Below are 72089 nucleotides of genomic sequence, written 5' to 3'. Positions count from 1 at the left end.
GGGAAGATGATTCAAGGTAGGGCAACAACATGTTAAAGACGGAGCATGCCCGAGTCAGTGAAGAGCACATCCTTGTTGGTGAGGGAGGAGGTAAGGGAGGAAGTGAGGGAAGAGGTAAGGGAGGAGGAGGGGGAGGAGGAGAGGGAGGAGGTAGGTCACAGAGCCACATAATGCATGTTGAAACATAGGCTTTCATCCCAAGAAAACACCGGGAGCCGGGCATGTGAAGCCCAAGAGAGATAGGGCTCACTGCTTAAAGAGCTCACTCTGACATACCTGACACAAAGCGATTCAGAAATGCTAGAAATGAAAGCACAGATGGGTCCCAACTAAACACAGGGCTGCACACATTTCTCTCTTGATTCCACCCAGATGTGACTAAAGGGATGACAGTCAGGAACTTAAAAAGCATAAAATGACAACAAAGAGAATGAGGAAGCTATGAAAGCATGCAGAAATGTAAACAAAGTTTTGAATTTGAAGGAACAAAAGCTAGAGGCAATAGAAAAACACTTAGCAAACTAAAAACGACAGAGCCGATTGCCTGCCCAGGAGAAGGTGGGAAACAGGGATGTGTGTACATAAGACTCTAGGTGACTCAGGACGGGGATGTACCAAAAACCTTCCCAGCAGCTCGTAGGTATGACTGAAACATGCAGAGAGTCTCAAAGTCCATACAAGATGATATTATACAGGGCCCATTCCTTGCAGCCAGGAAGCTAGGAGTGCAGGCTCTCAGGAAGGGGACCCAGAGATGAACACCAAGATGGCAGACAAGAACAAGGGTATTAATCTAAGGTGTCTGTGTTAAAGGTCAATTTCCGCTTTCCCACCACTCTCTCCCATCCATTTCCAAGAAGCAAACACCCAGGTATTGGGGTGTCTCCTACTTCACCACCCAAGTAGGAGACCCCCAGACAGAATGTTCCCTCAAGGAAATAGACTGATCAAGTGGAAAGAGAATGGCATGGTAGGAGCTAGGAGGATCCTAAGTGACTCAGCATGACCTCTGTAAGAGTGTCACTGTCCCCAGTGTAATTCCCTCTCAGAAATCTGACTCCTGTACCAGAGTTCTCAGGCTAAATCCTAATGCTGCCTCCTTAAGTACCAACAAGCCAGTGATCATTAGGCTTAAGGAGGTCTCTGGGTGGGTATGGCACTGCATAGTAATAGTCCCAGCTTTCTGGAAACTGGAGCAGTACAGTTGCTGGAGTTCAAGATCAGCCTGGGCTGCATAGCGAGACCCTGTCTCAAAAAACAAAGAAGGAGGGGAAGGAGGAATGGAGGGAAGGAAGGAAGAAGAGCAGACTATGAAAAATTGATGCCAAACACACGATGAAACACTCCCTGGTTTTTTGTTTTTGTTTTTATATCTTTGCTTAGACAGAGTCTTGTCATGGAGCCATAGCTGGCTTGAAACAAGATGGCTTTAAACTCATGACAATCTTCCTATCTTCTTGTCTCTGTGAATTACGTGTATGCCCCAAACTGAATCAAAGCAGGGGAAACCCTCCCAAATAACATAGAACAATGCTCCAAAGATAAAAGACATTCACTACATACATTCATGGAAACTAGGATGAGATTTAAAAGAAACAAACAAGCAAACAAAAGCAGAAGACTAACTAGAGCACATTAAAAAAAAACTAAACAATATTGATCTAAAAAACAATAGAAAATTTAAAGAACTCATGCCCACATATTGGAAGAATTAATATTGTAAAAATGTAAAGCTGGAGATGCCTCGGCACTTAACAGCATGCATTGCTCTTTGAGAGGACCTGAGTTGGGTTCCCAACATCCACATCAGGTGGTTCACAATTGCCTGTAATTCCAGTTCCAGGGTTCTGACACCCTCTCTGGCCTCCACAGGCAACACCACTCATACATGGCACAGATAAACACACATGCACATAAATAAAAATGAAACCAATAAATCTAAAATATTTTAATGTAAAATAGAAAAACAACATTTTTCAAAGTTTTTTATTTATTCTTTGAGCTAAAAAAAAAACATATACAGTCTTAAAATCATTTGGAAACACAAAAGACCTCAGATAGCCAACACAATCCTGGGAAAAAGAGGTATCACTATATGAGATTTCAAGTTATATTGCAAAGCCACAGCAACAGAAAGAGACATGGAGCTCAATGGAGCAACACAGAAGATCCCAATAAAAACCCACACAGCTGCAGTCACCTTATGTTTGACAAAGATGCCAAAATTACACAGTGGAGAAGAGACAGCTTCTTTAAGAAATGGGTGCCAGGAAAATCCGATATCCGTATAAAAGAACAAAACTAAATTCTTATTTCTCACCCTCTGCAAAAATCAGCTTCACGTGCATCAAAGACTTTGATGTAAGACTGAAAGCTGAAACAGTTAGAGGAAAGGTAGGGAAATGGTCAACATATAGGTATAAATAAAGACCTTCTGGATAGGACTCTAGTTGCTCAGGCAGTAAAGTCAACAATCCACAATTAAGGTCTCCTGAGATTGAAAAGCTTCTCACAGCAAAAGAAACAGATACTTGAGTAAAGAGAATGGGAGAGAGGCTTTACCACTCTGTATATAATAGAGGATTCATAGCTTGAATAGAAAAAGAACTCAAAAAAATTAAACAAGAAACATCAATCAACAAATGGACAACTGAACAGACAGTTTACAAAAGATGGAACTCAAATGACCAATACACACACACACACACACACACACACACACACACACACACACAAACTCAGCCTCACCAGCCATCAGAAGAATGTAAATCAAAACTATGAGATTCCACCAATGTCCTAAGGCAGCCAGGTAGTCATTAAGAAAATACACAGGTTCACACAGTTTAGAAGGTGGGAAGTTGAGTAGACCTAGAAGAATTAAGGGGAATAGTTCAGGGGGTGACTGTGACCAAAACTAATTATAAGAAATTCTCAAATAAATAATACAAATATATTTTTTTGAAAAGAAAACAACAATGGCTGCTACAGATAAGACAAAAGGGACCCCTTGTATACTACTAGCAGGGATGTAAATCAGTTTGGCATCTGTGGAAATCAGAATGGGCATTTCTTAAAAACTTAAATAAACAGGTTTACTAAATGATCCCACTTTGCCGATCTTGGATGTCCACCCAAAGGTCACCAAGTCAGTATTCACAGAAAGCCTTGAACAACAGTGTTTAGTATCGCATAGCACCATTCACAATATCTAAGTTATAGAACCAATCTAGGTGTCCAATAGTAGAGGAACAGGTAAGGAAATATTGTGCATATACACAACAGATTTTTCTTCAGCCATAAAGAAGAATGAAATGAGCCCTCTCCACATAGAGGGATACTCTCTCAGCCTAGACACACTAGGGAGAGCCTAGGCCCTGCTCCAAATGATATGGCAGACTTTTAAGATCCCCTGTGGAAGGCCTCACCCTCTCCGGGGAGCAGAAAGGGGTTGGGATAGGAGGTTGGTGGGGGACAGGGAAGGAGAGGAGGGAGAGGGAACTGGGATTGACATGTAAAAGAAGCTTGTTTCTAATTTAAATAAAAAAGACAAGAGGAAGAAAGGAGTGGTGTCTTTGGCAGGAAAAAAAAATAGGTGCAACTGGAAACAATCAATAAGTAAATTAAACTAACCTCTGAAGGACAAACATACGCTTTCTCTCATTTGTCGTTCCTATATTTTAAGTAATCACATTAAATTGTATATGTATACATTAAAGTAGAACTGAGCTAGAGAGTTGACTCAATGTATAAGGGCATGAGGACTAGAGTTTGGGTCCCCAGGTTGCCATGGCAACTTGCCTGTAAATCCAGCCACAAGGCAGAGGACACAGGGGATTCTGGAAACAACCTAGCTAGCAAGACTAGCCATACAGCAAATTCTAGGTTTGACTGAGATATCTCGCCTCAATAGATAAGGTAGAAAAGCAATTAAGAAAGATTCCCAACATCAATGTTAGGCCTCCATATGCATGCATGCACATGTGCATATACACCCCTGAACATATGCAAACATGCATACATATGCACATGATATACATACACATAAAAGGAAGGGAAAAAAGGAAAGCATGTCTATTGATACAGACAAAATCCTATCTTGTTGTTGGTCAATCAACCTGAAGTATCAGCCTCATCAAAACCACAGGCTGGACTCAGTTGATAAATACTTACTGTGCAAGCAAGTATGAGGACTTGAATTCTATTCCCAATACCTACCTAACAAACCAGCCAGGCAGGCACCCACTTAAAATCCCAGCACCTGGGAGACAGAAGACAGGAGGATCCCTAGGCTTGCTAGCTAGTCAGTCTAGCCAAATCAGCGAGTCTCAGGCCAGTGAAAAGACCCTGTCTCAAAAATAAGGAGGACTGGAAAGATAGCTCAGCAGTTAAGGGCATTTAGTGTTCTTTTAAAGGACCAGAGTTCAGTTCCCAGCACCCATATAGTGGCTCACAACTGCCTGTAATATAGTTCTAAGGGATCCAACGCCCTCTTCTGGCCTCTATGCACAACTTCACTCACATGCATATACACACAACACTTATAAATAAATAAAAAATAGTAAGGTTGATGATACTCCTGAGGAAAGACACTCAAGGCTGCCCTCCCTTTGATCTATGCATGTGTTTTTGCACACACATGTACCCACACACATGAAAACACACACACACAAAAATTAAGAAGGTTTTAATACAGACTTTCAGAAACAGTCCTGGACCGAATGAATCAGAGTCTGCACTTCAGCAAGACTCCCAGGCCATCTCTATTGCTTATTAAATATTCATTGATAGGAATCTCGTTAAATGAGCTATAGTACATTTATCAGATGAAGTTTTATATATACCTATTAAAAAATAAAAGGCCTCTCAATGTGCCAATATAGAACAATTTACATTACAAATTATACTGTACAAAGGGCGAGTAGGTCAAAACTGCACTGTTAGGTACCATCATTTATATGAAAAAAGAGAAAGGGTTTGCATTACGCTTCTGTGATCTAATTGGTGACCTAATTGTTCTACCCTTGCCCCAGTTAAGTCCCTGCTTTCCTCTCCCTCTTTCCCTGTGATCACAGTCAACAATGGTCATTCAGTTTCATCCTGCTGAACTGGAGGAGGTAGCTAAAGCCCTTTCTTGGTGTTCCAGTATAAGTCACTCCATCAGTCCTGAGGTCCTTTAAGACAATTCAGTAGCGTATAACCTCAATGCTTGGGAGGCAGTGGCTAGAGTATTGTCACAGTTTGAGGCCAGCCATAGCAAGTTCCAGACCAACCAAGGCTGTGCTGCAAGATGTTGTCTCAAGCAAACAAACAAATAAAATGCAGCCCAGAGCAACTGGGCTGTCCATTCTTCACAGCTCTGTCTGAAGCCCATGCAGGACCCAGAGACAGAATAATCCAGTACTTAAAAGCCCTACACACACACACACACACACACACACACACACACACACACACACACACAAGCACATATTTCCCTCCCTCCCACCTCACCCCCATTTAGTTCTCTGCTGCTGTATACCAGCTCATCCCTAGACCCAGACAAAACACAGGCACAGGAGGCCCAGAAGCCTTGCCAGGACTCAGAGAGAGCTAGGTGTCAAGTGGTCATTTGTCACTTGCAATTTTCTTCTGTAGTCAATAGTCATTTTGCAAATGACGAAATAATAGCCCCTAAGAGCTGGCTCAGAGACAAGTATTGATCATGCCCTTGGGGAACAGTACCTTCCTAAGTGAGAGCCCTGAGACCTGGAGAAAGAAGGAAGGAGGGTAATGGGTGATTAAAGGCACCATTTACTTTCCCTTTTAGCCAAGTGATTGGTAAGAAGAAAAGCTAAAGTGGTACAGCTCTCATATCCAAGCAATCAGCCCCAGAAGCCAGGCTGTGTCTGTACCCCAGCAGCCCACACCTTGCTGCAAATATTGAGAAGTTTGATGTGGGAAGTCAAAGATAGCCAGTTGTAGATCCTTTGGACTGATATAGTGTTCCAGTCATCCTATCTGGGAACAAACCGTTCCAAATTATGTGCCACATGATAAACATAATTTCATCATATTCCCAGATTCATCAGCAATTGGTGTAAAGAACAATAAGAATGGCTTGTCTCTACTTTATAATGCCTAAGATTTTATCAGAGAACCTTCAGAAGTGGGATGGGGCTGGGGGCCGAGAGCATACAGGGCTGGAGTCTGGATTAATTGGATGATTCTTTCCTGTCAGAGACAGCACCTGTGACTGGTGTGGCTTGAAGGCTGGACTCAGCTGAGACATCATTCCTCTTATGTGGCATCTTTAGCTAACCTGGGCTTCCCGTAAGGTATTGGGAGGTTCTGAGAGAGACTGTCCCCAGAAGAATCATCCCAAGAGTAAATTGTTCAAATGTCCCAAGGCACCAGGCAGAAGCTGCCTATCCTCTTATCACTTCATCTCAGAATGTCACTTCCTCTGTATTTGATTGGCTACAGCCATCACAATTCTCTGTAGGCTTAGAAGGATTTTAGACTCCTCCACTGGTAGGTCGAGGGTCTAAGAACCGAAGTCCTTCTTTTTTAAAAATTCACTAGATTTGTTATTTTCAGTGTTGCTATGACAAAAGAAATTTAAGGAAGGAAAGGATTATTTGGGCTCACTGAGAGTACAGTCCATTCTGCTGGGGAAGCATGGTGGCAGGAAGCTGAGGGAGCTGCCCATACTTTGTCCACAGCCAGGAAGCAGAGAGATGGATGCTGGTGCTTACTTTCTCTTTCTATGCAGCCCAGGTGGTACCCACATTTAGGGTGGGCCACACCATCTCAATTAACCCACTCTAGACACTCTCTCACAGACACGCCTGAATGTTTTTCTTTAATTCCAGTCAAGTGGACAGTTTTAACCATCATGGTCCCTTGGACATGGCCTGATTAATTTTTTCCTATGATTCTGAGGCTCAAACCCAGGTCCTGCTCATGTTACAGATGCAGCCTACTACTGAGTTACAGCCCAGGGCTCAACACAGTACGTTAAAATTCATTTTAGTTTTAATTATGTACAAGTGTGTGCACATGAATGCAGGTGCCCATGGAGGCCAGAAGAGGAAGCAGGATACCCTGAACCTGGATTTAGAGGTGGTTGTATGTCTACTGACATGGGTTCTAAGAACCAAGACCTATTAATCACTGAGCCATCTCTCCAGGCTCTGCCTCTGATGTAGTAACTTTAAAGGAACCCTTCCAGAAATATATATACATATATATACATATATATACATATATATATAGTGTATGTATTTATATATGTGTGTATAGTATGCATGTATGTATATGTGTGCACTAAAATGCTAAAGATATATAGAGATAAAATATAAGTTTATAATGTCTTAAGGATTTTTTATTTTTATTTTATATGTTTGGTTGCCTGTATGTAGGTATACTAGGCACATGCCTGGTGCCCATAGAAGCCAAAAATCATATTATATATCGTATCATATCATATCATATCATATCATATCCTGTAACCACAGTTATAGGTGGTTATGAACCACCACTCAGATGCTGGGAACCAAGTTGAGCAAGTGCTTTTAACCACTGAGCCATCTCTCCAGCAACTACAGTGAAAACTTTATAAGCCTGAGACATTCTAAACTTTCTTTGAAGTGTTCAGATCAAAATCCAAGTCCCTATGAGACTTCCAAATCTGTGACCTCAAGGGGCCTCAGTTTACTCATTTGTAAAAGAAAGTAATAGTCTCCTCTCTCCCACGCTGGGGTTGCTAAGGTAACTGGGGAAAAGCGCTCACAAGCACGCTGACTACACAGAATCAGAAGTGGACCACAGTGTGTGCAAGCTGATTTTTATTAATTTTAGCAAATAAAGATTTGATATTAATGAGCTGTTAGCCAAATGAGGTCAAGGAGCTGAGCAATCTGAGTGAAACACATCCAGTGCAGGAGTCGGGGCAGAGCAGGCATGAGGAGGGCAGGGCAGCTATGCTGAAGCATGAACTGTCTTGTATTTGAGGCTCCATCCAGGCTTTGACATCCAGAAGGCAAGAGCCCCCTTTTCCTCTGAAGTCCATCCTCATAGAGGGTATGTTAACTCCCAGTGGCAAATCATGCCCAGCTTCATCCCAAGAGAGGGCCAATGGTGACTGGTGTGGATAGCAAGGTCCTACTACTCTCCCACATTCCTGCCAGGAACAGAATAGGAGCACAAGAACTGACAGAGACTGCAGCTTCCTCTCAACTATTCTGCCGTCAAACTAAGGAGCAGGTACATGGTTGTCTTGAGATGGGGAAAGGGTGAAGCAGATATGCAATGGCCTCATCTCAGCTTGCTCCTGTGGAGTTCTCACCACACTTCTGGAATACTTCCTGTAGTAAGAGCTCTGCACCTGAGATTTGCATCCATTCTTCTTCTTTTTTTTTTCTTCATGTTAATGAACAACTTTATTCAGGACGTCATAGCAGGAAAGTTCCCAGCTAAATGCACAGACAAGTGAGGTTACTGTGTTAATGCAGGAGCCAATGAGTTGCATGGGTCTGAGTATGGAGGAGACAGTACCAAGGTTGTTGGGTCAAACCAGGACAGAAGCCCTAGGCTGATGCTGCTTTCCCATAGTGGGGCATGCTTTCAATATCTGTATTATTTCAGTAATGTCAGGGAACAAATAAAAAAAGTGCATCCATTCTTCTTTGGTGCTGGCTAATTTGACTGAGATGGAAAACGCCATCCTGGAGGGAGATCCACTTTGTCTTTTGACCCAGTTACTTTCTCCTGTCTAATTTTATTACTAATAAAACCAACATGGTGGTCCTGTCCAACACACACGTTTATTACCCAATTTTAACATACACAGCTAGGTAGCATATTTCCTTGTCACTCTCCTTTCATTCTAGCTCCAAAGCCCTCTCTGTCCAGGAAGGCCAGACCAACAGTCCAGTGGAAATGGACCTCTTAGACTCAGCCCTCATGGCTGCAGAACACTAGCTTGACCCAGCAGCTCAGAGAAGGCCATTGTAGAAAGGACACCTCCAAACACTCCAGGGGTAACTTGTGCTTGGCAGGTGACTAAAGACCTTAAATACAGCATGGTGGCTGTGTGCTGCCCACTGAGGAGGGCTGTTCAAGAGAAAGGCACTATGTACTCTTGAGATGGAAAAAGGATGTGACGAGGGTTGGTGTAGAGGCAGGAAGACCAGCAAGGAGGCCAACACAGCCGTCTCTGGCAGCTCACCGTGGTGTAGGCTGGAGCAGCAGTTGAGAACAAGCAATAGAATGACCTGAGGCATTTCCAGGAATTTAATTTTTAAAAATATAACATTCTAATTAATTCTTTGAGCATTTCATACTTATATATAATGTATTTTGATACACACACCCTTAATTCTTTCTAGATCTTTTATATATATTTTATAGCCTAGTGAATCCAACCTGTGCTGCCCATGTACTTACAGGTTTGGAGCCATCCACTCTTGAGTATGGATGGGATGACCTCTCTCCTCCAGGATTTGATTAGTGGCCAGGCATCTCTGAGGGTTGCCTCACAGGACCCAGCAACTGACCCCCTACTCCCTAGCCACCCCTAGATTGGCTTTCAGTATGCTCTTCCAGGTCTGACTGGGGCTGAGCAGAGAAAGGGAAACTGTAGGAGGAGAGAGGAAGGCACAGTTCCCTGATACTGAGGTGTGTTTTTATTACTACGTTAATGCTCCCCTAATTAATATCAGGAGGCTGTGACTGCCATTTCACTATTTTCACTCTGCTGATTTGCCCCTTGGGACAAAAGGAAATTGGAATTAAGAGGAGACAATGGAATTGCTGGCAGGATTATTAGCTTCAGGGAAGCTAATGAAAGGAGTGGGAAGGAGGGAGAGGAGAGAGCCTCAGGGGGCCCTGTGACTCAGGCTGGGAACTGCCTGAGGAGCTGGGTGGGACAAGGCCATTACAGAAGGACTAGAAGGACTGTACCCTCTGGGCTCCAAGATCCTGTCAGACACCAAGGTCAGAGACACTATGGGAAGCCTGATCAAAGGGGGACAGAATTAGGCATTGCTTCTCCAGTAAAAGGAGCACAGAGGGTGACAGGGAAGCCCCTGATCCCTGAAGAGGCAGCCAGCCCAGGCATTGGGCAATGCCAGCTGTCTTCTAGGCAGAGGTGGCAGATAAAGGGCTTGTGTGTCTCCAACATAGGCCCAACTGATATGCCAACTTCTCTCCAGGAGACAGCAAAGCCATGACCAGATCCCTATCTCTAGCTACTCCACCACAGCTCCAGTCCCTAAAGCCTAGAGGGTTCAAACTGGGTGAGAATCCAAAATATTTAGAACCCAAGACAAAAGAAAAGCAGCGTTTCAGGCCAAGACACATCTGCCCATATACACACTGCACACGTGCATACACAGGCTCTTAGAAACTCCTTAAGCATACACAGCCAACCCACCCACATGTGCCCATGCACCCAAACTTGAAACACATTCACCCAACATGCCTTGGGTGGTCACTAAGGTGATCATGACTGTTCTCTTTGCCAATCCATTCTTAAACCACACTTCTTTCTACTGTCTTAGGCCAGTTTACCGCCCCCAGCCCTCTAGCTTGTATCCACCCCTCCCTATTCCCTGTATCACTGAACCACTTCCAGGGTAGAAACAGGTAAAGGATCCCTCCAGTGGATTGCCAGGACAATGGGTTCTGCTCTGTACAGCTATGTTCCCCTACAATAGATGCAAGATGAGGAGTTCAGAAAACACAATGCAGTTTCATTTCCAGGCTGCATTTTTTTTTTCCTTCTATGTAGCTCATGAGTCACTAGATTAGCACCTTTCCAATTACTGGGAGGCAAAACCCTATTATCATAGAAACCCTCCTGAAGAATGACGGCTCTGTTCTTTTTGACGGCAGCAACCAGTCCCACGGAGCTGCAAAAGCTTAGCAAGCTGGGAGCCCAGTGTTCCAAAGAGCTTCGTGTCCTTGTTGCAAAAGTGAACTTTAAAGAACTCCTCTCCTCCCAGCCTCAGCAGCACCTCACATGCTCAGTGAGACACTCCAGGGCAGCCTAAACAGGGTCTCTGAGGAATCAAGGAAGCCTGCACATCTCATCTGAGGGTGCTTTGGACTCCCCTTATAGGAACCATGTGTGCAAGGTTCTGCCTGAGATAGAGGACAACTGTGTTCAAAGAAAAGTCACTGGAAGTCCCCTTAAAGGACCCTTGAGATCAAGTTCATTGGACAGAATCTCTCCACTGAACCTAGAGACTATTTGGCTAGACTAACTAGCTAGCCAACAAGCCCTATGAATCCTCCCGTCTTGGTCTTGGTCTCTCCATTGCTATGAAGACAAATGCTCATCAACATGCCCCACTTTTTGCTCAGGTGCTGGGTCCTCATGACTGCATAGCAATATTTTACTGACTCATCTTCCCAGTCCCCAAGGAATTAATTTTAAAGTGTGAAAGGGACATGAAGGAATCAAGCTGGTACTGATTAGGAAGCATCCTTCCTACTGGCTAGCTTATGTAGTACCAAAAAGTGCTATGCTGGCTGCGGGGAGGAAAAAGTCATCAACAGTCTTTTCTAGCTGTGAACTGCGATATTACTGGCACAGAAAGATATGCCCATGATGCACAAATGTTAGAGGTGCAACCAACCACTTCCTGTTTGTATTTAGGGTCCACTCCTCAGGAGGAAACACATGCTTGGTACTGCAAATGTAGGAACTAAACCATGATTGGAGAGCTCACAGACTCCAGGGGTGATCCTACTACTATTATTCTGCCAAATGGTCAAAGTGTCAAACTACCCACTGAATTCATCGATATTTACAGATTAGTGCAACTCTCCAACCTCACCAGGGAAGTATCTTTATGCCAGGGATGGTGGTTAACACAAAAACTTGTAACTGATCAAAACATAGACAAAGAAATGTCTGATCAGTGACTGGCCACAAATGGAACATCTGTATCATACCTCTTCCCTAAAAAGCAGGGATCGTTTTGGAAGAGGGGGTGGAAAGACTGTAAGAGCCTGAGGTCTAGGAAGACCAGAGTAAACTTGTCTTCTGAATATGACAGGACCACTGTACTTCTGAACTCACAGCAACCATGTGTAGCTACACAAATCCTTCACAGTCAAGCCAATCAATATTCTACCATATAGTGTGAATGGGTTTACAAGCACCTCCCCTAGCTGAGGGGCCATTGACAGTTGACGGCTTCTGGGAGAAAAAGAATCAATTTCCTTTAAGGGTGTGACTCCTGGTAGGTTGACCACACTTGAGTGGACGGCCCACACCCAGAAGTATGCGGGTACCACAAATCAGAGCCAATAGGTTATTAATTTTAAAGAGATGCAAAGTTGGGGAACAGACGGAAGTGGAGCTGGACCTGGAAGGAGTCAGGGGAAGGAGTGGGAGGGTGCATATAAACAAAATACATTGTATGAAATTCTCAAAGAACTAGTACAAATATTTTTAAAATGTACATCTGTGTATGTGCACATGTGTATGCTTACAATACTGAGGGTAGAACCCAGAGCCTCACTCATGCTGGAAAAATGCTTTACCACTGAGCTACATATGCTAGCCCTGACCTTTCAATTCTTCATGTCATATCTAAACAGTGAAACTCCCCCTTTTCACAGAAACAAAACAGTGGCTTCAGGATGGAGTGGTGACCACAGCTTTCAACAGTTTTTTTTAGGACTAGCTTTTTCTCAAGCAAGAAGGCCATTTATTAAGCAGCAGCCATCACATCTTCCTTATGCTTAGTTCAAATCTGAAAATGGCAACAGAGCCAACTGCATCAATTGTTTGGGTTTTACATCTATAAGCGTCATCTTCTGCAGCTCAGTGGATGTCAAAGGAATAATCAGAATCCAGAATCCATCCATCGCATTATTTAATTAGTTGGAACATTTAATACTCCCCCAACTGTTTCTTTGAAGTCATTTGCACATAAGTGCAACTCTACCAAGCAATAAAAGAATCTATAAATATTGCAGTAAAATTTTAATTATACTTCAATTGCTCAGCAGATTTATTTGCATTAATCAGGGAGGTCTCTTATCCTGGTATGCCTATCTCGACTTCTCAGCTCCTCCTTAAACCATCAATTAGCCAGATAACCATCTTGCTTCTTGACAGGCCTTGGAGCTACTGGGGAAGCTAACAACATCCAGGGACAGGCCTAGAGAGGGAGGGTTTCAAAGCCGGTTCCTGCTGAGCTGAGTTGCCTTGTCTTCCCATCACACTTGCAGTGAACTACTACCATAGTAACTAATAGCACGAAGCAAGTATGGCTGAGAATGTACAGCTGACCAGGAATTGCACTCCATGTTCCATGTAAATCTAATTGATTTCTTGCATCAACATAGTACAAACGAATAATTAATAAATGACAGCTCTAGGATTGGAATCCAGGTTTGTGCTCTCCCACCATTCACTTATTTCACCAGTGAACTTCTACACTGTCTGCCAATCTTTGCCACCAAGCAGCCCTTAAAGGATGAAGCTTTTTATCAAAACATGATCCTTTTTGAAGTTTCAGTCCCTGATAATTGCCATAGTGATTGTCATCTGTAAAAGATGCCCTCTTGGGGGACCATCACTAAGCAAGATGCAGACCTCTGTTTCTGAGACCTATCTCTCTTATCAACCATCCTTGTCACTCTGACTTTATTTCTCTCCCTGAGGACCACAGAGCAAGATGTTAAAAGATGGAAGAGGCCTTAAGCACTGTGTAAGTTTAGCATCATCATTTCACACAGGCAGAATGCTATACTTTGACTCATGTTTGCAGACTTCCCTTGCATCGCCCTATTTCTTTTGGGTGTGTGATGGTACAGTTCATTTTGGCAGGAAGCACATGACAAAGAACCTGTGCCCTCATTGCATTCGGGAAGCAAAGAGAGAGATAAGAAGGACTACAATCTCAATAGCTCCATCAATGGCACACCCATAATGATCTTACTTCCTATCACAAGGCCCCACCTGCTGAAGGTTCTTCCACCTTCCACCGGCTGGCGACCAAGCATTTAGTTCATAGCCCTGGGATTTTGGACCAATTATAATGCTTTTTGTCTGCGATCACACAGCTAGTTAAGGTCAGAGTAAAGCCACTATCTGGAGTAACTGCTCTATTGGAAAATAAAAACCCTCACCACACTCCCTAGCTCCCCCATCCAGGGCACATTTGTTTCTACTGTATCCTCTCCAACGAATAACTCATGTGACCTCTTATTATGTCCAGAAGAATCATCCAGGTCTAAGATTCTAAGACTTTGACTGTATATTTTGGTTCCTATTCATTTTGAGTCTCTGTGTAAAATAGCATTTTCCCTGGTGTCCTTCTGTGGAGATGTGAAGGGTTTTCCTCTCAAGATCAAACCTCTACCCCCCACTCCCACTCCTACCCCTACACCCACACACTCTCCAGATAGATGCCGTTCTGAAGCAGGACCCTCCTCATCTAGAATCATCTTGTAACCTTCCACAGCTCTTCTGTTTTTATGGTGCCTTTCTAGGGTACAGCATCCTGAATTACAATTAGCTTCCCTGTCTGGAAGAAAGTTGCTTTTAATTTCCCACATTCTCTCTGCTCCTCAGATTCCCAAGCCCTGACCTAGCCTCCCCTGTCCAGCTCACACAACACACTAAGAAGTCACAGAATTTGGCAGGGGCAATCCCCATGAATAACCAGGCTTCTCCAGCCCTACCCCCACCCCAACCTGTGAAGTCTCTTCATACCCAACTACCTCAGTCAAAACCCAGGACGCATTTGCCTAAGTTAGGGCCTAGCCATTTTTTCACAATTCCTTTGGACCCCAAGTGTTCTTATCCATATAGATAAGAAAATGCACCCCCACTCCACCCCGCTGCCTCTCCAAACCACCTTTGTAGTTTAGCTCAAGTGATTCTTGAGTCTCGGCTTCTTCATGGACATGTTGATTGGCTCCCCTTTTGCTTATAACGGATAGCGCTGCCGTAAACATTGAGGTTTTAGTATGTACAGAACACATTGACAGAGACCATATACAAAGCCTGCTGTACAGCGCAGAGACAGGCAGAGCATGACTAATAGGTGGCTGGGGGCACCGGACTCTATATGGTCCACTGGTTGCTGGACTCTATATGGGAGACTAGAAAAGGCAACTTTTGAACTGATTTCAAAGCCTTGTTTGGATAGAAGGGGAGGAGTGAGGCAGTGAAGGGACCAGCTCCCCATTTCAGCAGCAATAACAGCCTAGCACGTGCTTGCCTGACCTTGCCTTGGTCACTAGGAGATCAGATGCCTGCCCATTTCGGCAGCCATGACAATCTAACATGTGCTTGCCTGACCTTACCTTGGTCACTAGGTCAGATGCCTGCCTTGTGGCAAGGAACCAATCAGAAGTTAGCTGGTGGTGCTATGCTTTACAGCTCTGGGTTTGCTTTACAGACAAGTGCACAGCAATGACTTGCAGAGCATAGCAACCACCCTGGGAGGGCCTATGGGCCATAACAACCAGTTGACCAATCAACACAGGGCAAGTCTGGAGGCACACCAATCCTGAGCCTGTACGTACCCCTAGACACTCCCCTTATGCTGCCCTATAAGATCTCTATGCTGTAGCTTCGCAGTGTCTTTCCTAGTCTTCTGCCATGGTGGGTAGATGAAAGGCCCGAGCTAACATGGGGTTAGCTTGTTAAACAACTACAATAAAGCCTCTTGCTGTTTGGATCAAGCTTTCGACTCTGAATGGTGATTGGAGTTGTCGATGTCCTGGACCAAGATCCTGGGGGTCCTGAGCCTGGGGGTGGGGGTGGAGGTCTTTCAGCAGGGAAGTAGAAGATGAGTGGCAAGAAGAAGATATTCCAAACAGCCTCCCTGCACAGCCTGAGAATGGCCTGGGCCATCAAAGAAACCATGGCAGAACGAGAAGGCATCTCTGGTAAGCAGATATTGTACTTCACACAAGCTCATTAGACTTATTCCAAAATGGAGCTTCCTAAGGAAAGCACTCAGGACCTTAGGTCAAATAGCCATAGCTCCTCCATAAGCCATATACATAAGCCCCAATTCCCTCTCTATAAAATGCAGTTTATAACGAGACTACCCTGGTACTTATTTATTGCTTAACAAGGTATGTCTACTCTGAGATGAAAAAACACTGGTATTCAGGTGTGTGTGTGTGTGTGTGTGTGTGTGTGTGTGTGTGAGAGAGAGAGAGAGAGAGAGAGAGAGAGAGAGAGAGAGAGAGATGGGGGGAAGGGAGGGAGGGAGGGAGGGGAGGGAGGGAGGGAGGGAGGGAGGGAGGGAGGGAGGGAGAGAGAACAAGTAGCCCACCCAGACTGACCTCAAACTTCTTGTGTAGCTGAAGCTGGACTGAATTCCTGATCCTCCTGCCTCAGTTTATCAAGTACTGGGATTATAGTTATGTGCTACCATGCCCAACATGAGGGTATATTTAAAAAATAATTGACTCATACCTGCAATCTCAGCACTTAGGAGACTAAGGCAGGAAGATTGCCAGAAGCTTGAATCCAGCCTGGGCTACACAGAGAGTTGTAAGCCAGCCTGGACTACAATGCAAGCCTCTTTTCAAAAAAAAAAAAAAAGAAGAAGGAAGGAAGGAAGGCACACAGGAAAAAGCCCTCCAGCACCCACTCATAGCTGTCTCCACTTCCTCATGCTCTGATCTGCTCTTTCTGGTATTTTCAAGATGATCTTTTGGAAAAGTTCATCTTTATAATCCTGCTAAAAACACAGGCTTGGCTGTGCATATTGCTAAAATAAAATCAGGAACTTTTATATAGGCATGGTCTTATAAGGATACAGTCATGGGAAAATAGAATGTGGAAGAAAGATATTAATGACTAAATGGATAAGTGTCACAGAAATGCCTACTGTATATAAATGTATACCTCTCAAGATTGGGTGCTCACTCCAATAGGCAAGAATACCCATGAATAATGGGCATACCTTTATAAAATTATTTTGGCCTAATTATGTGGAAATTAAAACAATGACATATAGTAATTACTAAGTACAGAAAAAGAGAGAAAAAGAAAGAATAGAAAGGAAGGCAGGAAGGAAGGAAGGGAGGGAGGAAAGGAGGGAAGGAGGGAGGGAGGGAAGAAGGAAGGAAGGAAGGAAGGAAGGAAGGAAGGAAGGAAGGAAGGAAGGAAGGAAAGAACCTACACAGGTCTGCCATAGGAAACAGACTCGATTCAGCAGTGTCCTTCTCAGCCAAACCACAGAAGGCCACAGACCCGAGGTACCCAGGCCCAGGCAGAGGAAAGTGGCCCCCTCTCTCTATAGCATTGCTGTCTCCATGCCACCATACTAGAAAGCTTAGGGAAAAGCTCCCACCAACACCCAGAGCTTCAGACATTGACCTCTGACCTGTACACTGGGGATAGAGGGGTCTGGGAGCAGAGAACTTCCAGTCACTGGCTGTAATCACAGCTAATTAAATCTCAGCTGATGCCTAAATTGGCTCCTGATTGAATTCAGAACTTTGTCTGATTAATTATCATTCACCTGAACACTGCTGCTTCCCTTAGACCGAGGTTAACTGTTTGCTCCCTCCTGAGAGTCCTGACTTCCTCTGAACCTTGAAATCTACTAAAAGGAACCATGCTCCTGAAAGGGTGCCTACCTCAGGTTCCAAAGATGAGGCAAAATGCCAAAGACTTGGTAAAGTATAAAATGAGCTCCAGTTTGGAAGACTATATCCTGACTATGTAAAGAACCCTGGCCTGTGGAGATGATGCAATGGATAAAGCACTAGCAAGCATGAGGAAGTCAGTTCGAAACTCCAGACCCACTTAAACGCCGGGCATGATGACTGTGTGTCCATTATCCCAACTCTCTACAGGGAAAATCGCCAGAAACTTAAAGGCCAGCTAGCCTGGCATCTGTACCAACAAGAGACTGTTTCAAACAAGGTGGAAGGCGATGACTGATACTAGGAGTTGTTCTCTGACCTCTCCCTGTGCACACATATACACAAGTAGAAGCTAAAAAGAAAAGAATTTTTACAATACAATAATAATAACCTAAATAAAAAATAAGCAAACTATGATGGGTAGTTGTGTGTGTTCATATTTGTATGTATTCTCATCCTTTAAAATGTTTGTTTTTTTATGTATAACTTTCTAAGAAGATTATAATCTTAAATGTAATTTGGGGATGGTATAAATTTTCACTTACTTTGGGAAGTCTCATTTATAATAATGATGTGGTGGTGAATTTCATAATTTAGTCCATAGGCAATGGTATGCAGGCCAATTTAAAACAAATAGCAGTCCAGGAAACAAAATGCAAACATGCATAAGCTTATTGTAATTTTTACTGATAAAAATGTGTTATGCAATATTTACCATTAATCCTAAACCACATTCTATTAAAATTCCAGTGTACCCTGCTTTTATTGATACTTGTTACATTCTTGTGTCCCTAGCCAATCTGTGGCTGCCCATGATGAAGTCGTGTAGTTTCAACATGTTTGTAGATATTTCCATTTTTGTTAACAATAAGATGGAAGGAAACCTATAATGCTATGAAATATGATATCACTTGTTTGTTGACTGCATGGTAGATCTCATTGATGAATCAGATAACAGTTTTCAATAGCAACAGCTATTTCCTAAACTTTTGTACTATTTAAAAATGTAAGGTGGCGCACGCCTTTAATCCCAGCACTCGGGAGGCAGAGGCAGGCGGATCTCTGTGAGTTTGAGGCCAGCCTGGTCTCCAGAGCGAATGCCAGGAAAGGCTCCAAAGCTACACAGAGAAACCCTGTCTCAAAAAACAAACAAAAAAATGTAACAAGGACTAGAAGATAGTGCATTCAGTGAAATTCTTTCCTTGCAAACTCTAGGATCTGAGTTCAATTCCCCAGAACTCAACGTCTAAAAAAATATACATAAAAAAGCAGAGCATAAATGCACATGTGTGTGATCCCTGCACTGGGGAGGTAGGGGTGGACATATTCTTGGGACTTGCCCCAGCCAACTTAGACAACCTGGAAAGTTTCTAGGTCACCTGTCTCCAAAGAAAAGGCAGACTAGCCTTGAGGAATGACACCTGGGTTGCCTTCTGACCAGCAGAGACACACATGTGCATGTGCAAATGTGACAGCTATAGAGATGATGAGGGGTAATGAACTTTAAATCTAACCACCACTGTTAACATTTTCTGTTACTTTCTTAACTCTAAATATCAGTCAAAAAGAAGTAAAAGAAGTAAAAGAAAGAAAGCAGCCCTGATTTGAGCCATTTGCCCAATTTTGTAGAAGCACTCTCACTTTGACCTTTTTTTTTTAAAAAAAAAAAGACAGTCTCATTGTGTATCCCTGTCTAGCCCAGAGAGTACTGTATAGACTAGGCTGGCCTAGAACTTACAGAGATCTGCTGGGACTAAAGGCATGCACCACCATGTCTGGCCTCCATTGTGACCAGTTTTTATACTACTAACCTGATGTCGCTGAACACAGACTCAAGAAGGTGATTGTCAGAGTCGTTATACAGTATTCCCACCATTGATCTCATAGTTGTGACTGAAACCAAGAGTGCAGATAACAGAAAAATCAAAATTAATGAGGCAACATGATGGCCAGTGTTGACTGTCAATTTGAGTAGATGAGAGACGTTAGACTAGAAGATGAGTCTAGTAGACTAGATGATTGATGAAGGGCTGTTTCCAGAGGGAGGGTGTTTCCAGAGACAATCAGAAGGTGACTACTCTCACATAATCAGAAATGTAATCCACTGAGGAAATAAAAACCTTGGAGACAGCTGGGGAGGGGTGAAGCCATGCCTTCATGGGATAGATCTTGGGAGGCAGCTGGGCTGGGGTGAGGCCATACTTTTTGCACATAGATCCTGGGAGGCAGCTAGGCAGGGGTAAAGCCATGGCTTCAGAGGATAGATCCTGGTCCTGGCCCCTTCCTGTGAGATCTCTTTGCTTCCCGGCTGACATGAGGTGAGCAGTCTTCCTCTTCCATGTCCTTCCTCCACAGTATTCCTGTGCTGCCAGGGTCTAAAAGCAGTGAACCCAGCTGACTGTGGACAGGAAACACAATCCAAGTAAATATTTACTCTTTTAAGTGAACTTACCTCAGATATGTTGTCATAGGAACACAAAATTTACCAGCATAAAAAGTGGTAAGTTCTGAGTATATTTAAACTTTCCCTTTTGATGGAATTCATCTCAGTCTTAGCATACATAATTTATATTTAATAGTGTCTACATTAATAACCAGCTCACAGAATTCTCTGTATGAGGAGAATCCAGCATAGCATTATAGTTACAGAGCAATCAGCTGGACAAGTGAGAATTGGAAATAGGATATGTCTGAATCAAGATTTGTGCATGGAACTAGGAAGACAGATGTCAATAAAGTGCTGGCCACACAGGCACAAAGACTTGGGTTTAGACACCCAGCACCAACTAAGATCAGTCAGGCAGTACACATCTGTAACCTAGTGCTAGGGGTTGGGTAGAGACAGTGGAATCTCTGGAGTTCCTTGGCCAGCCAGTCTAGCCAAATCCATGAGCTACAGGTTCAGTGACAGACCCTGTTTCAAAAGGAAAAAGAAAAAAAAATGGAAAGCAATCAAAAAGACCCCTGGCACCAGCCTCTGGCATCCACCCACACAATCACACATGTTCATAAAAGCACATATGCACACACCCAGAAGAACACTCACACATCTGGATGTGACACACTAATAAGACCCTGGCCTCTCCCTTTCTAGCTGCTTTGGTTTGTATGTGGAAGATACATCATACTACAGCCAGATACTTTTGGAAGAGAAGACTAGTAAAAACACAGAAGGAAGAATGTTTACAAACCTTGGGTGGTCACAATAGAGAATCTAGTAAGAATTTGCTAGGTTCACTTCTTTGTAATCCCTTTGAGATGTAAGTCTACATGGTTAGCAGGCCTCTACTTCAAAAGCTAAGAGACTTGCTCATGCCCTAGGTGTAATGCCAATACCAATGTCAGATGATACAATGTGACCCAGGTTTAGCCAATCAGAATTCACCTGGGCTATGAATCTGAAGAAAAAGAAGCAAAATGCCAGGAGGTTGTTGAAGGCATCTGCTTAGATGCGGTGGAAGGTGATCTGTGGTGGCCACAAACCCCTTCGGTGACAGCACCGGTCAGATTCAAGGCTGCAGCTGAGACTTGCCCTGGCTGGATCTCCAGAACTCCAGTCGGTATTGGTGCCTACTTAAGGTTGAACCCAGGTCCGGTTTTTCCACCAATTCTGCCAACTACTAGATATTTGTGAATTAATTTTTTTATGTAACTCAACCAGACTCCACTTCTGTCTTTTCCAGTCACAAGCCCTAACTGACACAGAAATCTAGTGTGATGTGTGGGGGTGGGGATCAGATTGGAAAGCAATGTGATGTCATTTTATTCTGTTTCATTTCCTTGTTTCATCTTATTTTGGTAATGCTGGTGGCCGAACCTAGGACCTTGCATATCAGCATTCTACTGCATAGCTGCATCTCCTAGCTGCTATTTTTATGTGTTTGGTGAAATTAAATACCTCAAAGTCCCTACCAAACTATACTTGTGCCTATTGTGTGAGAATAGCCTGGGCAAAGCTAAGCATGATTAGCCATGTTGACTCTGCCAATTAAAAATTCAAAATGTGACATGCTGTTTTGATGTGTATTTGTCTGATTATTAATGAACCTAAGCATCCATTCTGGGCTTATTGGCCATCATGCCTGTGTTCTCTTTATCATCATTGTATGTCCTTTGTTGTGGTTCTCAAGATATTTGATTTTGCTCCTTTGATTTATAATAGCTCTTCCCTTTGTCTAGGAGATATTTGGACAATAATATTTTCTCATATTGTTACCTTTCTGATAGAATGAGTTATTGAGTTTTCCAGTCGTTAAACTGTCAGCTTTTCCTCTCTTTGGTTTTTGATTTTGTATCTTTTCTGGCAAAACCTTCCCCTTGCAAACTCTCTCTCTGTTACAATTTTTGGATATGCACTTTGTGGGTTCAAATCCTGACTCCGCTCCTTGCTGGCTCCATGCCCATTTTCTTAGCTATGACTTTATATAATATATATGTAAGTACATTATATACATTATATGTACATGAATTATATACATATACATTATATACATGTGTGTGTTTAATAAATGAATTGCTATGTGTGGCCTCAGGTAAGGAGGTGCACTAGATTCCCAGGACTGTTGCAAGAAAGAATAACAAACTGGGTGCCTTGAAACAACAGCTCTTAAAGCTAGAGGTCCAAACTCAAGCCATTGGCAGCATTAGCCATGCTCCCTCTAAGACTCTGTGTAGACTTTGTCCTTGCATCTTCCTGGTGCTGACAGGCATTCCTCATCTGCTACAGCATCACTCTAATCTCTACCTTTGACAAAGTGTTCTCTCTGCACATTTCTGCCTTCATACAGTGGTTTGCCTTTATAGGTCACCAGTTATCTGGACTAACACCTGGTCTCTGTATCATCAGAATTTCCAAGAAATAGAATGAATAATATACCACTACATAGAAATGTAGATAGATAGATAGATAGATAGATAGATAGATAATAGACCTTTAGACACATGTAGGATAGATAAACAGATGCTGAAGGTAGAGATAGATAGATAGATAGATAGATAGATAGATAGATAGATAGATAGATAGATAGATAGATAGATCTGTACATACATAGATGAGAGATAGTAGATGATGAATGGATAGACAGACAGACAGATTGTTGCTGCTGCTGTTTGAAACAGGATCTTACTCTGTAATCCTGGCTATCCTAGAGCTCACCATATAGACTTAGCTGGCCTCAAGCCCAAAGAGATCCACATGCCTCTGCCTTCTGGGTGCTGAGATTAAAGGTTTTCATCATCACATTTGATGTAGACCAGTAGTTCTCAACCTTCCTAATCTAGGACTCTTTAATGTAGTTCCCTCATGTTGTAGTAACCCCCAATCATAAAAAATTATTTCCTTGCTATTTCACACCTTTAATTTTGCTACTGTTATGAACCATGATGCAAATATCCATATATTTTGATGGTGTCGGGGATCCCTGTGAAAGGGTCATTCAACCCCAATGGTGTCACAACCAATGAGTTAAGAACCTCTGGCCTAGACTATTTATTGATTTGAAGGAACTACTGGGTCCAGTTCTGTGGGATCCTGTAGAGCTGAAAGCATGGGCAGGTTTTTGATGTTACAATCTTTTTTTTTTTAATTGTCTTTATGCATGCCTGTGTGATGTGCTAGATCCTGAAATTACAGACAGTTGTTAGCTGCTGTGTGGAAGCTGGAAATTGAACCCCGGGTCCTCTTGCAGAGCAGTCAGTGCTCTTAACCACTGAGTCATCTCTCCAGCCTCTGATGTTACAATCTTAAAACAGAGTTTCTATTCTTCCTCAGGAAATACCAGATTTACTCTGGAGGCCTTCAGCTTATTAGCTGAATCCCAGCCACAGAGTGTGATCTGTTTCGTTTAAGGTCAACATATTGAAAGGTGAATCATTTTTACATGATGCCTTCAAAACAACATCAAGACCAGTGTTTGACCAACTTACTGGCTCCATAGCCTAGCCAAGTTGATTCACAACAGTAGCCATCACACTCACAGCCACAGGGACCAGGTGCATATCTTTTTTAATATGCACAAGCATGTATCTTTTCTAATTAACTAATGACAGCAGTCCATATTAATTTTGTCTTTGAACAGATAGTTGGTTGTCCTAACGGTAGGATGTTTGTCCTTTCCCTTCATATTTGAAATGCTCATTTACATCATAATATAATAAAATGTTATAAATATATTATTTATATATCATGAGATATATAATATGTTTTTATATATTTATTTAAATAGATAAATATACATTTACAAATATATTATCTAATATATAATTTTTATAATATATGTATTTTATATATTATAAATATATTTTCACATATTTATAAATAATATAGAGTTAATATAGTCAGTGTTCACTTGATCTCTAAGATATTGGTTCTAAGACCATCTGAAAATACCAACATTTGTATATTTCCAGTCTCCTATACAAAGATACAATATGGGCACACAAGCTGTGTACATCTTCCCACTATATATGTTTCTCTTCAAGATGAGAACCCATCCTGAGGAATTCATCACTGGGTGATCTCACCAGAATGATTGTTCATATAAACATAGAATTCACATTATCTAAAACTGTGATGGTGTCATTAGATGATCTAATCCTAGGGATCATTGTCATTTATGTAGTTTGTCATGTAGCACAAAACTATACCTTACATAGGGCCTAGATTACTTAAAATATCTAACATAAATGCTATACAAATAGTTTTAAAGTATATTGCTTAATGATTACATAATGATAAGAAATAGATTAATTTTCTGAAATTTTTTAGCTTTATTTTAATGTGTCTGAGTGTTTGGCCTGTATCTATGTATGTGCACACATGCAGTCCTAATGCCTGCAGAGTTCAGACGAGGGTGCCAGATCCCTTGGAATTTGAGTTACAGATGGGTGACAGCCACCATGTGGGTGCTGGGAAATGAAACCAAGTCCCCTGAGAAAGCAACAAGTACTCTTCACAACTGAGCCATCATTTCAGCCCCAACCTTTTCTGAGTATTTTCCATGTGTAGTTGGTTTGATCCATGGGTGCAGGATCATAAAGGGCCAACTGTCAGGTTTATGCCTTATTATAATACTTTATTGTTTTTACTTTGTTGTGCCAATACTATGCTGTTTTATTTTGTAGAGCGCTAGGGTTTTTTGTGAGCAGACTGACAGAACACATGCCTTCCATCATGAGCATCCACACTCCTGTCTCCCATCTAGTTCTAGCCAAGTGAAGCCTTCTCAGCTTCCAAAATCAGACAAAACCAGGCTTGCTCAGGGTGGTGTGGCTGAATGTAACTTTCTGATAGATTAAGCCCCTTCACTCTTTCAAACTAGTTTTAATTCTCCTTCCTTGTTTTTATTCCAGATGAACTGAAAGCTGAAGATGGATTGGAAGATGAACTGAGAGTCCTCTCCTCCCGCTGTCCTCCACTCTGGGATAGATTGCCAGGTACAGACAAAGGAAATACAGTGCTTGGAAAATTACAGTATTTGGGTCTGCACCCTTCAGCATATCAAACAGCAAATGCCCGTGAGAGACTGACTGAGGGAAGAGGGCAGGCCTACTCTGTGAACACGTCTCACTACCACACTCTCTCCTTCAGCCAGCCAGAGCCAGCTTGTCTTGTGCTGAAGAGGTTTGGGTCTCTGCCTCAGTAGGAATTCAAGCCAAGAAAGCACACCCCCTTTGAGGGAACCCAACTGTCAGGTACTTAAGAATCTCACTGTAGTAATAAGACAATGAATTGTATAGTCTATTTGAGACACAATCCAATAAGATGTATTGGAATGAGCCAGCTTAATAATTTAAAATAGCCACCATAAGTAAAGAAAAGGAAGTTAAAATAACATGAAATTTAAAAAAAGCTGGGGGGGAGGACCAAATAAAATCATTGGGTGTGAAAATTTTAATCACTGAAGTAACTCAATGAATGACATACACATACAACTGTATTCTGCTAAGAGATGAGCTACAAACTCTCCTGCCAGTGTTGAAAAGGAATGAGGAGTGGAAAGATGCAGCAGAATTGAGCGCTGAAGATAAAATGCACGTGTCATCATCTAATAATAGGAGGCCTTGAAGAAAAGAGAAATGAAGAAATGCAAGTGTCAGAAAATTGTTGGGGATTAAAGAATGATGAGAGGCCTCAGACTGAAAGAGCCCATGGAGAACCTAATAAGATAAATGTAGTAAACCCACATCTGGATACATTATGGGGAAATTTAAAACCACAAAGAAAAAGGCAAAACTCCCAACGCTGCTGAAGAAAAAGACGATCACTCACGAGGAAGCAAGTGTCTGATTGACATTCAACTTGTGTTCAACAATGACAAGAGAGACAAAAGGCAGGAATGTACTATTACCAAAGTGCTAAAGAACTTCAAACCAGATTTATTTCCAGAAAGAAAATGAAATAAGCACATGCCATGAAAATAATCCCAGGCACAAAAAGCCAAGGTAATGAACAAAATTCTCCTTGAAAACAGAGGAAATCACTCCAGTTAGAAGAGAAATCGACCCGTGATATTACTCTGCAATAACAATGGGGGAGTGGGAATGATAAATAAGGAAAAGTTAACTTTGGGGCTACATGGAAGAGAAGGAAAATAGAAAGGGAAAAGACAGACAGAGTCAGAGAGACAGAGTCAGAGACAGGGAGACAGAGACAGAGTCAGAGACAAAAAAATTCACAACCAACTGGAGCTAAAACTTTGTCTAGCTCGTAGAGCAGTGACTAAATAAATGGTGTCTGCAATGAAGACTAGGAGCCCCATGGGAGTATTCTTACCTTGTTATAGAGAAAGGCGTAAATGCTGACTTGGCCTCTTTGGCATATCAGACCACTGAAAGAATGGAGCCTAAGAAATTAGGATTTCTTCCCTAATCTTCTGCTAAGAGAGAAAATGACTGAAACCCTGGGACATCCAGAACCTGGATACTGGAGAAAGATACACAGTTTCTCACGTGACCTTGAAGGAGAGACAGGGGATAAGTGATGGGCAAGGGACCAACCACACTTCACTGTTCAGTCATGCACTCCTCCTGTTTGTTTTTTAAATATATTCTAAAACTAAAATAGAATGACATCACTTTCTTTCTCTTTCCAAATTCTCCCATGGCACCCCATCTAGTTGATAGTCTCTTTTTCTTTGATTATTATTGTTACATATACATGAATATGTATGCACAAATACATAAATACAACCTGCTGAGTCTGTCTTCAGTGTTTCTGTGTATATGGTTTTAGGAATGACCATTTTTTATTGGATAACCAACAAAAGACCTCATCTGATTTAAAGGGGCCGCGACCCCTGTCCCGGCTGCTAGGGAGGGAGGTGGAGAAGGAGCGTGGGGCCATCGTTGTCTGCAGTTCTAGGCTTACAGCCCTTAACTCTAACCCTGCCGCAGCCCGTGCCCAGCCATGGACCCCAGTGATTTCCCCAGACCATTTGACCCATTGACCCTGCCAGAGAAGCCCCTGGCTGGAGACCTTCCAGTCGACATGGAATTTGGAGAGGATCTGCTGGATCTCAGACTTCCCCAACTCGAGGATGGGCTCCCCCAGGTCTATCTCCATCCTCTGGACCAGGGTGCCAGACCCCTGAGGTGATGCCACCTGATCCAGGGGCTGGGGCCAGTCCCCCTTCACCTGAGGGGCTACTAGAACCTTTGGCTCCAGATTCTCCAATAATCCTGGAGTCTCCTCATATTCAAGAGGAGGAGATTACCCCCCCCATAGCTACAAGGAGAAGGGACTCCCCTGGTCAGAAGGAGGAGCATACCCAAGGGCAGCCACAGAGCCCAAACGCACCCCCTAGCCCTTCAGTGGGAGAGATTCTGGGGGGTGGAATCAACAATCCTCAGACCAAACCTGGGGTCTCTATCCCTGCTGTGCATCCTTCTTTGCCAGGAGATGGCCTCACAGTGAAGGAGAGTGAGAGGCCGCCTGAGAGGAAGAGAACCCAACGCCTTAGAAGAGCAGACCTCCAAAGCCTGAGGTTGTGGATTCCATTGAGAGCAGGAGATCTGGAACACCAAGGACTCAGTTGTGGTACAGACTGGTTCAGGAGGCTCCTTCCAAGAGTTCTGCACATCTGTCTGTCTGTCTCTGTATGAGGCCCAGCAGCAGCGTCCAATCCCCCAGTCTGGGGATCCTGCCGATGCCACTCACTGCAGCATATGCCAGAAGACTGGAGAGGTTCTACATGAGGTCAGCAATGGCAGCATGGTGCACCGACTCTGCAGCGATTCTTGCTTCTCCAAATTCCGAGCCAACAAGGGACCGAAAACCAACTGTTGTGGCCAGTGTGGGGCTTACATCTACGCCAGGCCCAGGAGCCTTGGCCCAGAGCTCCTCTTCCATGATGGTCAACAAAAGCGGTTTTGCAACACAACGTGCTTGGGGGTGTACAAGAAGGTGGGGCCGAAGGAGTAGTGCATTAGAGGGCTATGGAAGGGGGTGTGGTTCTTGGGTGATAAATAAAGGTGCCTGAAGGGTCGAGGGCTGGGCAAGATAAAACAAATAAAGGGGGTTTCAATTGTATCTGTTATGCTTTATTTTTGAAGCTGGCTGGTGGACACACCTGTAGTTCTTTGTAATATCATCATCTATACTTTTTTGTATGCCTGAAAAATTTCATGTTTAAAAATTTTAAAAATAAAAGTAAAGGGACAAAAAGAAAAAGACCTCATCTATTTCAAACCTATCCCCATATTAGGGTCCCAGAAGAATTTGGGGGAGTCACTCTTTCTTTGTTCTTCTACCCAATGTGGCCGAAATTGACTAACTCTCCCTTTTCTGCTTTCTACTATTAAAATAAGGAATTAAATAAATACTGACTTGGGATTGGTGAGACAAATAAGCATAAATATGCTTTTTGTAATGTTAAGTATATCATAAACAGTAAAACTCAAAATGAGGGGAGAGAGGCGGGGAGAGGAGAAGTAGGAGGGGGAGGAGGTGAGGGGGGAGGAGGAAAGGGAGAGGGAGAGGGAGAGAGAGAGAGAGAGAGAGAGAGAGAGAGAGAGAGAGAGAGAGAGAGAGAGAGAGACTAGAAATAAGTAGCTAAGTTTAAACATAGTGTGAACTACAAAAATTTGTGCTTTGAGTTGTGTCCTTGCTCCCAAACATAATACATAGTACTACACAAACTTGACATTCTAAACCCTAGTTCCTTGGTTTATAATCTGATTTGGAACAGAGCTGCAGCAGGGCTGGTAAGGATGAAGGAATCCATGCTGGAATATCAGGGGAGTATGCCGAGTGATATATAAGAAAACAGAGTGCCACACTAAGGCAGAGATAAGAAGCTGTTTGTGGCAAGGCAGGCAGACATTGGAGCTATACAGCTACAAGCTGTGGGAGACCAGATATTTCTTGTTAACAACCAGAATCTAAGAAAAGGCAAGGATGAATTCCCCAAAGATTTGAAGCAAGAATACCTTGCTGCCCTTACTTCAGACTTCCAGCCTTCACAATTATAAGAATATGGATTTCTGTCACTTGTGTGGTTTTTTTGTTTGGTTGTTTGGTTGGCTAGTTGATTGATTTGGTTTGGTTTGGGTTTTTTTTTTTCTGGAAAATATGTAACATTTTCTTTTTAAAAAATAAAGTATTCAGGGGCTGGAGAGATGACTCAGAGGTTAAGAGCACTGGCTGCTCTTCCAGAGGTCCTGAGTTCAATTCCCAGCAATCACATGGTGGCTCACAACTATCCGTTATGAGATCTGGTGCCCTCTTCTGGTATGCAGATATACACGGAAGCAGAATGTTGCATGCATAAATAAAATCTTTTAAAAAAATAAAGAATTCTTACTAATGTTTTTGAGAATTTCATATATGCGTCTGTTGTATTTTGATCATATCTGTCTCCATTCCTCCCTCCAACTCCTCCTAGGTTCACCCCCACCCTCATATCCCTCCCAAGTTTGTGTTCTCGTTTGCTGTGCCTTGCTTTGTTTTGTAACCACCAAGTTCCTCTTGTGCCGCCCATAGTTCATGGGCATGAGACTATCCATTGGACTATGGTGGCCACACCTTAAAGTAAACTGACTCTGCCCCCCTACAAGCAGTCAGCTGTCATCAGCATCTCAGCTTGGGGTGCAGATTCAGTGAGCTCCCCTCCCCTCCATACTGGAATATTGTCTAGCTTGATCTTGTGCAGGCAACCTCAGTTGCTGTAAGTTTAAGAGTGCAGCAGGTCATTTATGTTGAGAAGACACCGTTTGACTCTGGCCCTCCAACTCTGGGTCTTACGATTCTTCCCACCCCCCTTCCAAAATGGTCCCTAGCAAGGGAGTATGATATAGATGTCCTGCTTGTGGCTGAACACTCCATATGCTGTCTGGCCAGTTGGGAGTTTCTGCATTTGGGAGGCTGAAGCAAGAGGATCACTAATAGTTTGAGGCCAATCTGGCCTACAGAGCCAGACTTTATTTAAAAGAAGAGTAGTCAACCCAAATCTGACATGCCGGAAAATGTATGATCTGCTAGGAACAATTATGGAATGTTCTAAACTTTTAGAATTGTGTTAGCTTACAAATCCCCTATCTTCTGTATAAGCTTTATAATATACATCAATACAAATGTACTTACATAGAATATATGAATAGTTACACAAGTAAAAGCTGGGGTGGGTATTCAAAAAGTTTTACTGATACGAAATCATGGTTAAAAAAATCTGGAGACATCAGTATTGGGGGAAAAAAAAAAAAGCAGACCTCAGTACCCAAGAGTCTAGTTTCGTATACCCAAAATCATTCTTGGTGGTCACAGTGTTGGCAGGGAAATGAGTTGTCAGGATCCATGTTTCCCAACCATTGTTCCTTCTTGTTCATCTCTGGATAATTCTATGCCCCACACCCACATCCCTAGACTTTCTGGTAAACAGTGAAAGACAATGATGGAGTCAGCCCAGCAATGGCTTTTCCAGGTCACTTGCTCAGCATTCATGGACAGCATCCCAGAACCAAAAATAGAAGATCCATCTGCACTTTGGCTACTGGAGCTGAGGCTTGGATGGGCCTCAGGACAGGCCTTGGCAGACTGGTAGCCATGGTGGCAGCACTGACCTCTTTAGGTGACCTGGACAGGTGATGGCTAGCAGTCAAAGCAGAAATATTTTCTCAGCCAGCATCTGAGGGATGAAATGAGAGAATCAGGAATGATCAGGGATCTTGTCTCCTCGATGAAGGAAAGGGTTCCTCCCTGTTGGTGCAGAGACTGGCAACAGTGTGGGGAAAGGGAGGAGGCTGCAAGGGCAGTTCAGAGGGAGTCTCCATCATTCAGAGTGACTGTTCAGTAGTATTACTCGTTTATCTATAGACTTTCCTTTGGGATGTTTGAGCTTGGCACACAGTCCCTCATATGATAGGACTGTTAGTGTAAGTTGCTTGAGCTGGGGGCGGTTAGGAGAAGTTGGTTTCTGATTGGTCCCCTAACCACACCGAGGAAAGGAAACTAAATTCTGGGGTCATCTTTTGGCCTTTGCTTTGTGGATATTCCTAAGGAAAGGAGAAAAAAAATCTGTCCTCTGTTCCCTTTGTGAGGTGAAAGAGAGGACTGAATGAGACAACGGACCAACAGTATGGAAAGCAGAGGCTCTTGCCCATGCTGAAGAGGAAGGACAAACAGGGGCAGGAATCCAGACGCTGTCTTCTTCATTCCTTGCCTCCTTCCCAGCTCCGAATCTCACAAATCTTACATTACTTCAACCCTTTCATACTCTATACTTTCATCTTGCCCGTTTCTCACATTTTGAAAATGGATGTTCATATAAATTGGTGTTCGTAGTAACATTCAGATTAACAGAGAATCCTTCCTCATCCTCTGTGTCTCTTTGTTCTCCAGGAAAAGATATCTGACGCATCTCCAGTCTAGATAGACAGGAAGATCAGATGTGATGAATCCTGCTGCTTCAACACACTGTAACGAAAAGCTGAAAATAAGATACAACAAAAATACAATCAGGCTCAACTGTGAAATGAACTTCATTAATTAAAAACAGAATGAAACATTTAAAATATTGACCCTGATTGGAGTTATGAGCCTGCTGGACTCCCAGTCTGGGAATAAAGAAAGGCAGCTGGGAACTTACCAGCTGTGGCAGAGGGAGCTTAAACCACTTCCCACCGTTCTCCAGGGATGAGTCGCATGATGAGTTAGCCAGCCCCCGGGGGTCATCCATAAGCACATGTGGGCAATGCTAACCGACCTCAGCAGATTGTATTTATAAATTTATGTACCTGTATATGCATAAACAATTATAATTAAGGAATAGGAGGCCATGAATTTGGGAAGGGGTGGGGGTCACAGGTCAAAGTAGAGGGAGGATAGGGAGTGGGGAACAATGCAAACATGGTACTCATATATGAAATTTTCAAAAGCAAATTATAAAAAGAATTTAAAATATTTCACATGATTTTTCATGATTGAGATCAAAAGACATTATGGACAAGTGCTGTTCAAAGGTTCCTCTCTTTTCAAGCTGCAGCCTAGGAATGTGCAGGGACAGAGACACCTTATGTGTGGGGTCCTGGGGTGTGTGGCAGCATACCATCACCTCAGGTGTCACACTGGATAACCGGACTAGATGGATTCTGGGAGGGATACCAAGAAATCTGGGATGCAGCAGGAAAGAATGGGAATCAGGAAGAAAGATCACAATGAAAACGACACTAAGCCCTCAGTCTCAGTATTATCTTCACATGGGAGCTTCGCCTCTTTTGACAGTCTGGTGTATAGATGTCATACTTGGTTGTTCAGAAAAAGATCTTTTAAATTATATTTATGGTTTGTTGTTTCTTCGAGCAGTAGTGCCAATGCCTTTATGTCTTCAGAGAATATGACATTTTGTTTTGGGTACTAATGCTCCCAGTTTGTATATTCTCTTGGAATTTTAAATGCACACAATCATTATCTACAGATAAATGGAACTTAAATTTTTTCCCAATACCTTCTTTTTCTTGTTTTATTGCATTGGCTACAGAGTCAACGGTGGTGTCTTATTCCTGTCTGTAATAGAAATTTACTATTTTGCCCCTAAGTAAGCTTTTATTCTAGGAATATTTTAGAAGTGTCCTGATCATGCCAGTGCTAAGCATTTCATGGTTTTGAATCTTGAAAGATTGCTGTCTATTATTAAATGTTGTTTTGCACCTATCTGGAAGACAAAAATCTTCCTTTAATATACTAACACAAACTATCACCTGCATATGTGTTCTAAGCAAATACAGCTTACGAGTTGTCTTTCAGAAAGCTGGATGGTAGATATAGGAGTGCTTGTTTTATTACTTTTTATTCTTGATTACATATTTAAAATACTCATAAAAAGGAAGTTATTCAACCACCAAGAAATGAGACTAATGATGCTCTTACACTTAGTTCCATCAATTATCTTCATAACAAATACACAACTTTTTTTTCAAGCTTCTCAAGACTAAGTCCATTTCTTTTTTTAATCATTTTTTTAATTTGAATTAGAAACAAGATTGATTTACATGACAATCCCAGTTCCCTTCTCCCTCCCATCCTCCCCTACCACCCCCCAAACTAAAACCCTACCTATCACATACTTTTGCTTCTATTCTTCCCCTGATTCAACCTTTCTGCTCCCTCATGACCTCTGCATCCTTCCTCTTCTTCCCTTCTCATTCTCGTAGCTCCCTCCCTCCCCTTCCCATGCTCTCAATTTGCTCAGGGAATCTTGACCCTTTCCCCTTCTTCAGGGAACAATGTTTGTCTCTTTTAGGGTCCTCCTTGTTTACTAGTTTCTCTGGCAGTGTGGATTGTAGGCTGGTAATCCTTTACTCTATGTCTAAAATCCACATATGAGTGAGTCCATACCATGTTTGTCTTTTTGTTACTGGATTACCTCACTCAGAAAGGTTTTTTCTAGTTCCATCCATTTTCCTGCAAATTTCAAGACTCCATTGTTTTTTTCTGCTGAGTAGTTCTCCATTGTGTAAATGTACCACATTTTCTCTATCCATTCTTTGGTAGAGGGGCATCTAGGCTGCTTCCAGTTTCTGGCTATTTCAAATAGTGCTGCTATGAACATCGCTGAACAGATGTCCTTGTTGTATGAATGACAAATACACAACTTTTTAAAAAGCTATTTAGTCAGGTGTGATGGTGCATGCCTTAATCCCAGCACTTAGAGGCTGAGGGGGGTGGGTCTGTGTGGGTTTTAGGACAGTCCTGTTCCATACACTAAGTTCCAGGCCAGCTAGGGCTTCATATTGAGACACCCCCACCTCTCTCTCTCTCTCTCTCTCTCTCTCTCTCTCTCTCTCTCTCTCTCTCTCTCTCACACACACACACACACACACACACACACACACACACACACACACACTCCACATTTTTCTAGTAACAGCTCCCTGATTTACCTAGAGCATAAGACCTTGTCTGCTTTTGGACCATAGGGCTTTGGATCAACCATCTCAACACCTGAAGCATGAAACTCAGCTTTAGCTCAAGCATTGACATCTCATGGCCAGGGTGATTGGTTCAGGGATTATTTAGGATTAACAGACTGCTTTCATTGACACTGTTGAGAGAGTCTTATCTTCCTACTGAATTTGAGCCTGAGAGGATGTGTTCAGTGACTGTTATCTTGCCACAACTAAGGACCCAGTAATTAACAGGGAAAAGAGAAATGAATGGGGCTTCAGTCTCTACAGGACTTATCTCTTTAAAGCTTTTGGCCTCATGATCTAATGTGCTCACCCCTTGACTTCTGCAAGTTTTGACTTCATGATCCTCTCACTTGTAAGCAAGAGTGGAAAACAAACCAACCTCTGCGTCTCCCCCCTCTCTTTCCTTCCTCTTTTGTCACCAGTTCCTCTCCCCCTCTCTCTCTCTCCTCCAAACAAGCTCAAAGTTCCAGTCTCTACACTCCTTCACCAACTCTGCCATTTCCCCCAAACTCTCTCTTACCTTTTCCTCTTTATTTCACTGTCAAAATGCCCAAAGAGGACACGCTTTGTGTACCTCCTCACTAAACCACTCGTGTTAGTGAGTGCCTCTACCACTTAATGCACCCACCCAAAGCCATCTCGATGGCAGTGTCTTTCAGAGTATGGCCCCCGTCCTTGAGAATCGCCTGAGAAATGGGTTTTGAATGCCCAGCACTGAACACTATGTTGACCACCAAATCAGAATTTCTAAGGATGCTGCCTAAAGATGTGAAATTTTTAAAATCCCAGTTCACTCTTAAACACACTGAGATTTAAGAATGATTATATTATACAGGCTGAGCTGATAACTTGGCCAGTAAACTGCTTCCCTTTGCAAGCAGAAAGACCTGGATTTGATTCCCAGAATTCTAAAAAAAAAAAAAAAAAAAAAAGCTGAACATGGAGGTGCATGCTTGTAACCCCAGCACTGGGAAGGCAGAAACAGGATCCCAGAACTCACTGGACAAACAGCCTCACCTAGTTGGTGAATTCTAGGCCAGTGTGAGATACTCAATTTTAAAAAGAGCATTAAGGATCTTTCTCTGCCCTTTACACACACACACACACACACACACACACACAGCGAACACACACACATTCATGTATCTACACACACTTGAAGAATTATTACATTATAGAAATTGTTCCTCAAGGCTTAGTTTTGTTTTCATTGACTTCAGGTGACGCAGCCACCCTGGCCTGCATGAAGCACTAAGCAGTCTCAACAGTCCCTTTTGCACTTGTTCTTTTTGAGCCTTTTGTGTGCAGTGAACTGAAGCCCTTTAACTAGAAACTCAAGTTGTCAGGTAAGCTTAAGAATTGGAAGTACATCTTGTCTGATATGTAGCAGCCTAATCCAGGGACTGTGTCTTGCTTGTCTCTAGCTGCTTGGATACAGCTACCCTCCAGGCTTAACGGTGTGAGTTTCTAACTATTGCAGTATCTGTGAAGAGCTGAGTTTGTCATCAGACATGGCCCAGTACCACCAACAGGATTAGAGTTGGCTTCCTTGTAAGCCCAATCTTTTAAGGATCCCTCCATGTGCAAGCTTCAGGGTATAAGTAGATTAAAGCTATCTGGTGAGGACTCAGCCATGACAATGGTAGAGCTGTTGCTCCCCAGAATATATTACAATTTTCATATTTGGCATACATTCTTTTACCCTGTATGTGAGGGCAGTGTGCATGTGTAAGTATATGTGTGTGAAGGTGTGCTCACCCATGCATGTGCGTATGGAGGCTAGAGTTCAACACTGATTTTCTTTCTCTATTATTCACCACCCTATTTTTTTTGAGACTATTTCTCATTGAGCCTGGGATTCATCATTTTAGCTAGACTAGCTGGCATTGAGCCCCCCAGGATCTATCTGTCTCTATCCTCCTGCCACAATCAGAGCTGGGTGACAGATGTGCATTGTCACACTCAGCTTATACATGGGTGCCAAGGCTCACACTTGGGTTCCTGTGTTTGCACAGCAAGCACTGTACTCATTAACCATTTCTTCAGCCCTCTGGTACCTATTATTTTATATTTAGGATCATCTTTTTCATATACAGAAAATATATTGAGCTGGATGTAGTGACACACTCCTGCATACCCAGCACTGGGGAGGCAAGAGACAGGTAGATCCTAGGTGGCAGAAGCAGAAACTTCAGGAGTTCAAGCCAGTTAGCCCCTGCTATGTAGAAAGTTATGTGAGACTATAACTCAGCCTGGTCTACAGAGTGAGTTCCAGGACAGGCTCCAAAGCTACACAGAGAAACCCTGTCTAGAAAAAACAAAATAAACTTTTTGTCGAGCATTAGGTTTCTTTATAAAAGGAAAAATAATAGCCCACCTTACAGTACACTTTTTATAAAAGTTTTGGATATCCTACATGTCCTGAACTTTCCATGCACTCTGGGGAGAAGTCACTCTTGCCATCAGAGGTGAGTACTGGCTTTTGTACATCACAAAGAGTGAACCAATTTTGCTGATATAAATTCAGATGACAGAACAATGTTATCCCAGCTCATAAATATAACCCCAGTGTGGTATCAGATGAGACATAGACTTCCCTTCTAAATCTTAAGTCCGACTGGCACCTCATCATACTTGGAATCATATGTTCTACCTCTCTGAGGCCTGTATTAATTCTGTCTAAGGACACACCATACATACTGACATTTTCTTGAGTTGGGGGAGGTGCACACACCCCTATATGCACACATTGAGGCCAGAGATCAACATGGACTGTCTTTCTTTATCACTCCCCAACTTATTGTTAGAGACAGTTTCTCACTGCACCTGGACCTCACATTTGAGCTAACCAGTGGATCCTCAGGATTGGCATATCTTTGTCCCTCATGAAGTGTTGGGATTATAGGTGTACCTCACCACACCTGGATTTTTTACATGGGTGCTGGAGATCTGAACTCAGGTCCTCATGCTTACACAAACACTCTCCCCACTGAACAAACTCTCAGTGTCAGCATTTTCAATCTTATACATTCTTTGTTATTGATGGTGTGGATCTGGATTCTAAAAGTAGCTAACTTTAGAATCTCTGGAAATTTTTGTCATCATTTTGAGATTCATTTTATCATCTCAAATTAAAGCATTTGAAATAGATGGTGGAGTATGCTTATAATCCCAGTATTGGGGGGGTGGGTAGAGGCAGGAAGATAAGTAACTCAAGGCTAGCCTGGGCTACATGAGACACTGGGAGAAAGGAAGGAAGGAAGGAAGGAAGGAAGGAAGGAAGGAGGGAGGGAGGAGGAGGGAGGGAGGAGGGAGGGGGAGGGGGGAGGAGGGGAGGGAGGAGGGGAGGGAGGAGGGAGGGAGGGAGGGGGGGGAGGGGGAGGGAGGGAGGGAGGGGGGGGAGGGGAGGGGAGGGAGGGAGGAGGAGGGGGGGGAGGAGGGAGGGAGGGGAGGGAGGGAGGGAGGAGGGAGGGAGGGGGGGAGGGAGGAGCGAGGGAGGGAGGGAGGAGGGAGGGGGAGGGAGGGAGGGGAGGGAGGCAGGGAGGGAGGGAGGGAGGAAATGATACTTGAGCTGGATCTTTAAGCTCTCTTATGGCCCTATCCTATAAGTCTACCAACACTATGAACAAGTGTCTATAGGATAAACAACTAAAACAGGAAAACTCTAAGTCTGAGCTTAAGTGAACAGGCTGCTGCCAGTTTTATTACAGAGGGATGTTCTGGGCCTGGAGAGTGGCCAGGTAAGCTTAAGACTCTTCTCACACGAGTTGACAGTCAATTCTCTTAGCTTATTTTCTCTTTTCTGGAATTTCAATAACCAAACACTTTTTACATTGAGCTTTCTCATTGGTGATAAAAAAAAATTGAAAATTTAGCCAGGCATTGGAGGCTCATGCCTTTAATCCCACCACTCAGGAGGCAGAGTCAGGTGGATCTCTGTGAGTTCAAGACCAGCCTGGTCTACAAGAGCTAGTTCCAGGACAGGCTCCAAAGCCACAGAGAAACCCTGTCTCAAAAAAACAAAAAAAAATGGAAACTTTATTTCTATTTGCAAAAACACTATAATTCAGTAATGAATCCTTTTTTATACATCATGAACCAGAAAAAATAGATAAATAAAAATGAAATGATAAAAGTAATGGGTAAACATATTTTTTGGGTTACTTGAAATGATTTGAGGAATCTACAAAGAAACTCATTCTAGATTTAAATTTTCTTTTACTTAAGTTTGCCTTCAAACTGGTGAGTCAGATTTCACCTGGCTGTTGAAAGTCCTAAATATTTGAACTAAACTATCAACCACAAGAAACATAAAAGTGTCCAAACCAGTAAATGTACTCTGTTAAAAAATGACTCTCATTCTGTAGTCACAGGACCTACACCATTGGCATGGCTACTCCTAACAATCTAGACTAACAAGATAGCCTATGTTTATATAGACATGTGTACATACCTCCCCTCTGAACCCTCCACCTCAGAAATGTACACACATCACTTTGCTAAATAGTCACCTTAATATGTCTGTATATTTTAAAAATTAAAGATATGCTAACAAATTACTCCCTTGCTCTTTTTTGAAATAAGGTTTCCTATGTAATTCAGGATGGCCTTAAACTCACGACCCTCCTATCACAGCCTCCTGAGTGCTGGAACTACAGGCATGCACCACCAGGCACCGCCTTGCATGTTCTTTTCATTATTATTTTCTGACTTGGAATTTGGATAACAAAAATACTTTTGAACATATTTTAGTAACTTGTGTTGTAAGCTAAGATCTTAGAAGGTATTTGTATTTCCATTTTTTTGCATTAATAGCTTCACAAGTAACAAAAATTCATTTCCAACTTACATTAAATTGGGCTCACCTTTAAAACAAGGGCTGAAAGTTCAGGTGTGGGGAGGGAGTCTCCAAAATTTGCTACAATACTCAGCTCCTTTTCCCTCTTTAAATTTTAGCTTAAAGCACAGCAAGGGGTGCAACTGAGAATCAGAGCATGCCCTGAGAAGCTGTGGTACTGGTCGTTGGCCAGGGCTTCCATAATGAGACACCACAGGCTGGGTGGCTCAAACAATAGAAGTGTACTTGTCTCAGCTGGGGAAGCTGGAGAGTCCAAGGCCAAGATCTAGCAGGGTTCAGGTTCTGGCAGGGGGTAGGGGGATGAGGGGCACTCTTTCCACTAGAGAACATCCTTCATCCTGCTGTACTGTACTGTCATATAGTGAACAGAGAAAGGTTGCCTGGTGTCTCTCTCTGCAGCAGCACCAATCCCACAATGAGGATCCTAGCCTTGGACCTCACCCCCTACCTACCTCCCAAGGATTCCATTGCAGTGGTGGTCAGGGCTTCAACACAATGAAGGTTTAATCCATGATAGATTTTCACAGTTAAAGACAAAACAAAGTCTTAGATGTTCTGATGATGGCTATTCTTGGCTACTATTCTTGAGTACATCAGGAATTAACTAAAACCCAAGTGGCTAGGTACACCTGTGAGGGATATTTTTCTTAATTAAATCACTTGAAGTGGGAAGACCTACCTCCATTACAAATCTTTTGAGGAGGGAAGATCTACCTTTAATCCAGGTCACACCTTCTGCTGGCAGCCTACATAAAGGACATGGAAGAAGGAAGCTTGCTCTCTTTGCTGGTTTGCTCTCACTCTCGCTGGCAAGTCCATTCCTTCACTGGCATTACAGCCTACTTTTCTTCAGGATTTTGGCATGTACTGAAGACCAGCCAAGACATCCAGCTTCATAGACTGAACAACTAATGGATTCTTGAGCCTTCTGTTTAAGATAGACAGCCATTGTTGGACTAGCTGAACCATAGCCTGTAAGCCATTCTAATAAATCATCTTCATTCTATATGGAAAGGGAGAGAGAGGGAGGGAAAGAGAGAAACAGAGAGTTTGTTATTCTATGAGTTCTACTCCCCTAGAGAAGCCTGGGTAATATAGTTTCCAATAACCATCCTATTGGTAAAAGGACTAGAATGTTCTGAGGATGTGTGGAATATAGCAAATGATTGATTTCTGTTAATATAAATATAATACAAATATTAAAAATTAATATAAATGTATTTTTAACATAGGAAAATAAGTCAAAATCAAAACATTTAATAAGGCTGACAAGGTGGTACATGCCTGTAATCCCAACACTTAGAAGATAGAGATGGGTCTATCAAGAATTCAAGGTCATCATTGGCTACACAGCAAGTTCAGGTCCAGCCTAAGCTACAGAAAATCCTGTCTCAAAAAAAAATTGTAGTCTTTAATTTGAATTGGAAAATTAAGAAAGTAAATAATGAAAAAAATTAAGCCTAGCCTAGCTCTGAAACATCTAAAAGCAGTGGCTAAGTTGGCAGTGGTAGATACCCCTTCTACTACAAGTGTGGTCATTAAAACACACTTCCGGTCTCAAAATGGAGGTAAAACCACCGCCCTGTCGCCCCCAGCCTGACTCCAGCCATCGCTGAAGCCGCGAGGTAGGGGGATGGGAGGGGGCATGATCCAAAAGAACCAGAAGAGTTGAGGAAGCTGTTTGTTGGTGGTCTGAGCTTCGAAACCACAGATGGTAGCTTAAGAGAACATTTTGAGAAATAGGGCACACTTAGGGACTGTGTGGTAATGAGACACCCCCAAACAAAACGTTCCAGGGGCTTTGGTTTTGTGACCTACTCTTGCATTGAAGAGGTGGATGCTGCAATGTGTGCTTGGCCAAACACGGTTGATGGGCGTGTGGTGGAACCAAAGAGACTGTTTCCAGAGAGAATTCTGTAAAGCCTGGCGCCCATCTAACAGTGAAGAAAATTTTTGTTGGTGGTATTAAAGAAGATACAGAAGACTATAATCTGAGAGACTACTTTGAAAAGTATGGCAAGATTGAAACCATAGAAGTTATGGAAGACAGGCAGAGTGGAAAAAAGAGAGGATTTGCTTTTGTAACTTTTGATGATCATGACACCTTTGATAAAAAATGTTGTTCAGAAATACCACACTATTAATGGGCATAATTGTGAAGTGAAAAAGGCCCTTTCTAAACAAGAGATGAAGTCTGCTGTATCTCAGAGAGGTCGTGGAGTAAACTTTGGAAGTGGTGGAGGTAATTTTGGTCTTGGTGGAAACTTTGGTGGAGGAGGGGGCTATGGTGGTGGAGGTGGTGGCAGCAGAGGTAGTTATGGAGGTGGTGATGGTGGAGATAATGGATTTGGAGGTGATGGTGGCAACTATGGTGGATGTCCTGGTTACAGTTGTAGAGGAGGCTATGGTGGTGGTGGACCAGGATATGGAAACCAAGGTGGTGGTGGAGGAGGCTATCATGGTTACAATGAAGGAGGAAATTTTGGTGGCGGTAACTATGGTGGTGGTGGGAATGATAATGACTTTGGGAATTATAGTGGACAACAGCAATCAAATTATGGACCCACGAAAGGGAGCAGTTTTGGTGGAAGAAGCTCAGGCAGTCCCCATGGCGGTGGCTATGGATCTGGTGGTAGAAGTGGTGGATGTGGTAGCAGAAGGTTTTAAAAATACAGCAGAAAAGGGCTACAGTTCTTAGCAGGAGAGAGCGTGAGGAGTTGTCAGGAAAGCTGCGGGTTGCTTTGAGACAGTCGTCCTAAATGCATTAGAGGAACTGTAAAATCTGCCACAGGAGGAACGATGATCCCTAGTCAGAAAAGCTACTGCAGCTTAAACAGGAAACCCTTCTTGCTCAGGACTGTCATAGCCACAGTTTGCAAAAAGTGCAGCTATAGATTAATGTATTGTAGTGTCAATTAGATGTACATTCCTGAGGCCTTTTATCTGTTGTTGCTTTGTCTTTTTCTTTTTTTGTTACCCTGTAAATTGTGGTAGTGGTACCAGGAATAAAAAAAATTAAGGAATTTTTAACTTTTCAAAAAAAACCAAAACATTTCCACTAAGATGAACCAGAGACACCAGGTCTTGGGCAGAACATTTACAAGATGGATATGGAGCACCACCTTGTGTTGCCAGAAGCCTGTAAAAGGCAACTGGATCAAAACCCAGAAAACCCAAGAGCCAACTTAGGAGATCCCTATGGGCCAAAGGTAAGAAACTTTGAGTATCAGTAAGAAAAACTGCAGTGATTTAAACTCATATGACATCTCTAAACCATGAACATAAGAGTTTTCCTTTTCTTCTAAAGTGTAGACATCATCTCTGAAAGATGCTGAGAAACAAACTCGACATTTGGAAGTGGGCAAGTGAGAAACAGAATGCAGAGCTGGCTTGTCTTTCTGTGATGAGCTATACTGAAAAGCAAATTTATTGATAAAAGGATCTTGCTTTTTATCTTTTCAATTGTCAGTACATTTTTATTACTTTATTGCATGTATGTGACTGGGCATGGGTGACACAATTGCTATAATACACACATAATAGAACAAGTTAAGGGAGTTAGTTCTCTCCTTCTACCATGTGAGTCCTCGGGATCAAACTCAGGTCATCAGACTTGGTGACCAGCTTCTTTGCCCACTGAGCCACCTCACTGGCCCTAAATCTTCCTTTTTATAAATGTAAATCAGCTAAAAATGAAAAAGAAGTGATGTGATTCCAATATCACCATTTTGCAACCTCGAGTGACAGAAATGCTTTATTGAGACCCATTCTAGTCCATATGAACACCACTAAACATGAGCACTTCAGGTGTGCTGAGTTTGAGTGTAAAATAGCATTGACTTTCAAAGATATTGTATGTAAGGATGCAAATTATCTCAATAATATTTATATTGACTACATTTTGCAATATATATGCATATATATGGTTAAACAAAATATATTGTCAATTTCACCTTTTATTCTTATATTTTGAAGTGTAATATAGTAAACTTTAAATGGAAGTCACTGTTTGACTGTGCCCACAGCCCACACCAGTGCCCTGATTTCTCAGAAACGCTAGCTCTACCATAAATGAAACATAAACCTCTTCTTTTTCAACTCTGAGCCGTTGGCTATGAAAGAGCTCACCTGTGCTTCTTATCCTAAAGAGGGCATGTTTGGAATAGCCACTCACAACAAAGATGGAGTCTTTTCTGTTTCTGTTTTATAAGCTGTACCATGCTGCTATAAGCTGAGCCTCCTATCATATTTGGCTTAAAGTCTCCCAGATTTGCAGCTGGTTTTTTGATGCACAATAAACTCTTAAGTTTCTGACTTAATATGATTTTACTTTTGAAAATGGCTATTAGAATGTTTTTTCAATTACATAGTGGATTATATTTGTATTGGACAGCCCAGATCTAGATAACAAACACCAATAGCTACTAATAATACACCCCAAAGAGGAATCCAATGCCTCCCAGTGGGGTACACAGCACCATCTAGGAAGCATTCCTAACCAAAAAATGATGCCTGGATCCGATAATCGCTTTATAGCTAGCCACTGCATCACAGTAAATATAGGCATCCGAGGAACAAGATAATGATGCCAAAGGCACGCTATCGCAAAATCTGGAAAACAGGAAACTCCCTGCATACAACAGATAAATGACAAGAAAGAAATCTAGCAATAGAAAGATTTCAGAACATATCTATAGGTGCAAGGTGTAAGTCAAAGCAAGGGATTCAGGTTTCTGGTCTTGCCTACTACTTAAACCTCCAGAGAGATTGATCCCCTACATAAGACTTAGAAAATGATATCTCCCACCTTAGCCTAACTCTCTGAAATCCAACTCTTCTTTTGAGGGGGGGACGTGTTTCGAGACAGGGTTTCTCTGTGGCTTTGGAGGCTGTCCTGGAACTAGCTCTTGTAGACCAGGTTGGTCTACAACTCACAGAGATACAACTGCCTCTGCCTCCCAAGTGCTGGGATTAAAGGTGTGTGGCACCACCGCCCAGCTTGAAATCCTACTCTTCTAACTTGGTCCAGAAGCAGATTTATCCAAAAATTACCCAACCTTGTTATTATCTGGACTTGTCCCCTGAAGTTGTGCCACTGTCCTATGAAGGAAATGAGACTGGTGGGAGTGTGTCCTTGAAGAAGATATTGGGACCTAGCGTCTTCCTCTTCCAGTGTCTCCCTTCCTACCCTCCCCCCCCCAGCCACCCTGAAGTGGGAGCTTTGTTCTTCGGCAAGCTCTCCACCATGATGCTTTGCTTTACCCAGATGCAAAGGCACAATCAGAAGCAACTACAGCCTGCCATCCAGAAACCATGAGCCAAAGTAAACCCCTTCATGTCAGCTGATTATGCCGGGCATTTTGTTACACTAATGGAAAGCAGACAAGCACAGATGACCTTGTGGTACTGTTTTAACCACATTCATATCTCTTTGATCAAATTACCAAACTCAGACTTAAGGGGGAAAGACCGATTTGGATTCACAATTTTAGAAAGCTTCAATAGGAAAGACTTGGCAAAGGCTGCATCCGTGGTGGTAGGACTTCACCCACAGTGGCAGGAGCATGAAACAGAGGAAGTGCACATTGTAGAAGACTTGGAAGTAGAGAGAGTGAAACCCGAACCAGGGGCTGGACTAACCCTTCCAAAACCAACCTGTAACGACCTGCTTCTGCCTGACCTCCTAAAAGTCCCGCAGCTTCCACCAAACCATGCCACAGTATGAAATATGCATTTAAACCATAAACCCATGGAGGGTGCTTCCGATTCAGATGACACCGGATAGGTTGGACAAGCACCAAGTTCTGCTCCATCACACAGGTAGTTCATGTTATCCATGAAGGTTTGGTGCCAGAATCATCTCTAGATTGCTAAGACCTAAGTCAAGGCAAATGCTATGAAAACAGTTATACTGTATTGTCCAAAAGTAATACGAAGAAAAATATCTACCATTTCAGTGCAGAAATCATTTTTCAAATATTCTCAGCCTACTTTATTGAATCTTTATTTATGGAACTCATGGATATGAGAATGCCAACTATGGCACATAGGGGAAAGTGATGTGAGCCAATTTAGGCCTGAATGACCACGTGTTCTCTGGGCAATCCTGACATAATTACAAAGTAGAAGGAGTCTATTCTAGTTTGCTTTCCATTGCTGTGATCAGCACCATGACCAAAGCAACTTGGGCAGGAAAGAGTATATTACAGGTTAGAATTCATCATCAAGGGAAGCAGGGCAAGAGCTCAAGGCAGGAACCTGGACACAGAAATTGAAGCAGAGGCCATGGAGGGATGTTGCTTACTGGCTTGCTTCCTGACTCATGCTTAAATAGCTTTTATATACAATCCAGGCCCACATGCCCAAGGATGGAATTGCCCCTGATGAGCTGGGCTCTCCTACATGAATTAGTAATTAAGAAAATGCCTCACTGACATGTTCAGCCAATCAGATCTGGGCAGTTTTTCAATCGAGGTTCTCTCTTCTTAGGTGACTCTGTGTCAACAGCTAAAGCTGACTGTGGTGGACTGGTTGGGTTCTACCTGGAAAATAGCAGCTCTTCATCAATGTAACTTTTATATTAATAATCTGTGAAGACTGAGAGTTGTTAGTTAAGGGAACCTGAGTTAGAGTGTCAATAGAATTCCAACATACACTCACAGCTGTATTTCAGTCTAAGAGGGCAAATAAAAGGGAGACCCTCTGGGCATCAGAGACAAAAGTGAGTGCCCATTGTATATTACTCAGCATCACTCCATCACAAAGTGATATTTTACCAGAAAGTAACATTTAAAACCAACCTAGTTTTTCTGTTGCAGGGTTTTACAACTGACAGTGTTTGTTACTTTCTGTTGATTTGACAAAACACCATGACTAAATTTACTGATGGAAGAGTTTGTTTGGGATTATGATTCTAGATGAAGAGACTCCATAACGGTGGGAGATGCAGGTCAGCGGGCACTGGAGCAGGAAGCTGGCTGGTCATGTTTCCTCACTCAGGAAATGAAGGGGGACCTGGAAGTGGGGCCAGGCTGCAAACTCTCAAAGCCCACCTACAGTGACTTCCTTCTACCAGCAAGGCTCCACCCCCTACAGGTTCCATAATTGTCCCCAAACAGTGCCACCAACTGGGAACCAAGTGTTCAAATACATGGACCTGTAAAGGACATTTCTCATTCAACCTGCCACGATCAGTAAAAATAAAATTATCGAAACAACAGAAATATCAAGCTAGCCCAACTTCCGGGACTGGTGGGGTAAATGACCTGTGGGCCCTTAGTAGGGCTGTTAACAGCTGATAGTTGCTGGGGAGGGAGAACAGTCTTTCCTCAAGATATGATCTCTGGTAGGATTTCTATACTCTAGTAGATGGCCCTACATCCATTCATGAAAGGAAGCACTAGCTAAACTTAGTGGGTTATAACAAGTGGGGCTTGAGAGATGGTTTAGCAGTTAAAAGCTCTTGTTGCTCTTACAGAGGACCCAGGTTCAGATCCCAGCACTCACACAACAGCTAATAACCATCTGTAAGTTCCAGTTACAGAGGATCCGATGCCGTCTTCTGGCCTCCACAGCCAGTGCACGCAAGTTGTATATAGACATACATATAGGCAAAGCACCCACACATATGAAATAAAAAATAATTTTTTATAAAAGACAGATACATAAAGTTAGAAGGGGTGTTGGGGGGTATGGGCAGAGTAGCAGAGGGGAAATGATGGGTAGATATTATTGTATTTCATTGTATACATGTTGCGTATACATATATAAAACTCTCAAAAAAAAAAAGAAAAATTAAAACACAGAAACAAGAGCCATGTGAATTTAGGCAGTTGTCAGTATAAACAAGCAATTGTTTGCAAGATTGTGGCACATTCAATATTTAGATACTACCCAGAATAAATACTTTGTTTAAATGCTGGTTGTAGATTTGCGGTTAGAGTTAATAGTGCTGTTTTATATACTTAATAGATATGAGCAAAAGTGCATGATTTCACTGATTTAGAAAACATTTCTCAAGTGGACTATAACATGCAAAGCAACCATTTCTTGCTAATGCCACTGAGAACAACAAACAAACAAAAATGCCACTGAGAACAGGATATTGAATACCAAAAAAAGCAATCATTACATAGAAATTGATGTCTAAAGGGGGAACTTGAATGTTAGAAGACTATTGAAAGTAATTAGCATAGGTTTCATTACTGTGTGTGTGTGTGTGTGTGTGTGTGTGTGTGTGTGTGTGTATACATGCATGCATGTCACAATGTACATGTGGAGGACAACTTGAAGGAGTTAGTTCTCTTCTTCATCTATGTGTGTCCTGAGGATTGAACTCATGTCACTGGGATTGGCTGTAAGCACCCTTATCCCTGAGCCATATCCCTGACCCACTGAACAAACCTCAATGTCTATACTCACTGAGTTTCATTAACATTGGCAGTATGTTGACTGTAACCCACTACTATTTTACTGAGCAACCAAGTATTGAGTAGAATATTGAAATCACCTAATTAACTTGGTGCAATTAAAACAATTACCTGTTATAATTTTTTAATGAATCTGTAGAGTGCATGGAGCCCCATGAGGACCGTGGATGAGCAGTTTGTACTCTGTAGGGTTTTGGAGCAGATAGTGACAGGAAACACTTTTTTGGAGGATTAAGATTTTATCAAATATAGGGTGAATAACATGGGATGAAGCTAGGAGTGTTATCAGACCAGTTAGGGTGTTTTTCAAGGACTTGGATGGTGGTAACCTGGCCCAGCTACAACAGAACCTGAGACTGAGGAAATGTATATACTGGATAGGAGACAGGAAGTGATAACTGGAAAGAAGGAGAAAAACTATGATATCCCAGCTTCAAGCTGAGGAGAGGAGCAGAACCCTGAGTACTGAGAGATCCTGCTTGGAGAGAAGAAGGGGCTGGTGAGATGCTGAGCTCAGGAAGGCTGGGCTGGTCGACAGCCTACTGCTGCTAGTAGAGATACTAAGTATCCACTGTGTAGAAGCAGAAATACAGTCGTTGTCAGTAAAACAGAAACCAAGAGGTGCACAGACAAGATGGAGAGATGCTTCCGGTGACAATTCTGCATCCTGTGGCAATTCTGCACCCTGTGGCAATTCTGCACCCTGTGGACAAGCACAGCACATATGGGTCAGATAGATCTGCTTCTAAATTCTAGCTCTGCCTCTCAGAAATAACATAGCCTTGCACAACTTCCTTTAAAATGTCCAGACTCCTCTATTCCCCACCACAAAGTGAAACAAACTACAGGTTAGTGGCCATTAAACAGAAGTAATGATTTAGCATTGATTTTTGACATTGTTCCCCAAATCGATCTTAGAGATAGCCTTTCCTAGAATCACAGATGAAATCTTTCCATCCTTGGCTATCTTAAAACAAAGACACTAGATACATCTATAGTTCTTAAATGTAAAACATGCATCAAAATCACCTATAAATTGTTTTTGCTTTTCCAACACAAGATCTCAAGTAGACTAGGTTAGGTTGGCCTGGAACTTGATATGTAGATGAGGGTGACCTTGAGCTTCCAATCCTACTGCCTTTGCCTGCCAAATCCTGAGATTATAGGCATGCACCACCACGCCTGGTTGGCGCAATGATGAGAATCCAACCCAGGACCTCATGAATGTTAAGCAAGAACTCTGCCAATTGAGCGTCATCCATCGCATAACTTGTGAAATATTTTTTAAGGTATAGATTCCTAAGCCCTAACCCAGGAATTTCTGATTCTATTCTTCTGGGCAAGCACCCTTGCCTCAGTGTTTTTCTAATTGAAAACTACTACTTCACAGCCAAAATTACAAGGGAGACAATAAAGCAATCATAGCAAAGCTACACACCACAGATGAATATTAAAAGCTAATGTTTTAAAATCAACCTTTACAAATCAGTATGTGGGTCCTCATTTAAAGTGACAGCATTGGCAATGGGGTGGTGGAAATGGGATGGGGTGGTAAGTGATGGTGGCAAAGGTTGGGTCAAGGGGTGACAAACAGAGGGAGACCAGGTCCTGAGGCTTCTAGAGCAGCAGGAAGCAGCAAATTGGACATCCTCCAACAGACCGAACATTCTTTCTTGCTTCCATTGGGAATTTGTATGGGGAGTTAAATTCTCCTATTCTCCACAGGGAAAATAAACCCAAAACCATAAACTGCAAAAGTGTACTGTGGCATGCAAAATGGACGGACTGCCCCAAATCACATCTTGCATAAAAAAGGAAAATCTAGTAACTATTTTAACACCAGCTCACACAGATGCAAATGGTCTATGATAAGACCTTGGGGAAATGACTTGGCAGTGACTGACTGGACTCTGGCTGCAGAGACAAGATGGTCAGCTATTCCAACAGTTCATTTGGTTTGCAAATTCTGAGTACCACCCCCACTCGCTCAGAGAAATGTCTACCCTACCTGTCCCTTACCACAGATATCCACCAACCTTCCCATTTCAGTCATTATAGGGGTGAGGTCTCACACACTCTGCATATTTAACAAACCCAGCTCTGCAATGGCCGTTGTCAGAGAGTTTGAACCACATGCCCCTTGCTCTTAGAAAGTCAGTGTGGGTTACCAGAAAGGCCTGGGAAATGATTCACAGAGGATCAAGTACTTCAAAAAAGTCAGTATGCCATCCTCACTCCAAGAGAAAATACTGGAATGTCAGACAAGCCCTTAAAGTTAAACTATTTGAGTCTTCTTATATTCATTTTGACCAACAATTGGGTCCCTAAAGAGGAGCTGTCAACTGGCCTCTTGGGTTTTCCATCCTGGGAGCTCTCTGGGCTCTTGCCACAAAGGGAAGGACAGCATAATGACAGAAGCTCTGCATTTTTCCACCTGCCTAGCATGGAAGTAGTGTATAGGTTTAGAAACAACAGGTAGGGCTGAAGAGAAGGCTCAAAAGTTAAGAGCACTCACTGCTCTAGCAGAGGACTTGGATTTGGTTCCCAACACCCACATGGTGGCTCATAACCATCCACAACTCCAGTTTCAGTGGTTCTGATGCCTTCTCCTGATCTCCTCAGGTATCGTACACACACATACATGCCAAAAAACCATACAAATATGAAGAAGAAGAAGAAGAAGAAGAAGAAGAAGAAGAAGAAGAAGAAGAAGAAGAAGAAGAAGAAGAAGAAGAAGAAGAAAGTTATTTTATTGCTCTTAGTTCTGGGGCTGGAAAATGCATGATAAAAGAGCTGGAAGATACAGCATGTTCCACTACCTGGCTCACAGGCAGAATCTCCTTCTAGTCAAAAGCATATAAAACATGCTACATGGCTGAAGAGAGGGCTCAGTGGGTAAGAGCACCTGCTGTGCAAGGGCATGGCGGTGTCTGAATATGCTCCTGACATTCTCTTTTAGTTCCACATGCAACACACACACACACACACACACACACACACACACACACACACACACACACACACACACACACATCCCACTATTAATTGGATTTCATTTTTTAAAAGGTATTAGATGTTCCATAAAAAGGAGCTGACATGAGCCACCCTTTTGGAAGAGCTTTATTAGGAAAGATACATTACCATGGCTACCGACAGCAATGATAGGCCCTGAATGGGAAGAACAAGCCTCATTTGGAGAGACAGCTGCTTCAGATAAAAGGAAGACAGGGGTCCTTCAGGGAGAGAGCCTTCATTCCCCATATCAGAAGAGTTATAGCATTACCTTATACCACAGGCAGTATGGTGAAGCCCTGAAGAGGGAAAGTGAGCCTTCAGGTCCTGAAGACAAAGGAATGCTCTGGTTCTTATACGCTTCCAAAGGAAGACAAGGACCTCCACACTATGTGACATGGCCTACAGGAGTCACAAAGCAAAAGGCCCCTGGGTTCTTTTTGCAATGGGTGACAGAAAGATTGTAAGAGCCAGAGATTTGGGAGGGATGCTATGAAGCAGTATCTTCTGGACATGACATGGTCATCACACTCACGAACTCATAGCAACTGTGGTGAACTGCATAAGATACACACAAGATCAAGCCGTCAAGATTCCAACATGGATAGGGAAGGGGCACACAAAGCCCCACCCCAAGCTGAAGAACTATTGGCAGTTTATGGCTACTAAACAGGGGAAATGCATTTATCTTCAAGATCATGGCCCTGGTGGGTTGCCCGTGTTTCAGTGGATGGTCCCACATCTGTGCACATATGGACAGCATTAACTAGATAGACTCAGTGGTTATTAAGAAAAAAAAGAGGATATGAAGTTTGGAGTGGGGGGTGTTGGAGATAGGTCTGGAAAGAGTTGGAGGGCAAATGTGATCAAAATGTACTATATACATCTGCAAAATTCTCAAAGAATAGATAAAAAATATTTTAAAAGTCGAGTTATAATTCAGGTTATTTTGGGCTTAAGTATTTGAAGGGGAGACTATAAGACCACTATAAGATCAATTCTTTGTCTAAAGAGAGTTCTCTGGGGCATAGCCAATTTCTGAGAGAGAGAGAGAGAGAGAGAGAGAGAGAGAGAGAGAGAGAGAGAGAGGGAGAGAGAGAGAGAGGCTGCTAGAAGGCCTGTGATCTAAAACTCACTGTGTCCTAATACAGTGGGGAGGGACAAATGCTTCTCTGAGGTCCCTTTTAAAAGTGCACTAGTCATCAGATTTGTCACCTCCCAAGGGTGTCAGGTCCCAATGCCATCACCTTTGGGGATTAGAATTTCAGTATATGGATTTAGCATGAGGACACAAACACTCAAACTGTAACAATTAGTACTAAGGTTATTAAAGAAAGGAGGAAAAGGAAAGAACAAAAGCAGAGGGGAGGTGGGAGAGAGGGAGGGAGGGAGGAAAGGAAGAAGAGGGGCTATGATCTTGAAGTCCCCTACTAATCTTTTCTCACAGTTGCAGCTGTCCAGTCAGGGAGCCACCATCATTGCTGTGATGACTCTACCCAGTCTTCACTCCTCTGTTTAGACAACATTTCTCCTTTTTCTCTTCTCAGCACAAGTCAGTGGCTCTATTCTCTTGCCTCCAAACCCCTCACTCATGACTGATCCCACTCATCCTCTAGCCCAGGTCTTCATCTCCTCTTGAGATTCTCTGCCCCCAAGCAGCACTGTTCAATTCTTATTCCCAGGCTCAGAGCTCTTTGCCCCATCATGAGCACAATCCTTACTCAACACTGATTCTTCATCAGAAATTAACCTTATTATCATTTAGTGAAAGAATAGTAGAGGATATGCTTACCAAAGTGCCATAAATGCTTGGCCATAAATAGCGGCATTTGGCATCCAGGACATCCTATTACCAGGCAAAAAGTAATATGAGAAGAAAATAATTTGCTGTAGGGTGTCGCTGCTGTCCTCATTAGAGGTGACAGATAACTGCCAGCAAAACACAAAAATAAACAGGGACACCTGGTGAAAAATGTGTACAGCTTATGACAAGACCTCATATTTGCACTGCAGACACTAGATACATTGCTTCTCAGACTTTGAGCTACAATCAAGTGTTAAAATGTTACATGCAGCCGGGCGTTGGTGGCACACGCCTTTAATCCGAACACTCTGGAGGCAGAGGCAGGCGGATCTCTGTGAGTTCGAGACCAGCCTGGTCTCCAGAGCGAGTGCCAGGATAGGCTCCAAAGCTACACAGAGAAACCCTGTCTCGAAAAAAAAAAATTACATGCATGTGCATTTATATAAAACCCTATATTTGAAAAAAAAACATAAATTTTCATATGCTCAGTATTTTACCCCCCATTAGACACAACGCAAACACCAGAACAATCAATTCAAAACCAAGCACTTGGTGACCCTGTCACATGCCAGTGCCTGGGGTCAAGTTTGGGCATTTGACATCCTGAGGAGTAAGAGCAGTGCTGTGAGATATGAAGGATTAGTTGCTTCAAACCTCTGACCTCTCATTCCCTTCGCCCCCTCCTTCACAGGCCAGCTTTGAAAATGCAATAGCCTCTTCTCTTGTTTCTGCTAGGATGTCATCAGTGTTCTGCTGCTGGAATTTGCTCAGAGAATCAGCAGTTTCTCCCCCAGGCCTAATTCCATCCCCAGCATGTGCAGAACAGGGCTGCAGATGGGAAACCAGCCCTGCGTGAACTCCCAACCCTTCTCCCATTTCAGAAGCAAGACTGGCTGAGAAACCTCAGGGAGCCACAGGGCCACTCTCCCCTAAGATTTTGCAGAGAACCGAACGACTAGAAAGTAGGAGGAAAGTAGGAAAATGGAAAGCCAGAAAGTGAGTTGTTTTGTTTCAAGCCCACCCAAGGGACTCTGAGCAAACCATTATTCTGAAGGCCAGAAGCAAGGCCCTTCCCCCAGGGTATCTTACTTTCATAAATACTCAGAGACTAAATAAAAACACTCAATTCCCAAGCTTCCAAGAATCCCTAAGGAAGCTGAAGTTTCTTTAGGCAACATAATGGTCTGTGAGCAAAGCAAGGAGTCAAATGTCAGGGGGAAGAGGGTAACCTTGAAGAACCCCTGACTGCAAAGCAGAGATGTTAGTACTTATCACATGTTGATTCCCACCCCCCTCCTCCCCACCAAATTCTCCAACAGTTTCCATTTATCCATTCTCTTATTCACTCCTGCAGCATTTAATATGCCACAGGAGAGTGAACATTTGCTGTGATGTGTGTAGAACTGCATTCGTGGGGAAATAAATTTGTGATCTTGAAACACCTGGTAAGACCCAAGCTACTGATATCCCCTCTCTGCCATGCCCCAGACTCACCCCTACACAGGCAGATATCTACTGCTCAGGTGCAGGCCATGTCAGTCAGAAGAACAAAGACCCCAGGCTGAACGGTCATGATGACTGCCAGAAGTGCAGCCCACAGCTCTGATGGCGACTCCCTGCTGGACCAGAGGTCACACTGACCACCAGAAATACAGACCACAAAAACTAAAGAGGAAACAGAAACCAAGGAACAAAACACTCATCCAACTAAGATGAACACAGAAATCAGCACTTAGACCTATATACATTCCCAAGCCCAGATGCCTAGATGCCAGTGTAAGACACAATCAACAACAGCCAAGGCAATATGTCTTCATCAGAGGCCAGCAAGCACCCTGAATATTCTAACATACCTGAAGCACAAGAAAATGGCCTTAAAACCAACTTTATGAAGATGATGGAGGTCCTTAAGAAGTTAGAGGTCCTTAAAGAAATCCAGAAAAACACAAACAATGGGTAGAAATGAACAAATTCCATAAGGAAAACAAAGAAAAAACAAATATGTGAAGGAAATGAACAAAACTATTCAAGACCTAAAAATGGAAATAGAAGCAATAAAGAAAATACAAACTGGGAATTCTGGACATGGAAAATCTAGGTAATAGAACAGGAACTACAGACACCAACAGAAGATGAGAGATGGAAGACAGAATCTCAGGCATAGAAGATGCAATAAAAGAAATAGATACATTAGTCAAAGAAAATGTTAAATCTAAAAAATTCCTCACACAAAACATCCTGGGATCTGAGAGACTATGAAGAGACCAAACCTAAGAATGATAGGAATGGAAGAAAGAGAAGAATCCCAGCTCACAGACCCAAAAATATCTTTAGCAAAATCACAGCAGAAAAACTCCCTAACCTTAAGAAGGACATGCCTATAAAGGTAAAGAAGCTTACAGAACACCAAATAGATTGAACCAGAAAAGAAAGTCCCCCACAACATAATAATCAAAACACTAAACATACAAAACAAAGAAAGAATATTAAAAGTTGCAAGGGAAAAAAGAGCAAGCAACATATAAAGGCAGACCTGTTGGAATTACACTGACTTCTCAATGAAGACTCTAAAAGTCAGAAGAAGATTCTGGATGTCTTGCAGACTCTAGGAGACCACAGATGCTAGCTCAGACTACTATACCCAGCAAGACTTTCAATCACCATAAATGGAGAAAACAAGAGACTACATGACAAAGCCAGATTTACGCAATATCTATCCACAAATCCAGCACTACAGAAGGTATTAGAAGGAAAATTCCAACTGATAGAGGTTAACTACACCCATGAAAACACAGGAAATAAATAATCTCATACCAGCAAAACCAAAAGAAGGGAAACATATACACACCCACATACACACCACCAAAATAACAAAATGACAGAAATTAACAATAATTGTTCATTAATAACTCTCAATATGGACTCAAACCCCCAATAAAAAGACATAGGCTAACAGAATGGATGCAAAAGAATCTACCTTTCTGCTGCATACAATAAACACACCCCAACATCAAAGATAGACATTATATCAGAGTAAAGTGTTGAAAAATATTCTCCAAGCAAATGGACTCAAGAAACAACCTGGTGTAGCTATTCTAATATCTTAAAAAAATAGGCTTCCAACCAAAATTAAAAGAGATAGAGAAGGACACTTCATACTCATCAAAGGAAAAATCCACCAAGATGACACCTCAATTCTTAACATCTGTGCCCAACCACAAGGCCACTCACATCTGTAAAAGAAACATTACTAAAGCTTAAATCAGACCTCACATATTAGTAGTGGGAGACTTCAATACCCCACTCTCACCAATGGACAGGTCATCCAAACAAAAGATAAAAAGAGAAATAACGGAGCTAACAGATGTTATGAAATAAATTGAATCAAATTGACCTAACAGATATCTACAGAACATTTCACCCAAACACAAAAGAATGTATCTTCTTCTCAGCACTTCACAGAACTTTCTCCAAAACTGACCACATACGTGGTCACAAAGCAAGTTTCAACAGATACAAAAAAATTAAAATACCCCATATATGCTATCAGATCACCATGGATTTCAACAACAGAAAGCCTACATACTCATGGAAATTGAACAACTCTCTACTGAATGACTACTGGTCAAGGCAGAAATTAAAGTCTTCCTACAATTCAAAAAAATGAATGCACAACATACACAAATTTATGAGAGACAATGGAAATAGTAATGCTAAGAAAATTCATAGTATTAAATGCCTACATAAAGAAATTGGAGAGATCTCATACTAGCAAATTAACAGTACAGATGAAAGCCCTAGAACAAAAAGAAGCAAACATACTCAAGTGGAGAAGATGGCAGGAAATAATCAAACTGAAGGCTGAAATCAATAAAATAAAAGCAAAGAGAACAATAAAAAGAATCAATGAGTTGATTCTTTGAGAAAGTCAACAAGATAGACAAATACTTATTCAAACTAACCGAAAGACAAAGAAAGAATACCCAAATGAACAAAATCAGAAATGAAAAGGAGACATAAAAGACTCCAAGGACATCCAAAGAATCATTAGGCCATACTTCAAAAACCTGTACGCCACAAAATTGGAAAATCTAACCGAAATGGACAATCTTCTTGATAGATATCACCTACCAAAGTTAAATCAAGATCAGATAAACAATTTAAATAGACCTATAACCCCTAAGGAAATAGAAGCAGTCATTAAAAGTCACCCAACAAGAAAAGACCAGGATCAGATGATTTTAGTGCAGAATTCTACCAGACTTTCAAAGAAGAGCTAATACCAATATTCTTCAAATTATTCCACAAAATAGAAATAGAAGGAAGATTGCCAAAGTCATTTTGGGAGGCCACAGTCACCCTGATACCAAAACAACACAAACATTCTAAAAAGAGAATTACAGATCAATTTCCCTCATGAGCATTGATTCAAAAATATGCAATAAAATACTTGAAAACTGAATCCAAAATCATATCAAAAATATCATCAACCATGGTTAAGTAGGCTTCATCCCAGAGACACAGGGATGATTCAACATTTGAAAATCTGTCAATATAATCCTTCACATAAACAAACTTAAAAAAATACACATGATTATCTCATTAGATGCTGAAAAAGCCTTTGGCAAAATCCAACATCTAATAAAAGTCTTAGATCTTTTGTGCAAGGGACATACCTAAACCTAATAAAGTAAATTTACAACAAGTCAAGCCCACATCAAATTAAATGGAGAGAAACACAAAGCAATTCCATTAAAATCAGGAATATGACAAGGCTTTCCACTCTCTCTGTGTCTTTTCAATATAGTACTTGAAGTTCTAGCTAAAGCAATAACACAACTACAGGAGATCAAGGGGATACAAATTGGAATGAAGAAGTCAAAGTATCCCTATTTGCAGATGACCTGATAGCATATATAAGCAAGCCAAAAATTCTATCATGGGGACTTTCACTTGCCCTCTTTGGGATCTCCTGGACTGGGGACTAAGGGCAGGTCAACTTGTTCCCAGCAAACTAAGTAATCCAGAGTCTTCTGACATCACGGTGCTAGTCCCACCTCCAGCCAATGGAAGAGGGAGTGTCTAGAACCCACCTGCATCCATAGTGAAACCCATCAGAGTACTGGACCTGCTTGCACCCACCAGAACAGAATCTTGGACCCGTAAACACCAGGAGAGGAAGAGTCACCACCTGCACTCACTGGAGTGGGAAGATGACAATATAAGAAGAACACATTCAACAACAGAAAAATCAATATGACACCACCAGAACCTAGGGACTCTACACCAGCAAAACCTGAACATGCCAACACGGATGAAGCAGAAAAGAATGACCTTAAAAACAACTTCATGAAGATGATAGAGACTCTAAAAGAGGAAATGAGAAAATCTTTTAAACAAATGGAAGAAAAATCAAACAAAAAATCAAGAATTGGAAGAAAAGACAAACCAAAAACTGCAGGAAACAATTTAAACAGTGCATGGCTTGAAAACTGAAATAGAGACAATTTAAAAAAAAACACTGTCTGAGGGAATGCTGGAATTAGAAAAGATGAATAAATGATCAGGAACTACAGGTGCAAGCATAACCAACAGAATACAAGAGATGGAAGAGAGAATCTCAGGCACTGAAGATACACTAGGAGAAACAGACTCATCAACCAAAAAAATCTTAAGTCCAACAAATCCCTAACACAAAATATCCAGGAAATATGGGACACTGTGAAAAGGCCAAACTTTCAGAAACTCTGAAAGCCAGCAGGACCTGGATAGATAGTCTACAAACACTATGAGACCATGGATGCCAGCCCAGACTACTACACCCAGAAAATCTTTCAATCACTATAGATGGAGAAAACAAGATATTCCAGGACAAAACCAGATTTAAACAATACATATCCACTAATCCAGCCCTACAGAAAGTACTGGAAGGAAAACTGCAACCTAAGGAAGTTAACTACATTCACAAAAACATAGGCAATAGATAATCCCACCTTACCAAAAATTATATCATAAAATTTGTAGGCACATGGATGGAACTAGAAAAAAAAATCGTCCTGAGTGAGATCATCCAGACTCAGAAATACAAACATGGAATGTACTCACTTATAAGTGGATGTTAACCGTAAAGTAAAAGATAATCATAATACAGTCCACAGACCCAAAGAGGGTAAGTAACAAAGAGGGCTTGAAGGGAGACACACGGAGCTCTCTGGAAAGGAAAAATAGAATAGATTTAGCAATTTAACTGGGGAGAGATGGAGGGAGAGATACTGGGAGAGATGACTGGAGTTGGGAGACATTTCAGGGTCAAGGTAGAAGCTTAGTGCAGTGGAAACTCCCAGGAATCTATAAGGGTGACCCTAGCTAAGACTCCTAGCAGTGGGGATTTCAGAGCCTGATTTGGCCATCTTTTTAACCAGGCAAGGCTTCCAGTGGAAGGATTGGGACACCAACCCAGCCACAAAACCTTCGATCTACAATTTGCCTGCAAGATGTGCTGGGGTAAGGGTAGTGAAGAACTTGTGGGGGTGGCCAACCAATAACTGGTTCAACTTGAGACTCATGATACAAAAGGGACCCCATGTCTGACACTGTCTGGAGGGCTAGGAACTGAGACTGGATAGCCCAGAGACCTAGTATAGAACCAAACATGACTGGAAAAAAATATTCCTAATGTTACTCTGCTCGGCTATACTTTTAGACTGGAGACTAGTATAATCATCATCAAAGAAGTTTCTTCCAGCAGATGCAGAAACCCACAGCCAAACTTTAGATGGAGCTCAGGGAATCCTTCAGAAGAACAGGTGAAAGAATTGTATGAACCAGAGGTGTCAGAACACCTCAAGAAAATGGCCCACAAAATCAACTAACCAGGGCAAATATAGGGGCTCACAAAGACTGAACCAACGACTAGGGAGACTGTAAGAGTCTGACCTAGGTCCTCTGCATATACATTATGATTCTGTAGCTTGGTGTTCTTATGGGACTCCTAACAGTGGAAGCAGGGGCTATCTCTGATTATTTTGCCTGCTTTGGGGGATCCTTTTCCTCCTACTGGGTTGCTTTGTCCAGCTTTAATATAAGGGGATGTGCCAAGTCTTATTGCAATTTGATATGCCATGTTTGATATCCCTGGGAGGCCCACCCATTTCTGAAAGGAAATAGAGGGAAGGAGGGAGGGAGGACTTCAGTTGGGATGGAATATATGTGAGAAGAAAAAAATAAAAATAATAAAAATAAAAGATTTTAGGTAAGCTTAGTGGAAATAGAAGGATACCAATGCTCTTGAAATAGAGGCAGCTTCAAATGTTTCGCTTGATTATAAATGGTTCATTCCTTGTGTGCCATTGTGTGACTCTTCCTGGGAAGACATGAATGAACTGCTATTCATTCACCCCACATAGACACCAATTGTAGACAAAAAGAAACAAGTCCACCTATGACCAGCTTGATGAGCCAATGAGTTTATTAGAATTAGTCACAGGAGCCTGGTGTGGGAATTATTTGTAGGAACACGGATGACTCAAAGGCATCTGCATCTCCAGAAAGCTCACCCAGCATAGTGACAGCTCAGGAAAGCTGCATCACTGGAGCTCCCTGACCAATATGCAGACATCTCCACTGAAGACCATCTACCCACCATTATATTTGTAGAACAGTGTCCAGTCTCCTTATGGTATCTATAATCTGCCAAGCAGCTGCTGCCCTTTCTGCTCTTCTCTTAGAACTCTTGGTCCTATTTTCTGCTCTAGCTCAACGGAGATTCAAATGACTTAGATTCCCACAGAGTTCACTCCCAGGCCTTAGGAGATCCTTTCTGGGACCTTCGGAACAGGACCTATGAATCTTGTAACTTTCTGAAATTTCTGACCCATGAAAGTTTGGTCAACTTCCTGAGTCTTATGAGCCTCCCCTCCCTATAAGAAGGAATATTTCAACTAAAATGCCATAACTATATTACAGGTACTGAGAGAAATCTACAAGCAGCCAGAGGCTTGTCACACCATAAGGGCAGCAGCATGCAATGCAGAGCACCTAGATGGTGAGTGGATTGATGAGGTATATGTATAGATGAGGCAACAGTGCACATCTGTACAGATCTCTGTATTTGTAGAATTCATTATAAAACCAACGAGGTTTTACAAAGGAATCTGCTCTATTGCCATTTGACAGATGAGAAAGCTGGGACAGGTGTGAACTAGAATAAGGACCCCTTGATTTGGGAGTTAAAGGTGTGGATTCAAGCTCTGCATTCTCCTACCTACTAGATTTACAATGATCGTTGTGTATGTTACTGTGTAATCTTGAGACATGTGACTGTATTTTCTCTATTTCCAAGTACTTGGGAGGGGAAGTTGGCCCCTGTTCAGGCCAAATATAGATTCTCTCTCTCCCCCTGGGTCCCCAAGGTGTTGCCTTTTAAATTAATACATGCAAAGATCTTTGAACAGTGTCTGCTATGTAGTAAGGAGTATATGAGTGTTAATTAGTATTCTTATCTCTTTGCTCCAGCACCCACACACTGTCTGGCACATTCTGAGTGTTCGACAAATAAATACTGATGAATTTTCTGGAAGTATTCATTATCCTGTACTGGAAAGAGATTTATAAACAAATAATGGAGGTTCAATAAAGTATTCAATAAGGCTATAAGCATGCGTGGTGAATAATGGAAGCAGAGCTGCTTGTAGTGAGATGAGGGATGTGGGAGACTTCACTGAGGTAATCCATGCAGTAGAGATTAAAGGAAAAGGAGCACAAAGAGAGTGGATCAGACAGGGAGTTAACTGTGCAGAAAAGCCCCTAATCATGACGGGGCAATGTGTGCTCAGAGCTGAGCAAATATCAAAGTGTCTGGGGGTCAGAGTAGAAAGGATTTTGTGGTAGAAGATGCTCGTGCAGGACAAGATGTGAAAAGCTTTCAATGTCAGGGTAAAGATGTCAGATCTTATTTCCAGATGGCAGTGTGGAGCCAATGAAGAGATGTCAAGGCAAAGGATGTGGAGCTATGTTACGTGGAGGCTAATCTGTGACTCTAGGCAAGACAGATGAGAGTGAGTGAGACTGGAAGCAGGGAGAGACTAGTGAAACCAGGTAAAAATGTAAAAAGTTAAGATGAGGTTGTGACCACGGAGAGAATGATGAAGAACTAGACTACAAGTCTGTTTACAAAATGTCATTTGAGAGCCTGGTACCCAACTGGGGATGCTGGAAAAGGAAAGGAAAGTCACAAACATGTTATTACTAGTTCAAGTGTGTGTGACTAGGTAAATACTGGCACTATACTTACCCAGATAGAAGAAACTGGCATATGAGTAGGAGAGGAGGTTCCTTTTGGATGGTCTGTGTTTGGAAATCTTGCTCAGTGTGCTAACGACTACTGTCCATCAGGCCAATGAAACCGAGTCTGGAAAGAGAACGTGCACTGGGGTTGTAGGTTTGTCAATCACATGGAACCAATGGACAAGTAACATCTCCAACTGTAGAAGAGAATGGACTCAGTCAGGGTGAGATTATAACATGTGTTTGACATGTGTGGGAGAAAGTAAGGGGCCATTCTGCCCAAGACCTTGGAAACAGAGAAATGCAAGCATTCTCCCAAGAATTAAATAGTATTAGATGAACATCATGCGTGTGAAGAGTTAATTGTAGATATAAACTAAAATGCTTGAATGGCAGGCCCACAGCTTGAGAATACATAAGACGTCAGTCAGAGTGGCCTGGTGTGTTAGTTACTTTTCTCAGTGTTGTGACAAGACACCTAAAAAAGCAACTTAAAGGAGGTAGGATTTACTTGTCTTGAGGTTTTTAGGGAATGCAACTCTTCGTGGAAGGGAAGGCATGAGAGCAGGCAACCACATTGTGGCAGGGCTGTGCCACTAGAACTCCTCACATCTTGGCAAAAGAAACAATTAGAAGACAAGCAGACTTAGCTGTAAAACTGTGAAGAGACATCTCCTAGTGACCCACTTCCTCCAGTGAGGCTCCACCTTCTAAAGGTCCAAAACTAGCACTGCCAGCTGGGGAATCACATGAGCCTGAGCAGGGTGGTGCAATTCACATTCAAACCACAGTAGTCTGCCTCTGTCCCTCATAGGCTGATGGCCATCTTACAACAAAAATGCATTCAGTCTAACTTCAGAAGTTCCCAAAATCTTTCAAAGTCTCATTATTCAAAATTCCAAAGTTTCTTCTTAGATGCAAAGTAATTTCTTAACTGTGAACATCTGTAGTGTGTGTGTGTGTGTGTGTGTGTGTGTGTGTGTGTGTGTGTGTGTGTGTGTGTGTGTTTAAAAACAAGTTACATAATTCCTGTATAGAATGGAACAAGTATCCAGTTCCCAAATGGAGGAAAGGAAGCACAGCAAGGGAATACTAGACCAGAACAAGACTTCACTCTGTCTGGCATATAGGGCTCATAGTGAAACAGCCTGGCCTCCAACAGGCTTGGGCAGCTCCACCCTTCCAGCTTTGTCTCCTGCAGAACACGTAACCTCTATCTTCAGTGAATTCTACTCTATGCATGGCAACTTCCTTGCGTTTGTCTCTTGATTCTGGCACCTCTAATATCCTGAGACTCCTATTTCAATTTAGACTTTACTTTTACATCGTCACACAATAGTCTCTTGGAGCCTCTGGAGGGAATCCAAACCTGATATAGAGAGGCTGATTTTGAAGGCCAGATTTCATTCTGATCCCTCCTTTTCCACACCCCAGCTTATGGAACAGCAAAGAAAGATGTCCAACAATCACTTAGCATCTACAAAAACTGACCCAATGATTCTAGGACTCCATGCAGAGTCTCAAAGGCCAAGATGCTACTAAACTCCCAGCAAATCATAAGGGTTGTCATCTCCAAGAGGCAATACCCTGTGCTCTGCAGAACAAACTCCTTTATCATTTTCCCTTTGACCACACTGGACCAATCCAGGTTGTGCTTGTATTTAAAGCAGAGAAAGAAGAAAGAGAATAAATACTAGAAACATTTTGTGCAAGGGGTGGTGGGAGGGAAGGAAGAGTGTTTCAAAGGCTTTTCTAAATTTAATTATATGTCATTTTGTAATTGTATTTCATAATTGTGTAATTATCCCTGACTATTTTTCTTTAAGTAATAGAACTAGTAATTACATACTAATTGAAATGTGTAATCTCATCATTAGGATATGTAAATATATAGTAGTGTGATGAAAAGGTAATTACAATCCCAAGCCTAGCAAAACCTGTGACACACTCCTGCTTCTGTTTCTGAGCTATTTGCTCCAGTGGGTTTAGAAATCTCACCTGGACAGAGAAGATAAGCTCCAAAGTCTAGGAAGCATGAGACAAGCTTCTTTCCCAGCAAACATGGGCAGCTGACGTCAAGATCACCTACCTTCTTATCCACGGTCCTACCCACAATGCCTCTTGGGATTTCTCTGTCTTTCTCTCTCTCTCTCTCTCTCTCTCTCTCTCTCTCTCTCTCTCTCTCTCCATACAGAAGAAGCCCTACAACTATAAAGGGATTGGATAGGGGACTTTCTGATAGCTTTCTCTATACTGTCTGAATTAAAGGGCCAGATTGACCATAACTCTTGTCCCTACACTGCACAAAGGGAAAAATTAATATAACCCTTGTCTTAGTTAGGGTTTCTATTGCTGCAACAAAACACCATCATCAAAGACCAAGTTGGAGAGGAACTGGTTTATTTTGCTTACACTTGCATATCAGAGTCCATTACTGGAGGAAGTCAGAACAAGAACCCAAATAGAACAGGAACCTGGGGGCAGGAGCTGATGCACAGGCCATGGAGGGGTGCTACCTACTGGCTTTCTTCCCATGGCTTTTTCAGCCCACTTTAATATAAAACCCAGGACCACCAGCCCAGGGGTGGCACCACCCACAATAGGATGGGCCCTTAACCATTAATTACTAATTGAGAAAATGCCTTATAGCTGGGTCTCATAGAGGCATTTCCACAACTGGGGCTTCTTCCTCTCTGATGACTCTAGCTTAACATACAAACCCATCCAGTACAACCCTCTGGCCCTGAAGTAGCTGCCATACCCTTGATCAACCATAGATCCCTATACATGGCTATCTGGGTAAGTATTCCTTATTGTCCATCTTCCTTAGCATGTCGAGTTTACTACATAAGAACACTTGTCTCAGGTGGGTGTTGGTGGTGCATGCCTTTAATCCCAGTACTCAAGAGGCAGAGGCAGGCGGATCTCTGTGAGTTCAAGGCCAGCCTGGTCTACAGAGCAAGTTCCAGGACAGGCTCCAAAGCAATACAGAGAAATCCTGTCTTGAAAAACAAACAAACAAACAAACAAAAAATAGAACACTTGTCTCTCTGGGGATGAAGCCAGATATGCTCATACTTGTGCTTTGAATGCTTGTTACCTCCAAACTTTCATGTTGAAATCCATTTATCATCATAACAATATCAACAAATGTGGTCTTGCCAAACCTGCTGGTTGCCATAGTTTGTTTTACATATCAACTTGCCACACCCAGAGCTACCTAGGAAGTGAGTTTCAACTGAGGAATTATTTAGATCAGATGGCCTGTGGGTGTATCTTTGTGAGGGGTTGTCTTGATTGTTAATTGATGTTGGAAGACCCAGCTCATTATGGGTGACACCTTTCCCAGGGCAGGAGAAAGTTAGATAAAAACAGCAAGCAAGTGGGTATCATGGGAGCATTTGTTTCTCTCTGCTCTCGACTGTGGGTGTGATATAGGCAATAGAGAGGATGTATGAAGAGACTGTGATGGGAAAATGACATGGCAACTCAAACCACCAAAGATAGGTGGAAGATAAGCAAGGAAGAGAAGTGAAAATGCAAGACAGCAGAGGCAACAAACAACAGGTGCCCATCACCACCACCAATCTCCAGGAGGTAAGAACATAGCCTATCTATTATGCTATAGACCATAAGCAGATGGTCAGTAAAATCTGTAAAGGAGACAGCCTGGACTGAAGCACCTTGTAACCTTTAACAAAACTCAGACTTGGAGTTGGGATATAGTGTATTTGGTACAATGTTTGCCTAGCATCCATAAAGCCCTAGGTATGATCCCCAGCAGCACATAACACAAGTGTGATGGTCCACAATTGTACTCCCAGCACTCATGAGGTAGAAGCTGGGGATTCTGGAGTTCATGAACACCCTCAGATATACATATAGTCCAAGACCAACCTGAACTTACATGAAATCCAATCTTGAAAAAAGAAAGAGACCATGGGTAAGAGTGCTTGCTGGGCAAGTTTGAGGACCTGAGTTCAAATCCCCAGGACACACATAAAATGCTGGGCATGGTCATGTGTGCTTTTAACCCTGGTACCCACTGGAGGATAGTGAAGACAGAAAATCTCTGGGGATTGCTAACCACCAGTTCAGATTCAATGAAGGGTAAAGAGTGATATAGCAGGATACCCAATTCCTCTTCTGGCCTCCACAGCACACATACATAGGAGCTGGTAGCATACACATATACACAACACATGCCTGTACACACACGCACACACACACACACACACAGAGAGAGAGAGAGAGAGAGAGAGAGAGAGAGAGAGAGCTTAGACTTTCCTGAGAATGATGTGTTTCACTTTCACTAATACATCATTGAAAAGGCTTAAGTCCAAATGGTTAGAAATATAGATAGATTGGTAGTACTTGGGAGGATTTTAGATATCATAACCAGATGTGAGCCAAAACTATAACTTGGGGGTTGTGCTGGCTGGTTGTGTGTGTCAACTTGGCACAAGCTAGAGTCATCAAGGATGAAGGAGTCTCAGCTGAGGAGATGCCTCAATGAGATCCAGCTATGAGACATTTTCTCAATTAGTGATCAATGGGGAGGACCAAGCCCATGGTGGGTGGTGCCATCCCTGGGCTGGAGGTCCTGGGTTCTATAAGAAAGGAGGCTGAGAAAGCCATGGGGAACAAGCCAGTAAGAAGTACCCTTCATGGCCTCTGCATCAGTTCCTGCCTCCAGGTTTCTGTCCTATTGGAGTTCCTGTCCTGACTTTCTTCAGTGATGAACACCAATAGGAAAGTGTAAGTGAAATAAACCCTTCCCCACCCTTGGTCATGGTGTTTCGTCACAGCAATGGAAACCCTAAGACAGGGGGTCCAAAAAGTCTCATTTATTCCTTAAACTTCTGATTCTTGCATCTAAGAATGTCAAAGTGAGCTACTCAATCAATGACTAGGTCCCAAAGCCTAGTATTCTGTCCACGCTGAGTATTCATCCTGGAGTCAGTGAGGTTTCCCTTCCTCTACCCAACTTCTTTATTTGCTCTAGTTACCTCCCACAGGTTTACACTCCCAGTGGCTCACACCACACATCTGCGTGAATGGCCTTGATCCCCACATCCCAGAGAAAAGCCCCTTTAAAGCCAGATTCAAAGAGGGAACATCTTAACATTAGAGATACTGTCAAACATTAGGTCACACACACAATTGTATTTAAGGAGGAAATTGTCAAGCGAGCTGCTTGGAGACTGCTTGTGGTCCCCTCAAATCTCAGAGGTGCCTGCAGCTACAGCCCAGATGTGACAGCAAAGCTGGGTCACATTCACAGGAATGTTGAAGTGTGGCTTGAGTGACAGTGAGGAGGCGGGAGGGTGGCTTCCCTGAAGCCAGTGGAACCCCTTAGTGACAGCTTCAGTGTGGGAGGGAAAAGAAGGGGAGATTAATGTCAGAGAGTGGGAGGAGTATGTGAAGGCCCGACCTGTGAGTATCGTTAAGTGCTTTCTCTGAGTTCCATGGAGATGAGGCTCAAGCTGTGACATGGCCCCAGTGCCATCCATCAGACATGAGACCAGCTCTAATCCTCAATGCAGAAGAACACTTATTACAAATCTTTTTTTCTATGTATTTCTTCTGAGCAGCTGTGGCCTTTTTAAAAAGAAAAAAAAATAATTCATATTTTAAAAGGCAGCCCACACCCATAGAGATTCCCATGCAGATATGGGCAGCTTTGTTTCACAATAACAGCCTGGTGGCAGGTGCAGGGAAACAGAAGGGACCTCAGCACAAAAGGTGTTACTTGGCACTCCCAAGGGTCAACAGATGTTTTTCTTGGAAGCCTGAAGTCTCAGCTATAGTCATGGTGGCTCCAAATGCCAGTCCCATAGCCAGATGGTTTAAGCCTGGTGGAATTTATTCAGAAAAGTAACTGTCACCTTGGTTCAGACATTCCTTTTTACAGTTTCTGTCCTCAACTACCTCAGGACACACACAATGCAGCCTACATTAGTAACAATTCGGTAGTGTATTAAGTCACATGACATTCTGCAAACCATTATCCAACTTCAGAAGTCTCTCTCACTATGTCTAGAATGTAGCCCAGGGCAGATCCTAGTGGCCACTTTGAAGAAATCAGCAGGCAAAAGGGAGGAGAAGAGACAGGGGGATCACTGGGAGTTCACAATATGGAGCCCAGGACAGGCACAGGATGTGATATGAGGCCTGCTATCCTGCTTTGGGCCTTCTGCCTTGGACTTTTCCATCTTAGCACTCCATGGCCAGAGGACCAGTAGAGGGAGAGAAGATACTAGTTCAAATCCTATAGAAAATCATGAGCTCAGGGACCAGAGAAATTTCCTTTATTTCTTTGATCTTTATAATGTCTTTCTTCCAACATTTCTTTTCAAATCTTTGAGTGTGTGTGTGTGTGTGTGTGTGTGTGTTGTGTGTGTGAAGTGAGAGAGAGAGAGAGAGAGAGAGAGAGAGAGAGAGAGAGAGAGAGAGAGAGAGAGCTGCTGTGCATTTGGAAAGGTCAGAAGACAATCTCAAGCATCAATCCCTCCTTCCACATTGTTTGAGACAGGGTCTTTTACTGTCCCCTGCTGTCTGCACCAAGCTGGCTGGCCTGTGAGCTTCCAGAGTTCTCCTGTCTCTGCCTCCCATGTCACCATAGGTGTGCTGGGATTGCAGATGTGTACCAACTACCACACCCAGTTTTACATGGTTCTGGTAATTCAAATTCAAGCCCTCGTGCTTGTGCGGCAAGCACTTTACCCACTGAGCCATTTTCCCAGTGCTGAACTTCATAATGGCTTTCAATAATCAAGATAAAAATGTAGATCCACAGTGTTGCAGATTCAATTAGAGAGCATCATTAAGTGCCTGGTACATAATGAATAGGAAGCAATGGTCAGAGAAGATAATAAACCTTTGCCTGTAAGATTCTTTCCTCCTTCCTAGGAATTGTCTCTAGCTGCTTGGCTGATCCACCATCCTACCAAAAAAAAAGAACTAGTATTTACTGAGCAATTAGTAGCATTCCTTGAATTATCTCACTTAATTCATCCAACAATTCTGTGAAGTAAGTACTGTTATTTTCTCATTTCCAGATGTGGAAATCAAAGCTTGATGAGGATACAGTACTTGTTTGAGGTTATATAACTGGTAATGGGGCAGGGGCAGGAGGAATACATTTAAGTATCTGTGACTGTAGGGTCCATTCATTTGCCTGCCTCAAGTAAATCTCTTATGACAGGCCTCTAAAATCAAGCAGCCCTTTACACAGAGCTTCTATGTACTGGACACTGTACTATATTCAAGGATCCAGAAATAAGTATGAGCCAGGGATCTTCCTATTACATATAAACTAACACACTTAACAAAGTACTGTTAAAGGCAAAGGACATTATGGAAATCCTGTCTTGGGAAGTTTGGAGCTTCACCAACTGTGTTGTGGATCTGAATATTCTAAAACAAGCCTGTGATGGCCAGGTGGCCAATAAGAAAAGGATGCTATAGAGAACCACATCCAGAGGACAAAAATCAGGGACTCTAAGAAGACATGCTGAAGGATGTGTGAATTAGCTACCAAATGGTGGGAATTGCTGATGGGGTCTAAATGGGAGAAGACATTTCACTTTGAGACAGATTCTCTGTTGACAGAGAATGGACAAAACAGGAAGGAAGCCAAAGGCAGGAGGACTCTCTGTTGGAGAATATTTCGGTAAACCAAGAAAGAGAAGATGAGGACCTCACCTGAGAGCATTTGCCTCGGGGTGGAGACAAGATAAATGAGCCACCCACCATGAAAGATGCAACATCTCCCCACCTAGGATACCAGGACTGTATGGAGGATGCGGGAAATGCTAGGCACCAGGACATTTCCAAAGAGTAGAACATCAAGTGCACAGGGATAAGGGTGGAAGGCGCCTGTGGAACAGTAAGGAAGAAACACGTGATAAGAAGTTGAATACACAACTAATACTCAGGAGCAGGATCTGGGTCAGAGATAAAAAAAATATGTTGGCCATGAAGGAAGACAGTAATCAATGCAGCAGGAACTGATACGATCCACCAAATGGAAAACATGGAGAAAAGCCAAAGACAGGAACGGGGGGGGGGGAGGTCTCCAAGACTTTAGTGGAGGGTGTTGTAAATGTTTCCACAAAGAAGACTGAAAAGGGAATGAGCAGGGATGTAAAGAAACAAGGGACGCCACCTGGAAGCCAAGGGAGAGAAACCAGGCAAAGAGTGAACAGAATAAGATAAAGCAATTCTTTTTCCAAGCTTTTACAAAATGTATGTCTGTGTGTTAGAGAGATGGGGGGGATGTGTATGAGCTAGCAGAGGGTGTTGGATCCCCTGGAGCTGGAGTTACTAGCAGTTATGAGTGCCCAACGTGAGTGCTGAGAACCGAACTTAGTCCTCTGAAAGATCAGTAAGCAGTCTTAACCACTGAGCAATCTCTCCAGCCCAAGAGACAATCTTTTGAGGTGTTAGACTGTGAATGGAAGAAGATGGCTGAGGTGTTAGCAAAGTCCTGGCTCTAGGGGAGACAGGAGGGCATGGCACTAAGGATGGAGAGGGGATTGTATTTCATGAGGAGTGCTTCCTTCAGAGGGCCTGGTGGTGGTGGAGTATCTTGGGTCTTAGAGGAGAAAGCTCAGAGAGCAGAATATTTTACTCATTTTGGAACCATATGTTTGCAACAGACCCGACTCCCATGGCTCTGTACTTACCTACATCTGAGAATAAGAATGATGAAGTCACTGGTCCCTGGCACAAGTGGGGAGAAAAGAATGAGTCCAAGAAACCTTTGCAGATGCTGACAAGAGAAACATGTAGGCAGTTCATGATGACTGACAACTGTCCCCACTTCAGAGAACTTCCTGCTGGGTACAAAATGCAGTGAAGACATGGATGTGATGACAGGCTGGATCTAAAGAAACCAGAGGATGGGAGAAAGAGTGCTGGGATGGGTATGGGGAAGAAAAAGGGAATCTGAAATTAGTGAATGATAACCTGGAGCAATAGGAGGAAGAACCAGCAGTTAATGTCCTAGAACATCACAGCAGGGCTACAGCAGCCGATACCAAGGTGTACGGTTTGACTGAGGACATGACTAAGATTATTGAATCAGGTGGTCAAAGATTTCAGAAGCCATACACTAAGTGCTGTCCACACCATCTTTTCTGAAATGTTCAGAAACATTAAAGGGAGAATGTGTGAATACCTGAAGCAGACAGAGCCTGATGTTATGATTATCTGGGGAACCATGGAAGGGCAAATGCTAATTAAAATGTGGACAATATTTGGCAATGCAAAGATTAGAAAAAGCAAATCAAGAAAATAGCATGACTCAGTCATTACAAAGTACTCTAATTAGTGTCCTTGACACCTGGTTCCCCAAGAATGACATTGAATCAAAAATATGGATTTTTATCTCAGCTATTCTGCTTCAAAATTAGAGGTGTGGGTCACATCACAACCCCCTTGAGCTTTGGTTTTCTTCAGCTGAAAAACATGGGTAAGAATGTTGTTCTCAATTACAGGACCCAATGAGAAAGTGATTTGCAAACAATATATATCAATGATTCTTGGACATATATGAACACTAGTATTTCCTGTAATAAATGCTAAAAGTATAGACTGAAGGGATACAGTCAAAAACAGAAGGCAGAAGTGAGGAAGATGGCTCCTGATCTCTCTCTGCCTCTCAGATTCTAATCTACCCCCACTGTTCCCTCTGGAAAACCTACAGGAGCTAGCGAGCTAGTGAACCAGATGAGGTGCTTTGTGGTTGTTCTCGGGGCCCTTACAGAGATGAATAACCAGCACTCTCCAGCACTCAGTGCCCCTCCACTGCCTTCATGATGAAGCTCAATCTCCTCAGGAAAGTCCTTTCATAATCTAACCACCCCATTCTCTTTTCGAACTCACTTCTCAGAAACTTAAGGTGAAAATGGGGGTTCACTCAGACCCATGTGGTTTCTCAACCATGGGTTCTTCTTGTACCATTCTAGCTACTGGACTATCTCCACAGGTCCATTTCCCCTGAGAGAGACTCCAGACTTTCTCCAAGGTTTGTCTTAAGTTCCAGCACCTCTGTTATAACTTCCAACTGGAAAACGCCTTCCTTGCTCTCTGTTACACTCTACAGGTTGCATCTATCACATAAGGATGCTTCCCCTCAAACCACAGGAAATGAGCTTCTCAGTAAGTACTTAGCCTAGAGCCAGGCACATATATTAAATGCAAAATCAGTGTTGGCTTCTAAAATTTTTATTTGCCTCTAAGTTTCTTGAAAGCAGGTCTTGAGTCTTGATTTTTGTTTGTTTGTTTGTTTCCCAGATGTCTATGCTAGTCTGTAATATAGCATCTGCTCTATCCATAATTTGATTTTGTGAATGAATATGTGTTTAGTATTCAATACACATTTGGGTGGGTGGGTTGATAGACAGATAGGTACTCCATAAAATGCTGACTATCTGTGTGAGTAAGTGAATCGGTAGTCCATATATATTGTCTGGTTAGTTTGTCGCTTAAAGCAAACAAATGAACAAGGAAATGAATAACTAATAGGCATTTAATAAGAAGGTTGAATGGTTGCATGGTTGAATTAACAAACATATTTTCCACAAATAGCAGATGTTCCATAAATGTTGGCTGGTTGCATGAATGAGCAAATACCCTCAAGATGTAACTGTAGCCTGAATTTGATGCTAAA

The 72089-nt window shown here is 42.5% G+C and overlaps 2 pseudogenes; both read left to right on the top strand.

The window, feature by feature from the left end:
* Window positions 1-27004: 27004 nt before the first annotated feature.
* Window positions 27005-28126, top strand: LOC113835309 (annotated as a pseudogene).
* A 12317-nt stretch (window positions 28127-40443) lies between these two features.
* LOC100752698 lies at window positions 40444-41699 on the top strand (annotated as a pseudogene).
* The last annotated feature ends 30390 nt before the right edge of the window (window positions 41700-72089 follow it).

Source organism: Cricetulus griseus, chromosome 4, assembly GCF_003668045.3.
Source record: "Cricetulus griseus strain 17A/GY chromosome 4, alternate assembly CriGri-PICRH-1.0, whole genome shotgun sequence".
Classification (NCBI taxonomy): Eukaryota; Metazoa; Chordata; class Mammalia; order Rodentia; family Cricetidae; genus Cricetulus; species Cricetulus griseus.
Note: the sequence above shows the minus strand (reverse complement) of the source record. Positions and strands in the feature narration are given on the sequence as shown.